At 36.9% G+C, this 72,089-nt stretch overlaps 4 protein-coding genes and 1 pseudogene across 6 annotated transcripts; 1 reads left to right on the top strand and 4 right to left on the bottom strand.

Moving 5' to 3' along the window:
- Positions 1-13,391: 13,391 nt before the first annotated feature.
- LOC148999834 (cellulose synthase-like protein G2) lies at positions 13,392-18,806 on the bottom strand. Of its 3 annotated transcripts, XM_089140018.1 has the most exons (7): positions 18,172-18,806; positions 15,824-15,973; positions 15,622-15,747; positions 14,958-15,401; positions 14,508-14,855; positions 13,811-14,066; positions 13,589-13,727 (listed from the first exon to the last, which is right to left on the bottom strand). In XM_089140018.1, exons 1-7 carry the CDS (start codon positions 18,778-18,780, stop codon positions 13,690-13,692), a joined length of 1,971 nt encoding a protein of 656 aa, XP_088996144.1. In that variant the 5' UTR covers positions 18,781-18,806; the 3' UTR covers positions 13,589-13,689. The 3 variants fall into 3 exon arrangements, with proteins under 3 accessions (XP_088996143.1, XP_088996145.1, XP_088996144.1); XM_089140017.1 differs by having other exon boundaries at positions 13,392-14,066; XM_089140019.1 differs by lacking the exon at positions 14,958-15,401 and having other exon boundaries at positions 13,392-14,066.
- Positions 18,807-37,736: 18,930 nt separating this feature from the next.
- LOC148999833 (cellulose synthase-like protein G2) lies at positions 37,737-43,710 on the bottom strand. The gene is made up of 6 exons (XM_089139297.1): positions 43,085-43,710; positions 40,212-40,361; positions 40,010-40,135; positions 39,354-39,797; positions 38,905-39,252; positions 37,737-38,490 (listed from the first exon to the last, which is right to left on the bottom strand). Exons 1-6 carry the CDS (start codon positions 43,694-43,696, stop codon positions 37,942-37,944), a joined length of 2,229 nt encoding a protein of 742 aa, XP_088995423.1. The 5' UTR covers positions 43,697-43,710; the 3' UTR covers positions 37,737-37,941.
- Positions 43,711-51,006: 7,296 nt separating this feature from the next.
- Positions 51,007-57,858, bottom strand: LOC148999832 (cellulose synthase-like protein G2). Its single transcript, XM_089139296.1, has 7 exons — positions 57,191-57,858; positions 56,351-56,361; positions 53,178-53,327; positions 52,939-53,064; positions 52,392-52,835; positions 51,947-52,294; positions 51,007-51,684 (listed from the first exon to the last, which is right to left on the bottom strand). Exons 1-7 carry the CDS (start codon positions 57,789-57,791, stop codon positions 51,133-51,135), a joined length of 2,232 nt encoding a protein of 743 aa, XP_088995422.1. The 5' UTR covers positions 57,792-57,858; the 3' UTR covers positions 51,007-51,132.
- An 8,594-nt stretch (positions 57,859-66,452) lies between these two features.
- Positions 66,453-69,032, bottom strand: LOC148999831 (cellulose synthase-like protein G2; annotated as a pseudogene).
- A 47-nt stretch (positions 69,033-69,079) lies between these two features.
- On the top strand, positions 69,080-71,552 carry LOC148999830 (uncharacterized). The gene is made up of 3 exons (XM_089139295.1): positions 69,080-69,236; positions 70,932-71,088; positions 71,336-71,552. Exons 2-3 carry the CDS (start codon positions 70,933-70,935, stop codon positions 71,381-71,383), a joined length of 204 nt encoding a protein of 67 aa, XP_088995421.1. The 5' UTR covers positions 69,080-69,236; position 70,932; the 3' UTR covers positions 71,384-71,552.
- Positions 71,553-72,089: the final 537 nt, after the last annotated feature.

Raw genomic sequence — 72,089 nt, 5'->3', positions numbered from 1 at the left:
TCTCTCATAATTTATACATATCATCTTTTCTTATTTTAGACATGGATTCAAAGCAAATTAAAATTGAGACAAAATGGATAATTATTATTGTCCCCTTGTATTCTAGTTTTATTACTAAAAGAGTCTTGTTCTTTATAAAATTACTGTTGTCCCCCCTTAGTTCTAACGATATTAAGCGATTGTTAAGGTTGACTGTTTAATATTTATTTTACCCTTTTATTATTAAGAAGGTCAAAAATAATATTATCTTTATTTAAAAAAAAAACTTAATAAAATCGATAACATTAAACTGAAAAGTGAATAAAAAATTAAAAGTAACACAAAAAATTAGAAATTACTATTTTTTTTATTGCCAATTGAAAAGTACACATAAATTTGAAAATGGGTTTCCTTTCTTTTCTCTTTCTTTTGACTAGAAAGAAAATTATTTAACTAGTTTTAAGTTTTCCTTAATCACTAAGGATACTAATGTAATTTAATATCATACTCTATATAAAAGTAAAATCACAATTTAGTCATAACATGTTTTTTCACTAGACCAAAATATCATTTCCTAATCATAGACCCCCTCTTCCCAAAGTATACATATCCTTTTAAACATCTCATATTCATTTTTATAATTCATCTCTTGAAAGTACCTATTTTCAATAGTTATATTTCCTCAACAAAAAACCTAATAAAGAAATATTTAATTGTACAAATCTAAAAGGTTCTATTGTTCTCAAATGTCACATCATACACTTCTTCCCAAAATATACATACCCTTTCAAACATCTGAAGATTAATCCATCCCTCGAAAATACCTATTTTTAAAAGTTACATCTCTTCAGCCAAAAACCCACTGTACAAATCTAAAAGCCCCTACTTGTTTTCAAACACCACATCAGACACCTCTTTTCAAAATATAAATACTCTTTCAAAGATCTCAGACTCATATTCATAGTCCATCCAATGAAAGTACCCATTTTCAACAGTTTCATCTCTTAGCCAAAAACCCAAAAAAGAAATACTTAATTGTACAAATCTAAAAAAACCCTACTTATTCTCAAACGTCACATTGAACACCCCTTGCCAAAGTATACATATTATTTCAAACATTTCTTATTCATATTCATAATCCATCTCTTGAAAATATCAATTTTCAACAGTTACATCTCTTCAGTAAAAAATCCACAAAAAAAAAAAAAAAAAAAAACCTTAATTGTACAAATCTAAAAGTCATTATTTATTCTCAAACATCACATCAAACACCCCTTCCTAAAGTATATACTTTTTCAAATATCTTATATTCATATTCATAATCATCCCTTGAAAGTACCCATTTTCAACAGTTACTTCTTTTCAACAAAAAACCCAAAAATAGAAAAAGAAAAGAAAAATATTTAACGGTATAAATTTAAAAGCCCCTACTTATTCTCAAACTTTACATCACAGTTACATCTCTTGAGTAAAAACTCAAAAAAGAAACTTAACTGTACAAATCTAAAAGTCCCTATTTTTTCTCAAACGTCATATTAGAACGTCTCTTCTCAAAGTATACATACCCTTTCAAATATCCCAGATTCATATTCATAATTCATCCTTTGAAAGTATCCATTTTCAACAGTTAACATCTCTTCAATAAAAGGACCAAAAAAGAAATACATAATGGTTCAAATCTAAAAGCCCTTACTTATTCTCAAATATCACATCAGACACCCATTCCTAAAGTATACATGGCCTTTTAAACATGTCAGATTCATATTCATAATCCATTAATTTAAAGTGCCCATTTTCAATAGTTACATCTCTTAGCAAAAACCCCAAAAAAGAAATACTTTATTGTACAAATCTAAAAGTCCCTACTTGTTCTCAAATATCACACCAGACACCCATTTCCGGAGTATATATATCATTTCAAATATCTAAGATTTATATACATAATTCATCCCTTGAAAGTATCTATTTTTAACAGATTTACATCTTTTTAGTAAAAAATCAATTAAGAATTACTTAACTGTACAAATCTAAAAGTTCCTACATGTTCTCAAACGATCACATCTTTTAATTACTTACTAGGAAAAATAATATTGTTTCTCAAAAGTTTCACGATTACAAATAAATATTATTATCCAATAGCATGACAAGAGAAATTCAAAAGAAGAATTTGACCAATTTGATTTACGGTCCATGTCATGAAATCAAATTCCCATAAATACCCCTCCTTATTAGTAATATATATATATATATATATATATATTGAATTCCTTAAACTATAAAAAATACGACTAAGTAAAAAAATGAACAAAGACTTAAGGCAACCAGAATTGACTCAAAATTTAATAAATGAATAACACAAATTTAACTTTTCATAATTTGATTAGTGTTATGATTAGTAGTGGTTCACTATGTTAAACTTTCTTACCTCCATCTTCTCTCTTCCAGTGCAACTGTGGCTGCAAGACCTAAAGTAAACATCTGGGCTCCTGTCTTCTATCTTGTTCTCTCTACAAAACGGCAACCAGTGGCTTGCAAACTTGGCTGCTTCCATGAAAGCAAACAGTGTAAACTCTGAACCTCCATCATCTGAAACGTAAACTGAGAGCTTCTCGACCGGATAATCATAAGCCATCACTGACAGAGCAGTGTTTACTACGTTTATGGGTGGTTCTTTGTATGGGTCAGCTGTACATATAAATATGTCCAACGCCGGAAAATCACTCTCCTTCACAAGACTAAGGAGGTTCTCTGGGAACTCCCGGCCGCGAACCGGTCGCATCCGGAAGGATTGGCTGGTGAACCACATGAAGGCAAAGATGGCATCAGAGAGAAGGAAGGCGAAGGAAAAGCAGAAGGTGATGAAGGTGGTGGAATGGAGGAGAGTCAGTGAATGACGATAGAAGAGTGCTGCTAAGCCACACGTGTAGAGTAGAGCAAATACACGGTTCAGCCACGTGCGACGGAAAGGCTCAAGCGTGTGAAGAGGAGAAGGAGGGGGTGATAAGGGAGAGAGGGTTCTGCTTGTTCTTCCCATCTCTTAAACCTGCACTTGCTGCTGGGAGGCTCTGCTCTGCTTGACTCAAATCCTCATTCTAACCTATTTATATATTTCAGGCCGCACATCTGAGATTAGGACTTATCTCGTGTGGGTGTGTTATTGCACACGTGTGTGATGACTTATTTAAAACTTGTGATGATCTTGGTTTGTAGAATTTTTTCTACTCCATTTCCTTCTAAGAAATTGACCATTTATATACTTGTAAATGTATGACATGTGTCATAATATCACATCAAATGATTGAAATCCATTTATAAATCACATCAACCAAAAGGTTGATGTGATTTATAAATGGATTTCAATCCTTTGAGGTAATATTGAGATACATGTCACATGTATGCAAGGATGGTCCATTTCCTTGTCAGAAATGGACAACATAATGATCATTTGTTTGTTTACAAAATGTATGTAATGATATAATCTTACTTTTGGTTGATGAAAAGACTATTTACAAATCGTAAAGATTGGCTTGGTCTCCCAACCATCGGTCCAGTCCGCTTCGTTGGATAGGTGAACCTAAACTGCAAAAGACCCAATTTGGGATCATTAGAGCAATTTGGGCCGTCAGACCAATCAAGAGCATCTAACGATATAAGTTGCAATTGTACACACGTTTGGAGAAGAAGGTGAACATTAGAAGACTTAGATGTTTGTCCTAGTTTATACTTTTCAGTTTATCATTCTTTTGAGGACTAGCATTTTATTAGATTTAACTTTTCTTCTGCTTATTTGTTTTGAGATCATTGGTTATTTATGATATTCATTCTTTAATATTAAAATATTTAATTTATTTTGCTCATGATTATGTTATTATGTAAAATAGTATGTGATGTGAATAAAATCAGATTTTGTGACTGTGAATCACTCCCTCGGATATTCGGGTAAGTGCTTAAAGACTAAGTGGATATGACACATTTACTTTTGCTTATGCATAACCTAATCGAAGACACTTAGTGAGTTTTCTTCCCTTAGAAGCATTCTCCCCCCCCCCCCGCAGAAAAAAAAAAAAAAAAAAACAAAAGAAACTTCTGCTAGTCTCCTATTTTTATCATGAAAGCTCTCGGGAAGTTTGAAGTGCATAGGGGCATAATTTGAAATAGTCAATGTTGAACTCTTAAGAAGCACCTCCTTCATCACTGTTGTGAGATATTTTTTATTCTGCCCATCTTAGCCTTTTTTCCCTTCAATTATTGATATCATGGAACAAATCCACCTTTAACACACCGAAGTTTGACGGTAGTCCTAGATATTTTGAAGGCCCATCTCCATAGGGTATTTTCATTAGATGATTAAACTATCTTTTAAAATTGTTGGCGTATTTGGACTTAAGGCAGATTTCTTCAAATTTACTTGCTGCCCACTAGCATCACGATATGTCCTCATTACATCCTTCACCCTATGCATCTCTTGTAATTTTGCCCCTTGCAAAAATAGATCATTGGCAAACCGTTTATGAGATAGTCTAGGTACTCTACCTTTGATTTTGATACCTATTAACTGCATTTGTATTTCTCCTTCTCCATTAAAGCACTAAAAACTTGTGCACATAAAACAAATAAAGAGGAGATGGAAAGCAGATCTCCTTGCCGCAGTCCTCTATCAAGTTGAATAGAGCACCTCACAGCCCCATTAATAACAATGGAATGAAGAGATAGAATACTGGATAAACTTTCTGAATTTCTGAGAAAAACCCAAGCATTCTAGAGCATGGTCTACAAATTTTCATTCCATCCTATCGTAAGTCTTTTTCATATCCATCTTTATAACTATTAGCTTCTTTTTACCTTTCTTCCTTTTCTTCACAAAATTAAATATTTCATGCGCCACCATGACATTATCAGATATAGAAGTACCCTCTAGAGAGGCTGCTGACTGTTCCTCTAACATTACTTTGGAAAGAATCTCCTGTAGTCTTGAAGCAATGATTTTTGTGGGAACCTTCATGCAAACCCCTACCAAACCAATTGCCATGCCACTAATGTGATGAAAGCATGAAACATGAAATATTGATGAAGGTGCTGCAAAACCTCTACTTCTAGAGGTTTACGTCTTCTGCCAATACAAAGATGGCATGACCCTCCACTAAAAAAAATCAATTATCTCTTCTAGTTCGTTAGTGGGGGTAGCAGCATGTTTATGGTTTTCCCTCTTTGTCTATCACACTTAGCTATCACTAGGCTCCATACATTTTCTTGTCATTTTCTTCTTTTCTTTATTTTACTTAACTAGCTACTTAGAGTTTGAGGCTTTGAATTAATAATCCAAATGGAGGTGTGTTCCTTGCTCCATCTACCATAGACGATAAGAGTTTTGCTTCCAATGGTAGGAGAATAGGTATCTCAATTGATCAGCAGAATCTTCTTTCTTTAGATTCAAAAAATCAAAGCAAGAATTAGGAGGTGATCCCCAGCATTCCTCCTAATAAAAACAATGAGAAGAATATTAATTGTCATCAACAGCCATAAACATCAAAATGCTTAATTTATTTTTGTTACAAAACAAAATGCTTAATTTCAAGGTTTTAATAAACCACATTTGGAGATTCATCTCAACCACGCATTAATGTGGCTTGTGATAAAGCTCCATAAATCTTTGTAAAATCTTGGTTAATTACTATGTAGACCTGAATGATTCACTAGTATCTCTCCTAAATCCTTTTCAAGGAACTATTTCTATTTTGTGATTATGTTTTTAATAGGTAAAATCATTTAGACCTTCCAATAATTGTACATTGTATTCAATTATTGGGCTACATTCATAATATCACTAACATGTTCCATCTCTCACATGCCATTGGCATTATTCTTGCCTTGAAGTCAAGGGTGGATCCCTTTATTTGTTAAAGGGATGAAGCCTACGTGGTAACTCCTGAAGAGATCGATTGTGAGATGATTTCAGTCGATGAGCATGAACCGAAGAGCGTGCAGGAAGCTCTTGCGGGGACAAGCTCAAAGGAATGGTTGAAAGCGATAGAGGAAGAGTTGGAGTCGATGAAAGTTAATCATGTCTTGGACTTGGTTGACTTACCGCCAGGCCGAAAGGCAATTGGGAACAAGTGGGTTCTCAAGATCAAGAGAAAGGCGGATGGATTTATTGAAAGATTCAAGGCTCGTTAGTGGCTAAGGGCTACACCCAACAAGAAGGCATTGATTATGAGGATACTTTTTCCCCTGTGGTTAGGTTTTCCTCCATCTGCCTCATACTAGCCATTGTTGCTTAGTTGGACTTGGAGCTTTATCAGATGGATGTAAAGACTATTTTTCTCAATGGAGAACTTGAGGAAGAGATCTATATGGATCAACCTCAAGGCTTTGAAGCTAATGGACTTGAGCGCAAAGTGTGCAAGCTTAAGAAGTCCATATATGGTTTAAAGTGAGCATCTAAACAGTGGAAAGTGCGCTTCCACCAAGCTATGATGGAAAATGGGTTTTCCATGCTTGAGGAAGACCACTGTATTTACACTAAGAGATCTAATAGTAATTATGTCATTCTGACACTGTACGTAGATGACATACTCATGGCTAGCAATAACAAGGAGCTATTGGAAACCATTAAGAAATGGTTGTCCTCTGTATTTGATATGAAGGACATGGATGAAACAAGTTATGTGTTTGATGTCAAGATTGTCGAAAATAAGCAAAAGAGATTACTAGGTTTATCTTAAGAGACCTATATTGGCAATGTCTTAACTAGATACCAGATGCACAACTGCAAACCAATTAATACTCCAGTGGAGAAGGGTTTGCATTTGAGCCTTGATATGGGTCCTAAGACTCCAGAGGAGAAAACCAAGATGGAAAGAGTTCCATATTCCAGTGCAGTGGGTAGACTTATGTACGCTATGATGTGTACTAGGCCGGCTATTTGTTATGTAGTGGGTTTGGTTAATCGGTACCAATTAAACTCAGACATAGAGCACTAGAAAGCAGTCAAAAGGATATTGAGATATCTTACAGGAACGAGTGACTACATGTTGTGTTACCAAGGATCATATTTGTGGTTAGTCGGCTATAGTGATGCTGACTGGGCTGAAGATATTGATGAGCACAAATCGACCTCTGGATATGCTTTCTTGCTGAATGGTGGGGCCATTTCATGGTGTAGCAAGAAGCAGACTTGTATATCATTCTCGACCACGGAAGCAGAGTATGTGGCATACTAAGTTGTGGTTCAAGAGGCTGCCCTTGTCTACTGTGATAGTACGGCAGCTCTTAGCTACGTCAAGGACCCCAAGTATCATGGAAATACCAAACATATACAGTTGAGATATCATTTTGTTAGAGACATTATATCAAGGAAGAAGGTTGTACTTAAGCACATATCTACTAGTCAAATGGTAGCTGACCCTCTTACCAAACCTATAGCCAATGATGTTTTTATTTCTCATGTAAAATCCTTGGGCTTGCGTAGATTGTGACTTACTTTTGTACTGAAAATTTCTTATTATTGAGTAATAGGAGTTCATTCCAACATTTATTTTTCACTTTCTGTGTGATTGTGTTCTTCTAGCATAAAACAAGATATGTCAATAGGCAAGAGAATGGCTCTGTAACAACCCCGTATTTCTAACCCGGGATCCGTATTGCAGGTCCAAGAACCCGAAGATCTAGTTGGGTAAATCTGTGGAGTGTCCGGATAGAAGTCCATGATCCATACCATGAACCCATGGATCTGGATTCGTTGACTGAAGAGCCTGCCTTGCTTGGTAGTTGGACTTCTGGAAGGCAAGTGATGTTTGGAGATGTCCTGAATGAAGGTAAGATCTCCACCATCTCTTCCTTAGGGCTAGGTTGTACTTGGACATCAACCCCCTGGCAAAAGCACCCTTGTATAGCAACATACATGGGGGCGGTTGCTAGTGGTGGTCGATTGTACCACGCGACCGCCTGGTTCTTGTTGTGGGGTTTTGCCCTATTTTGCCCCCTGACTTCTATAATTAGTAACCCTCACCTAATTTACGAATATTTTATTCGTGGTTACCCTTTTTGGAGGTTAGACGGCTGCGGAGAAGTGCCAAAAGCATATCTGAATTGATGTTAGAGTCCCAGAAGGTTCTACTGTTATTCATAGTCAATCCAGTTGAGGTAAGTGGTTCCTTGTTCACTTATGTTTCACCACCTGCTATGATTAAGGTAGATCAATGTTCATCTGTGGTTGTTCTTGATCCTTCCATTGCATTGTCTATCCTTTTTGATGATCTTGGTTAGATCAGATCCGAAAACGAAACCCTACTTTCGTGAAAAGGGCTGATCTGATCAAGGGAAGGTTTCTGGGTATCCATTTGTGATGATTGTTAGGTTTCTTATCACCCATTGGCTATAGGAGTGTTAGATTCGAGATTCAGACTATGATCACTCGAAATCCGGATTGAAAACGGATGATCAAAAGCCTGAGTTTCGGATCTGAAACTTATTATTTTTGAGGCGGTCACTAGTGGCGGTCGCTCAACCTAAGCGACCAGCTGGTACACAGTGACCAATTGGCTTTTGGTTTTGATCCGATTTGATTCATTTGACTTATTTGACTTATACCTTATTGTAACCCTGTGTATAGGTGTCCTCTGTTTGAAGAGAAAGTTTTATAATTGTTTACAGATTTCTTTTTACGGACGAATTACTTATATGCAAGTAAGGGCATACAATCCTATCTTTATAAATTGGCTTGAACATGCTAGTCTAGTGTCTTTCTTCACTGTTCTTTTGTTCTATATACTGCTGTAATCATGTTTTATACGTTGGTCTTGTTATATGACTGTTGTTTACACTGTTTTTACTTATACTATGATGGTTATGAATGTGATATACTGATGATGATTAGTATGTGGTTCTGATGGATGAGGTATTCCATTGGAATATCTTAGCTTGGGATATCAGAAGGCTGTGGTATGGGACATATGCCTGCTGATGTCTCTAGCACTGTCATAACTACTGGATGACATACTTAGGTAGAGTTTAGAGTTGCATGGCTAGGTACCTCACATGCTACTACCCTTTCGGTAGGGGAATTGAAACCGGATGACCCGTGATGATAGTGATGTGACGTTGGTCCACTGTTAGTCATATAAATGGTAGGGTTGCATATGTTAGGGTTGGGCTCATGGACTTCCAAGGAACGGACCGGGTGTCATGAGGAGTCTTGAGAGCATTCTACCCCAACAATATGTGGATGACCATAGGGTTATGGAATGAAGTCCAATAGCAGTAGCTAGTCCGTGAGGATTCTCATTCCTAGGTTGCGAAGGATACTGAACCGAGTTGGTTGGTGCCATAGGGGATGTATCTGGACTTCATGTAGTGTGTTACCTGTGTGACTTTGCATTGGATTAGAAACCCCAACATGTGCCAATACTCATTGCCAATGGTCGTGGTGAGAGAGTGTTGACTTAACCCCATCCATGGTTTGAGAGCCAAGTGTGGACCTTCCATTTTACCCAGGATCCCTACAGAGGTAACCAGTCCTTGCCGTATCAAAGTGACTAGACTTACCCAGAGGAGGGCTGGTGTATATCTTAAAGCATGTCAACTGTTAGAGACTTGCATAGTTAGATCTAGTAGCATTCATACTTTGCACTCATACATATCATATATGCAATTCTGATTTGTTGGACATATGGATGGGAATTGTAATTGTTCTTACTGAGTTCTCCAAAACTCATTCCTTTATTTGTATTTGTTTTATTAGTCTGTGCAGATGGAGGAAATGTGTCGGAAGATGGATTGGTTTCCTATGAAGGAACCTTCCCGTATGAAGAAGATGTGGCACCGGCAATGGGAAATGGAGATAGCCTGTGCAAGAGCTCCTGTGAGTACATGGAATGCGCTTATCGCACCCAATGATGGGCAGAGGAGACAAGTTGCCAGCCAGTTCGCTCAACGAATGGAGGACCCCCTTTCTAGAGATTCATGAAAAACATTACTTAGCTTTAGAGAAGGAAACGGGAAAGAAAATAATTTAACTCTTTTTAGTTGCTTCCGCTGAACTCGTATTATTTTGATTTATTATTCTTTCATTGATTATTTTATTGGAGTATTTGGACTCCTGTAATCATTTAATTCATTAATTGAACTATTCTTGCTCATGATTGTCTTTATTTGTATTTATTATTGTTGATAGACTAAAACCGTGGATCCTGTGACAGATCACTCCCACGGGTTGTCAGGCGGGTAACCGAGACCGGCGGGTGGGTTGTGATAGGTTCACTCACATGAGCATTCGCCTCTGGCTCCTTGGAGGCGAGCAGAGATGAGACGGATTGTGAATGACTTTGTGTAGGTCAATTCATAATCATGATGTCGCCTTGATTGGAATCAAGATGATATTCTCTATTGTGAAGAGAAATGACATGAATGTTCCCACTATTCATGTTGTCTATAGGAGCCAGGTGCAAGTACTTTATGTGGCGCTAGGGTGGCGACAATAAAGAAACTCAAGCTCAAGAGGTTGCGACTAGACTAAGACTTGTATGGTGTTGAGAGGAACATACGTTTTATTGTGTATAGAATGTTCCACCATAACACGTATATCATACTATGTGTGCTTAGCGATCATTAGAAATGAGAGGATGGATCCTTGCTCCTTTCATTGTGTGAGTCCTGGACCTTATGGTCCATTAGTGTTGTTAGTGACTTTCGACAACATCATGAAACGAAGGGTTGATGTGGCTACTTTGGGGTGGTACCTATGGTCATGATTGATTCGACCTAAAGGGGCATTACCGGGAAAGGAATCAATCCTAAGTGTAGTGATGATCTAGGGCGAAAGGAAAGGTTTGATTCAACTGCATCCTAGAAGTGTTTGCTGGCGCCAATTGTATGTGTTACAAAGTAGTGAACATTTTAAGGACAAGAAGGTGATCTCTCAGAGGGATCAAGATACCTTTAGTCTGGTGAGTTTGAATAAACCTAGGACACTATGGTATACTAATGCTTATTTAATGTGTTTCTTTGAGTGATGTGCCATTTTGGCCTTCTGGGAATGTTTCTAGTTTGGGCTCACGTGTGTAGGTATATCACCAGTCGCATACCCATTTGCCAATATGACTTGTGGATGTTAGTGTCTGGGACACAGGAGGTCTATGTATCTGGGATACATAGCAAAGAGATCAATATATGTATATCTGAGATATACATGTGTATTTTGGACACAAGAGGTCTATGTATCTAGGATACATAGCAGAGAGATCAAATGAGTATATCTGGGATATACATGTGTGTTTGGGACACGCTGTGACAGAGAGATTAACACTTGCCCTTGTGCAAGTGGGAGATGTTGGGATTTAATATTTATTAATTTAAATATATGTCCAAGGGCAAAACTGGAAAATCACTTTTAGGCGGTTTCAAAATATAGGGATATATTTGTAGCCACCGCATCACTTGAGTGTGAATTATTCGTGCGTAAGATTTTTTCCAAAAAAAGGCGGCTCCCATCTCTCTCTTTCCCTTTCCAAGAAAACGCAAGAAGGGTCTTCTTTGAGTAGATCTTCTTCCCTTTGCTTTAGATCTTTATACCATCCTTCCATGGCATTTGGGGGTTGTGAAATTTATTCCCTTTCCTAGAGATTGTGGAATCAAACTGGTGACGGGATTGTGAAGGAACGAGGACGTGGATCCAAATTACTTCCGCTACACATATTCTATATTATTTGGGAAAGCGAATCAAGGTAAGGATCTTTTCCCTTCAATTATCGAACTGATTCATATGGAATATAAACTACAGTTTCGATTCTCAGGAGATATCAAAATGCTTCCTGATCACCTCTCCCTGCATGGGCTTTTATGCCCCCTGAAATCTCAAGTGTTATATGGAGAGCAAAGGTCCTACCTAAGGTCAAGACTTTCTTACGGAAGGAGTTGTAGTGGGGTTAGCGATAGGCAGCCATGGCAAAGCGGAACTTTAATATTGATCCAAGTTGTAAACACTGTGGTATTGAGAATAGATACCAAACACACTAAAATAATGAAAATACTAAAAATTGAGAATGAGAATGTTAGGTTGAGTACCCCTCCCAATTCGTCAAAACACGTGTAGTAAATCATTTCCTTCAAATCTATGGATCATCTTCTTAATGTATAAAGCTTAGGTCTACAATTTTCAAGCAGAAACAACAAAATGCTTATTTTGATGATTTTAACATAAGAGAGGCCATCGAGTAAAGAGCCCATGCTAGCAAGGCGGATATCACTGTAATCTTTGTAGGTATCTTCTCTGCATCCTTCCTCAAAACCATAGTTTCATAAATCGGCAAACAGTTTATCACCACAACTAGATATGAACAACTGCACAAATACTTCATCCAGGTTCCCATCTCTAAAAACTCCTGCTACTCCCTTTGGAAGTGAGATCAAGTTGATAACGGCAGCAGTTATTAGTGTTACTGGTGGTGGTGGTGTCATTTCAATGCTCCATCCCTTTCTCTCTATGTGGCTTAAGGAGAGGAAGAAATAGAGGGAAGTGGCTGCCATTTTCTCCATATTGTAGACATAGCAGCAGAGAGAGAGAGAGAGAGAGAAATTGGGTAATTTTCGGAGGTTTTGGGTGACACCTTCATCTTCGTATCCGCAATTTCTATGATCGATTTATCTTCAACAGGTTCTGGTTTCTATGTTAAACATCTTTTGTTCCGATTTTAGGGGTTGAGACGGCTTCAAGGATAAGGGTAGTTGGTTCCCGACAAGAGGAGGGGGTGGGTGGTTTCCGGGGCGTGGTGGTGATCGGTTTTGGGCAAGGTGTAGGCGGGAAGATGGGTAAAGAGAGCTAGTTGGGTATGGGAAGGTATTAAACAAGGGACATTATTGTGATTTCCTGCCTAGAGAGCATTTAGATAATTTGAAAATTCAAATTTTAAATAACTTAAACAAGGGTTAGGGCATTTAAGTAATTTTAGAAGTCATTCAACAACGAAATTTAACTGTAGTTAACTTGTAATTATGCCTGTGGGTGCCATGTAATTTTAGAGATAATGGGTGGTAACTAGTATACAAGATCAACACGAGAGTAGTTCTTTTTTGAAGAAATACCTTATAAGATCAAATCAATTTGAAAATCTCCAACGGCCGAGTTGTGAGAACAAGAGAGCAGTTTGCTTTGGTAAAATGATTTAGGATTTAAGAGAGGAAAGGAAGAAAAAGATGATTCTCATGAAAAGAATGTGGATTGATCACTTTAACCTCATCTTAACCTGAAAATTTTAAGTAAACCTGTGCATAAACGAGGAGAATGAAATTCTCCCCCATAAGCCATAAATAGACATGAATTTTATTTTATTTTATTTTAAATAAAAATAAAATTGAGAATAGATGCCAAACACTTTAAAGTAATAAAAATACCAAAAATTGAGAATGAGAATGTCATGTTGAGTACCCCTCCCAATTCATTAAAACACATATAGTAAATCATTTCCTTCAAATCTATGGATCATCTTCTTAATGTAAAAAGCTTAGGTCTACAATTTTCAAGAAAAACAACAAAATGCTTACTTTCATGGTTTTAACATAAGAGAGGCCATCGAGTAAAGAACCCATGCTAGTATGGCAGATATCATTGTAATTTTTGTAGGTATCTTCCCTGCATCCTTCCTCAGAACCATAGCTTTATAAATCGGCCAACAATTTATCACCACAAAACTAGATATGAACAACTGCACAAATACTTCACCTAGGTTCCCATCTCTGAAAACTCCTGCTACTCCCTTCAGAAATGAGATCAAATTGATAACGGCAGCAGTTGTTAATGGTACAAACAAAGGTGATGCAACTCCAAACTCGAAAATACCTTGTTCATATCGCTTACTTTGTTCTTCATCCCTCACTTTGCTAGTCACATTGAATCCAAATGCTGAAATGCCAATTGCGTTTAGGAAGTAATCAGTGCATCCAAATAAAAAGGATGAGATTGTCCTTATCATCCACATTCTTTGATCATTCCACCACCGTCGGATTGTTCCTCCATCTAGTAAGAAATCTAGCAGATCTTGTGCATAGGCTCCCAAGAAAAGGAACATGTATAGATAGAACCAAGAATCTAATACCTGTTCATTGGCCAAAATTAATTTGATGAAAAAAAAAGGAGTTCAGATCGTCTACTCTAGAGAGTAAGAGGATAACACAACCCTCATATCTCCCCACCACGCATTCAAAAGTGGGGTCCAACTCTGGACATTGACAACATGGGTTCTCTTAAATACGTGGTGGAAAGGAGTGAGAATAGAGTTTAGATTGACTCTAATTTGTGCTCTCTAGACTCTTATATACTACGAATACCTCAGGGGGGCATAGAGCACCAATGTGGGCCCTACCCCTCTTAATTTTTTTTTATTTGTGGTCCCCATCTGATTTTGTGATTGGAAAGTGTAACGAGAGCACTTTGTACTCCCCGTTAGGGGCAATGATCCGGATTGGTGAGAATAATGCTATCTTCTACAGGTTGTTTCTATTTGGGCCTTTTAGTGTAAGGAACTTGTATTGCATACCTCTGGGAAGATGAAGACTCCATTGCTGAGAGCAAGCTGAGGAGCAAAGGCATAGAATGTGACTGGGAAGGACCAAATGGGCCAGAGTGAATAATGAGTATAGGCAAGGCCCATTAGAAAGCCCATTGATTGAATGCCAAATGTAATTGGGCTGTACTTGGAGAGAGCCACCTGTAGTGAACCCACAGACCACCTCCTGCCCTGGCTCACCACATCACTGAAGTTGATGGGCACATCCCCAAGAAAGGCTGCTCTTTCAGGATTGCAGAACACTGACTCCCAGCCCTCACATTGCAAGCGATAACCTGTGAAGTAGTCCTCCACCAAGGATCCGTATCTAAATCCCATCTGTGCATTTTAGGAAAGCAAAAAAAGAAAACAAAATTTATTATCTTTAGATTGCCAGACCCACACCTTATGGAGTATGAATGGTGTTTTGAGTAACCTTACCTTCATGCCCCAGTTGGTTTGATTCTCAAAGTTGCAACTTGCTACATGGTGAGCCAATGCCAAAACTGGCTCAGACCAAACCAATTTTCTCACGGCAAGATCAGGATGTAATTCTTGGATGTCAGGGGTTAATAGTGATGATGGTGGTCCAGAAAGAGCCCGTCGACGGAAAAAACATCCGGTGCCAACATAACAGGTACCGGCTAGCCCATTCATTCCTTGTGGGTTAATTTTGAACAAACGCTTTATTTCACTTGCATAGATATCATGCTTGTTGATTCCATGGAAAAGCTGAGGAAATTGAATATACGCTAGCTTTGACCCAATTGAAGGGTCCAAGAGATAACATAGCACTCGTAGTGGTGTTTTTGGATCATTTGAATACATATCGCAGTCTAGGGTTAGAATCATGGGTGCATTTGTCATGGCAGCCGACACGCGAAGCTTTAACAAACAACCATAATCAGTAATTAAAATGTATTATTGAGAGGATTAAATTTTATTTTTCTACTTTCATTTCGGGTTTGATTTGTGTTTGGTCTAAGTTGAGCTATCTCAATCGGCCCAACCTGAACTAGACCTAGGGTCTTATAAATTTTGATTATAAAGACAAAAAAGGGTACCCATAAAATAATAAAAAATAAAAATAAAAAAAAGTTCTTACCAAGACATTAAGGGCACCAGCTTTAAAATGGTGAGGGGAGGACTTGATCTTCTCTCTAGAAACATAAACAAGGTTTGGCATATCATGGCCAGTGATGTCCTTTTCTCTTCCATTCTCCATCAAACCCTACATCTTATGGGTGTCATAGATGATATAAATTAAAGTGTTAGCGCCACAAAATAGATTTTTTGTTAAGACAAACCTGAATCACCGTTGGATGATCATGACGGGTAAATCCAGTGGTCCACTTGTAGAAGATATTACACCTAGATACATCAGTAATGTATTCATCTGGAACCTTCCCTCTCTCCATCGCAGTTTCAACCTTAGCTTTCATGGTTTCATACATCATCTGAAACATTTTGAAAAAAAAAAAAAAAAACTAATTAATTAATTCTTTAATCTAGCTGAATTCACCTAAAAACAAAGGACCTCGTTTGATAATCCACCAAAAATCAATTCTAGTGTTTCTTGCTTTGGAGGGGGGGGGGGGGAATTGACTGAAAACCATTTGATAGCGTTGTTTTAGTTTTGGTGATTTTTGTGGTATAAACTAAAAGTAAATACTTTTTGCTTCAAGAAATATTTTTGATTGTTCTTCACAACAAAAGTTAGGCATTATTTAAAGGGAAGGTGGTGGTTGAACGGCTGTGTAAATTGCTTGGCTAAACGGTTCTAGAAATCATACCATTAAATTTGGTGGGATTAAATCTGAATCCTCCATCACAAACGGTTCTGATTTAATTCGATACATTTAATGGTAGGATTTATTTACAGAGTCGTTCAGCCACATTTATGCCTTATTTTAATGAAACAGTTTAGAGAAGGGTATTCGTGGAATTTTGGTATCTTAAATATAAAAACCTTGCTGAAACCCTCTCATATTGTGATAAAATTCTTGCAGTCTTTGCTTCTTCAACCTTAGCGACAGGGATCCTTCTGTTCTTCATCTTTTCTATCTCCAATGACCAAAGTTTGCTTCATCTTGTCTGTCTTCGATGAAATCCTATCCCTTGTTTTTGCAAGAAATGCCTCTGTTCTTCATCTTCTCTATCTTGGACTATTCTAATGAAACACTTGTTCATACTGTGTTTTTGTTTCTAAAAATATATTTTATTAAATGCTTATAAAAATATTCCTACTTTCAAAAACACTTAAGTTACTTCTAATAATTTTTTAAAATGAAAATACTTCGTAAATTATCAGACGGATATAAATTATTTCATGTGATGAAGAATGTGAGATACCGATAATACATTAATTTAAACCCTTTTCCAAGAAAGCATAAGCAGAGATTACAAATAAATATTATCATTCCAATAGCCTGACAAGAGAAATTCAAAAGAAGAATTTGACCCATTTGATTTATAGTCCATGTTATGAAATCAAATTCCCATAAATACCTCTCCTTATTACTCTAAAGAGGCATAATCCTTCAGAGTACCCCCTTCAGCCGATACATCTCCCCTCCACTATAAAATCATCATGTGGGAGCCAGCGGCTGATGATTGTATATTGTTATGAGGCAAGTTTACCTTTCCTTATTAAATAAATACAATTCACTCAACACGCGTATTTTGACCATATACATAGCCAGAGTTGAATCTACCAAACACACACAAAGTATGTGCTGTTGAATTCTCTTAGCATAGAAGCCCATAATTGGTGTCTCTTACAGAACATACCCAGCCACAACAACTGTGGAAGCTTTGGTTACCTTCAAAATTGGGACTCTCGAATGTTGTCTTGCTAATTTCTCTGTTATGTTATGTTCACTCATTGTGCCTTGCCCCCCCCCCCCTGCCTGGAGTGGATTATCCGCTTATGTACACTAATGATGTTTCATTGTACACCTCATCGTTTAGTTTGACACCATAAAATCACCATAAATTATTTTACAATGAACTCTCAAACGGATCTTAGATTATTGATAGAAAATGAAAAAAAAATACAAAACAAAAAATTCAACCACGTGCATATGCACATGGAGTTTTGCTAGTAAAGTGTAAACAAGTAATATAAAGCTGTAGGATTAATTTGAAATTTTTAAATAAATAAAATATGTCATGTCATCATTCAACTAACATAATTTAAAGGTATGGGACAATAGTAATTATAAGCAAAGTTGAAGGTTGAGTTAGTAATTTAAAAAAGAATAGTGATAAAATAGAAATTAAGCTATAATAAATGAGACAATAGTAATTATCTGAAACCAAAAAGTGGGGCAGATGGGGAGGGAGGCACATGATCCCATTAGAAAAATAAAATAAATAAAACAATTATCAACAAGGAACATGGGCATGGCCCATATCCAGTCAAAATATTCGACTTAGAATATTTTAAAAGAGATGGTTAAATATATATTTTTTTGGTAAGCAAGCAAAGATTGAATTACTTAAAACTATCAAAATACGACAACTGAAAAAATGAGCAAGACATATGGCAACGAGAATTGACCCAAAATTTAATAAATGAATAACACAAGTTTAACTTTTCATAATTTGATTAGTGTTATGATTAGTTGTGGTTCACTATGTTAATCTTTCTTACCTCCGTCTTCTCTCTTCCAGTGCAACTGTGGCTGCAAGACCTAAAATAAACATCAGGGCTCCTCTCTTCAATCTTGTTCTCTCTACAGAAAGGCAACCAGTGGCTTGCAAACTTGGCTGCTTCCATGAAAGCAAACAGTGTAAGCTCTGAACCTCCATCATCTGAAATGTAAACTGAGAGCTTCTCGACTGGATAATCATAAGCCATCACTGAGAGAGCAGTGTTTACTACGTTTATGGGTGGTTCTTTGTATTGGTCAGCTGTACATATAAATATGTCCAACGCCGGAAAATCACTCTCCTTCACAAGACTATGGAGGTTCTCTGGGAACTCCCGGCCACGAACAGGTCGCATCCGGAAGGATTGACCGGTGAACCACATGAAGGCAAAGATGGCATCAGAGAGAAGGAAGGCGAAGGAAAAGCAGAAGGTGATGAAGGTGGTGGAATGGAGGAGAGTCAGTGAATGATGATAGAAGAGTGCTGCTAAGCCACAAGTGTAGAGTAGAGCAAATACACGGTTCAGCCACGTGCGACGGAAGGGCTCAAGCGTGTGAAGAGGAGGAGGAGGGGGTGATAAGGGAGAGAGGCTTCTGCTTGTTCTTCCCATCTCTTGAAGTTGCACTTGCTGTTGGGAAGCTCTGCTCTACTCTACCCTACTCCTGATTCTAACTTGTTTATATAAATATAATACAAAAAAAAAAAAAAAACTTTTTTATAAGTTGCAATTATACACACGTTTGGAGAAGCATGTGAATATTAGTAGACTTAGATTTTTGTCATGGTTTTTTCTTTCCAGTTTATCATTCTTTCGAAGATTAGCATTTAATTAGATATAACTCCGCTTCTGTTTATTTGTTTTGAGATCCTTGGTTATTTATGATATTTATTCTTTAGTATTAAAATATTTAATTTATTTTTCTCATGATTATATTATTATGTGAAATGGTATGTGATGTGAATGAAATAGATCTTATAACTACGAATCACTCTCTCCGAATATTCGGATTAATGGGTAAAGGCTAGGTGGATATGACAACTTTATTTTTGCTTATGCATAACCTGCTCCAAGACACCCAGTGAGTTTTCCTTCCTTAGAAGCATTCTCCCCCCCCCAAAAATAAATCTTCTGCTAGTCTCCTATTTTTATCATGAAAGCTCCCGTGAAGTTTGAAGTGCATAAAGACATAATTTGAAATAGTCAATGCTGAACTCTTAAGAAGCACCTCCTTCCCCCCTGTTGTGAGATATTTTTTATTCCACTCATTTTAGCCTTTTTTCCCCCCTCTATCATTGATATCATGGAACAAATCCACCTTTGACACACCGAAGTTTGACGGTAGTCCTAGATACTTTGAATGCTCATCTCCATAGGGGATTTTCATTAGATGACTAAACCATCTTTTAAACTTGCTTGGTGTACTTTGACTGAAGCATAAGGCAGATTTCTTCAAGTTTACTTGCTGCCCACTAGCATCATGATACGCCCTCATTACATCCTTCACCCTATGAATCTCTTGTAATTTTGCCTCTACAAAAATCAGTAGATCATTAGCAAACAGCATATGAGAGAGTTTATGTCCTCTACCTTTGATTTTGATACCCCTATTAACTGCATTTGTATTTGCTCCCTCTCCATTAAGACACTAAAAACTTGTGCACATAAAACAAGGAGATAGAAAGCGGATATCTTTGCCTCAGTCCTCTAGTAGGTTGAACAGAGCACCTCACAGCCCCATTAATAAGAATGGAATACTTAACTGAAGAGATAGAAGACTGGATAAGCTAGCTTTCAGAATTTCTGAGAAAAACCCAAGCATTCTAGAGCATGGTCTACAAATTTCCACTTCATTCTATCGTAAGTCTTTTTCATATCCATCTTTATAATTATCAGCTTCTTTTTTCCTTTCTTCTTTTTCTTCACAAAATTAAACATTTCATGTGCCACCATGACATTACAGATACAGATCTACCCTCTACAAATCCTGACTGTTCCCCTGATATTACTTTGGAAAGAATCTCCTTTAGTCTTGAAGCAATGACTTTTGTGGCAACCTTCACGCAAGCCCCTACCAAACCAATTGCCATGCCAAACACGACATCTTGATGAAGATTATGCAAAACCTCTACTTCTAGTGGTGTACGTCTTCTGTCAAAACCTCTACTGCCATGCCAAACACGACATAAAGATGGCATGGTCCTCTACCAATCTTCTCTCTGATCAATTATCTCAACCATGTCGCCTTCTTTATTCGTTAGTGGGGTAGTAGCATGTTTATGGTTTTCCCTTCTTGTCTATCACACTTAGCTATCACTAGGCTCCATACATTTTCTTGTTATTTTCTTCTTTTCTTTATTTTACTTAACTAACTACTTAGAGTTTGAGGATTTGAATTAATAATCCAAATGGAGAAGTGTTCATTGCTCCATCTACCATAGAACGATAAGAGTTTTGCTTCCAATGGTAGGAGGAGAATAGGTATCTCAATTGATCAGCAGAATCTTCTTTCTTTAGATTCAAAAAATCAAAGCAAGAATTAGGTGGTGATCCCCAGCATTCCTCCTAATAAACACAATGGGAAGAATATATTAATGGTCATCAACAGCCATAAACAACTAAATGCTTAATTTATTTTTGTTACAAAACAAAATGCTTAATTTCAAGGTTTTAATAAACCACATTTGGATATTCATCTCAACCACGCATTAATGTGGCTTGTGATAAAGCTCCATAAATCTTTGTGAAATCTTGGTTAATTAGCATGCAGACCTGAATAATTCATTGGTCTCTCTCCTAAATCCTTTTCAAGGAACTATTTCTATTCTGTGATTATGTTTTTAATAGGTAAAATCATTTAGACCTTCCAATAATTGTACATTGTATTCAATTATTGGGCTACATTCATTCATAATGTCACTAACATGTTATGTCTGTCACATGCCACTGGCATGAAATTCTTGTCATGAAGTCTAGGGGGGAGCCCTTTATTTCTTCGATCCCTCTCCCCCATGTTAAATTCTGACTCCTTTTCTACTTGAAGCATTCTTGTCTTATAAGCATTGACTGTTGGCTCGATGCACATAAATATGTCAACTAGAAATTGGATGTCTCACCGAACAGACGTGTTCAATGAGATCATCCAAAATTTAAAAAAAATAATAATAAAAAATAAAATCTATGGACCAAGGTTTTATTTAAATTAAACGAATTATCACATGGTTTACAAAGGAAAAGGAAAGCTAAATAAAACACAAAAATGAGTTGGTCAACAATTTATAACCAGAAAATAGACAAAACAATGAAATATCTAATTACAAAGGCTTTAATATAATAGATACCATCATATTCAGAACCCATGCTAGTAAGGCAGATTTTTTTTTTTGGAGCTCATCCAAACAGCAAGAGGTGGCCTCCACCTGGACCCAGAAATCCCGTCTTCCTTCCGTCCCGGCTGTGCACCCTTTCCTCCCTGAACCGACCATTTCTTGTTCCAATATCTCCCATGGGGCCTTCTCGGCCCGGTTGCCCTGTTATCCTCTCGTTCCCGGTCTGTTCGCCCCGCCTCCCCGCCCCCCTCCCGCCTCGTTCCTGTCTCTCCGTCCCCCCCTTTGTTTCCTCCGGGCCCTGTCCCCTCCTTCCTCCCTCGCTTCTCCCCTCTGCGCTCCTCCTTCCTCCCCTGCTTCCTCCTCCCCCCTTCCTCTCCTCGTCCCTCTTTTTGTTTGCTCTTCCTTGCCCCTGGTCCCTCTCTGTCCGCTTCCTTTTCTTGTTCCTGCTTTCTCCTTTTCCAACCTTTCTCTTCATCCTTGTGCTGGCCTCCCCCGCCTTTGCGCCTCCTTCTGCTCCCCTTCCCTCTTTGCGGGTCTTTTTCTCCCCTCTTGCTCCCCGGCTGCCTTCCCCGCCCTCCTTTTTCCCTTTGGCTGTTTTCGTTCCTGCTTCCGCTCTTGGTTCCTTCCCTTTGTGTTCCCTGGTGGGGTTCTTCTTTGCTCTCTTTTCTTGCGTGTGCCTTGTTCCCATTCTTTGTGCTCCCCCTGTTTTCCTCGCTTGTTGCTGTTTGTCTTCTCCTCCTCCTCCCTTCTTTCGGTTTCTTCCCCTTCCTTCCTGTCTCGGTTTTCGGTCGCCCTCTTGTGGCTCCCTCGGGCTTGGGTTGTGTTTTGTGCCGCCGCCCTTCCTCGTCTTCCCTTCTCCTTTCTCTCCGTCCGTTCTCCCTGGCCCTCTGGGCCTCCCTTCCGCTCTTCTCCGGCCCTGTGGTTTTTCCCCCGGCTTTGCTTGTGGGTTCCGCTTTCTGTGCCCTTGTTCGGTCTTGTTCTCCGTGGCCGTTTTGGATGGTCTCTCCCTGCCCCTCTTTCCTTTGTCGCTTCGCTCCGGGTCCTGTTCTTTTTCCTCCTTTTTCGCCCCTTTGCTGTCCTTTCCTTGTTCTGTGTGTTTGTCGGTGGTGCTTTGGTGCTCCCCTGTTCCCTCTGTCTGTGGCAGATATCACTTTAACCTTTGTAGGTATCTTTCCTTTATCCTTCCTCAGAACTATAGCTTCATAAATTGGCCAACAATTTACCACAACAAAACTAGATATATATATAAAGGGCTGCACAAGTACTTTCCCTAGGTTTCCATCTCTGAAAACTCCTGCTAGTCCCTTTAAAACTGAGATCAAATTGTTGTCAGTGGTACAAATAAGGGTGATGCAACTCTGAAATTGAAAATACCTTGCTCATATTTCTTCGTCAATCACTTTGCTAGTCACATTGAATCCAAATGCAGAAATGCCAATTGTATTTAGAAAATGATCAATGCATCCAAATAGAAAGAATGACATTGCCCTTATCATTCACATTCTTTGATCGTTCCACCATGTTGAATTGTTCCTTCCTCTAGTAAGAAATCTAGTAGATCTTGTGCATAGACTCCCAAGAAAAGGAACATGTATCCGACACCTGTTTATTAGCAAAAATTAATTTGGGTAAAAAATGGTGTTGGGATCCACTAATCTAGAGGGTGAAAGGTTAACACTATCTCATAGGTTGATCTCCACCATTCATTCAAAAGGTGGGGGTGCATCTTTGAACACTGACAATGTGAGTTCTCATTCAGAATGTGTGGCGGAGGGGCGTGAGAATAGTGCTAGCAGAATCTACTGGATTCTTAGATGTTTTTCCTATTTGGGTCTTTTAGTATAAAAAGCTTGTGTGGATTGCAAACCTCTGGAAAGGTGGATACACCATTGATGAGAGCAAGCTGTGGAACAAAGGAATGGACCATCCATTTCCTTGCAGATATGTAACATGTGTCCCAATATTACATCAAAAGGTTGAGGTCTATTTACATGTCACATCATTTAAAATGTTGATGTCTTTTATAAATGAATTTTAATCATTTGATGTGATGTTGGGATATGTGTCATACATTTACTAGGAAATGGATGGTCCATTTCTGACAAGGAAATGGACTGGATAAAATTATGGGGAGCAAAGGCATAGAAAGTGACTGGAGAGAACAAAGTGGGCCAAAATGAATAATGAGCATAGGCAAGGCCCATAATGAAGCCCATTGATGAAATGCCAAAAATAATTGGGCTCTTCTTGGAGAAGAGAACCTCTAATAGGCCCACACTCCATCTCTTGATCTGGGCTATCACATCACCTAGGCAGATGGGTACAGCCCAATAGAAGGCTGGTCTTTTAGGGTTGCAGAACATTGTGTTCCAGCCCTCACAATGCAGGTGATAACTCGTGAAGTAGTCTGCAACCCGAGATCCATATCTAAACCCCATCTGCACATTTTAGTTGGAAAAAAATAACAAGATTTAGGGAGATAATACCCATTTAAGAAAGGAATTGAAATTGAATTAGTTCGTTTAGGTAACCTATATCTTGATGCCCCAGTTGATTTGATTCTTATGATTGCAACTTGCTACATGGTGAGCCAATGTCATAACTACTTGAGACCGGGCCGGTTTGTTGACGACATGATTTGGGTGCAATTCCCAAATCTCCGGGGACAACAACGATGATGGAGGTCCAAAAAAGCTCGTCGCTAGAAGAAACATCCAGGTAACATGGTAAGTACCGGCTAGCCCATCTAACCCCTATGCGTTAATTTTTAGTAAATACTTCAATTCATTGGCATAGATATCATGCTTGTTGATCCCATGGAAGACTGGGAGAATTGAACAAAAGCTAGTTTCAATGTGATTGCAGGATCCAAAAGATAACATAGCACCCGAAGAGAAGTTTTTGGGTCATCTGAATACGTGTCACAGTCTAAAGTTAGAACCATTGGTGCATTTGTCATGGTAGCTGACACACGAAGCTTCAACACTAGAAAAATTAGCAATTCAGAATATTTTCTATGTTTTTTTTTTTTTTTATTTTAATTTAATTTATATGGAGATAGAAAGAATGATATCCATCTAAGATGTTTACAAGGACATTTAAGGCACTAGCTTTAAAATGGTGGGAAGATGCCTTGCTCTTTTCTCTAGGGACATAAACAAGGTTTGGCATTTCACAGTTTGTTATGTTCTTTTCTCTCCCATTCTCCATCAAAACATGTTAAGTGACAATAACAAATTCTTCATAATAAATATCATAGATGACGTAAACTATTCTACTAGCCCCCCAACATAGGATTTCCTCTTCAAATAAACTGAATCACCTTTGGATGATCATGAAGGGTAAAATCTAGTCATCCATTTGTCAAACGTGTTAGGCTCAGGTACATTAGCAATGTAATTGTTTGGAACCCGCCCTTCATCCATAGTACTCTCAATCTTTGCTTTCATGACTAAATACATCATCTAGGATATTTTGAGACCACAAGTAACAATAAGAAGTAACTGATGTAAAGGAAAATGCAATCTAAACAACACGTAGTTTGAGTGGAGTTTAAAGGCTTCTTTATGAGTTTGGATCCTTTTATCTTGTAGGATACAGCTTTGTGCTCCTCTCACATTTTTTTTTAATAATATTCATATTCCAAATGTCTGGTCTAATGAGGTGATAAGCAAATTATACCCAAAGAACCATGAGTCATTGACTTTGAAATGGCAAAGCAAACTGATCAGGATACCAAGAATAAGGAAGCTAAGCATAAGGTATGACATTGAACTAATGGTTATGGGCCCCACTAGGCCTAAGGAATGTAGGTTGTGACATTTTCACCATACAATAAGAGTGCGATCCACCTCTAAGCACTCCTTGATTAGTTTAAATAGCTTGTCTGGGGGCTCTACTCCAGACGCTATGCTATTGCCTAGTTGTGCTTCTGCTTGCTCACCTCAATTACTTAGGTTCTATCATTTTGAGTTAAAGATGTTAGCACCATATGGAGTTGTGTGCTAAAGAATGGACTTTTAGTTTAGTGATCCAGGCTTAATTCACTTTTCCTCAACTTAGCGAGATTGAACAATGTCATAATTTGGGAAAAAAATCGTTTGCTTTGCACATATCTCTCTGTTTTGGACAGAAATGCAGCACTAAAGTGCAACACATGTCTTATTGTGTATAGATTGTTGAGATTTGAAGCCTAATTTTTAGGTGAAAGAGAGCCATTTTGGCCAAAACCCACCCATTTCTAAAATCTGGTAGAACTTGGAAACCCATGATTAGTCCCATCTTTTCCCCCTTCACTCCCTTTCTGTCTTCATATCTCGTTTTCTTGCTACATCTTCTGGTTATTCTATTTGCTTCACAAGATGTAACACCAGAATGTGAAGTAGATAGAACAACTAGAAGATGTAACACCAAAATGTGAAGTAGTGGTGAAACATGAGGGCTTCTCTCAATAGACAACTAGAACACCTTTTGAGGGAATCTTGTCAAGCAAGGGATAAAGATGTTGTTAGCTTTGGTGTATTGGAAATTAAGTGTATATTTATAAGCACAAGATAGGGAGGATTTGATTGGAATATCGAAGAAATAATGCAATAATTGAAAGACCATAATGAAATCTCGTTCAGGGTTCATTGATAGGCCGGCGTCTTTGTTCACAACATCACAACTTTGCATGGTTACATTCCTCCTTTTGGTCTTTCTCCCTTTCTTTTTTGGGGTAAATAATTATTTGGATCCATGCTACACAACCGGACTAAATTTAGCAAGGTGGGTTGAGCGAATTAGAAGCAATCTGCATAGACAGGGACGCGCATGGGCCATTGATTTTCAGTAAGCCTCTGTCTTCTACATGTAGTAGCTCCTTATACCATTTCTTGGCTGAAGAAAAGGGAGACGGAGCTAGAGAATGAGAGATGCAGAGAAGAGAGCAAGAGGGGGGAAAATGGCACTAATCGTGGGTTTCTAAGTTCTAGAACCAGATCTTAGAATTGGGTGGGTTTTGGCCAAAACGGGTCATCAAAATGGATCTCTTTCACTTTAAAACTAGGCTTCTAATCTCAATCATCTATTTAGAATAAGACACATGTTGCGCTTTGGTGCTACAATACTATGTACGGTAGAGAGATGTGCACAACAAACAATCCCCCCCCCCCCACAATATTGATCAACAACTATGTCCAAAATCTATGGCAGTCCTCCCCATTTTTCCACCATCATATCACACTACTATATAAAAAGAAAACCTTCAACACTTGTGGTATATATTTTACCTGACCAAAATACCCCCCGAAATAGACATGTACCTTCTCATAAAACCCAAGAACTACCCACCCCACCCCTAAAAAGCTCAACAAAACTGACCAGCTACACACCCCACCACTGCAAACCGAGGCACTTGATTAATGGCCAGCACGACCAACATACGTACCCCTCCACCCTTCCGCCCAGCTTAAAAAAAAATATCAACACATATACACCCCAGCAATGGAAACCGAACCATGACATCAAACTATAGTAAGACCCAAAAAAGATACTTCCCAACGCAAACATATTAAACTCAACCCTCCAAAAACAGACCCACACATTTATCATTATTTCTTATCTTATCTTAATAGTTAAATACTCAATTACAAATCCCCAAAAGATCACAAATGGGACAAAAACAATTAGTGAACCAAAGTCTTACAAAACAATTCTTATAAACTAATAAACCAGAACATATGAAATCTCACGAACCGACATCTCACATCACAAACACAACAAAACAAAAGCCTAAGCAGCAGCTGCACGAAACAGCACCTTAGAACCCCAGAAGAAACGAAAAGAATTGATGACAACAACACGACCCTAGGGTGTCACGACGCTACCCAGAAATATACAATCACACGGTCAACCACACCCAAAGGTTAGATGCTTCCAACAATTGCAAAAGAAACCACTCCCCATACACTCATGGAGACTAACAATAGGACACATGTATGTCAATTCCACCTATCATTGCACTCACCACGCACAACCATGAGACAACCAATCTAACATACTAATCTTCTGCAAGGATTGACAAACACGAACGAATTGCAAAACATCAATGCCCTGAAACTCCACCAAGAAGAATGAAAACTCAAGGCCACCATCCTACAAAAAAGTCACATCCCTAAATACAACACTGCTAAGGGATCCAACCAACTCCAAAAAGCCATACTACTGGATGAAGAGGTCAGCAATCCTACCCATTCCTGTTTCCACTCCCTCCAATCATCTCTTGTAGAGCACACCAACACACAACATTACCAACAAACTCTTGCTCATGTAGCATTCCCTGCACTGGAAACACAACAATTAGAACAACTGCATATTGAATATACCCAATACCCAACATAGTAAACAAAACATTGAAGATGTATGGGCCATGTACCAAAGCAGTGGTGGGACTGAACACACATGCCAACAAGTATATCCAACCAACAGCTGGAAAAAAACATGCCACAAAAAAGAGAAAAACCCACAACAACTTGGAAGACCTGCCAAAACCAAAAAAAAATTCTTGGAATACAAGAAGCAATGCAAAACCCCACAACAATCTCACTGAAATTCCTATGCACAGCCAACCCTACGAACAGAAACTATATTAGCATATTCACCAACAGCCAATTACACATCCTATCCTAACAAGTAAACCCAGAAAATTAAGTAAACATACCCCCAGAAAGGGAAAAAAAAATTAAAACATAGATATGGTAAAGAAAAAAAAAAAAAAAAAACATACCATGAGAACAAAAAAATGATGACCGAATAACTCAAACAAAAATAAACATGAAATACCAGAAACCATAAAACCGGAATAAAGGCCTGCCAAAAAACCAAAAAAACTCTTGAAATGCAAAACATCCCCCCTCCAACAAGCCCACTGGAATTCCTATGCACAACAACCTTGCGAACATAAACTATATTAGCATATTTACCAACAGCCACTTACACATCCTATCCTATAAGTAAACCTAGAAAAATAGGTAAACATACGTACACCAAAAAAAAAAAAAAAACCATAGATATAACAAATATCCAAAACATACCATGACAACCAATAAATCATGACTGAATAACCCAAACAAAAACAAACATGAAATACCAAGAACCACAACCGAAATGAAGGCCTACCAAAAAAAAAAAACCTTGGAATTCAAGAACCAATGCAAAACCCCACAATAAGCCCACTGAATTCCTATGCACAACCAACCTTGCGAACATAAACTATATTAGTATATTCACCAACAGCCATTAACCCATCCTATCCAAACAAGTAAACATACCATGACAACCCATAATAAATCATGACCGAATAACCCTTATTCGAAGATCTAAGGAAAGTTTGGGAACATTATTAATGACATTCGTCGAATAATCATATCAAATGGACATGTCCATTTCATTCACATTAGACGGAAGGAAACCAAGTAGCTAATTGGTGTTCAAGGATGTTCTGTGATGAAATGAAAATCCTGAAAAATCCTACAAAAGCTAACACACATGTATGCCAATTTCAATAGATATAACCAATGCAAAACCCCACAATAACCTTGGAATTCGTCAAACATTCATATCAAATGGACATGTCCGTTTTATTCACATTAGACGGGAAGGAGACCAAGTAGCTGATTGGTGTTCAAGAATATTCTGTGATGAAATGGAAATCCTGAAAATCCTACAAAAGCTACCTCCAGAATTAGAGAAACTTCTTCAAGCTGATATGTTGGATGAGCCAAATTAGTTTACTATTTGTTTTGCTTTCTGTTGGGTCCTGTGTGACCCTATTCTTTCTACCCAAAAAAAAACCTCTATACAATATATTAAGCTTAAAACTACTTACAAACCCAAAATACCCATTCATTTCTTTTGGTCACATAGAGCCATTTAAACATAATGTTTTTAATAAAAAAAATGGATAATCATTGTTGCCACCTGTACTATAACTTAACTACTACTTTATTCCCTATACTTTTTAAAATTACTAATTTAACCTTACTATTGCCTCCCTACCATTAAACTCCATCAGTTAAGTGATGATGTGGCAATTTATATTTATTCAAAAATCTCAAAATAATCCTAAGGTTTTATTCTACTTATTTATACTTTATACTAAATAACATTATTACCTTAGTAATTAGTAAAAAAAATTAACCCTAATTAGGTAGCTCCTTATTTTTTAGCTTTTTTGTATTTACTTTTCAATTTGGTGTTGCTTTTTAGTTTTTGTTATTCACTTTTTAATTTGATATCATCAATTTTAAGAAGTTCCTATTTCCATAGATTTTCATTTATTTACCATCTAATTTGGCATTATCAATTTTAAGAAGCTCATTTTCTTAGCAGAAAAAATTAATCTAAGTAATCTTTTTTTGGAAATCAAAATAATGAGAATACAACTCTAAAATTGGTACTTGATATGGTTTTTTTTTTCTAAATGAGGATAGTATTGTATTTTGACTCTAATCTTAGAAGGACAAAATAGACATTAGACAATCAACTGTAACGGTTCTTAACATTGTTAGAATTGACGCGGGGTCCCTTGGTCTAAAGGTAGATTGTATGACCAGTAGAAAAAACAACCGCTAATGGGTTTTTTACCCCTTTTGGATTGGCGGGGAACAATAATTTCATAAAAAGCTAGATCCTTTAGTAATTAAACTATAGTACAAAAAGCAACAATAATTATCCCAAAATAAATTATCCAAAAAAAGAAACATATCCAAAAATATGTTTCATCCAAACATTCTCCAAAAAATAATTCTTATATTAAATTGTTTTCTTTTATCCAAATTATGTTTGTTAATATGCCTGAAAAACCTATCCAAACATTAATGTATTCTCACACCTCTACATATTCTTAAATTAAGTTTTACTATTTTCTTTTTACAATGATCTTTTCATATCAAAATTCTAATTTATATTTAACTTATCTATCAATTTAAATACGTAATAAAAAAGTACCTGCATCTGCACGTGTTATAGTAGTAGTATTCTCAAATTTCTTAGTCATGCTTCCCATCCAACGGAGGGACATTTAATATTTACTCTCTTGTCTTAATCAAAATTAATTGAAACACCTGACTCTTTCAAATGCAATCCTTAAAATAAAAATAAAAATAATAAATAAAATCAGCAATTGCATCTTGAAATGGTTTATTACCTAAAACTTTCTTCTTGTTTCGTTTTTTGAGTATTCTTTTTTTTTTCGTAAAGACATTATTCTAATTATTATTATTGTATTATTATTATTTTATAAAAAAAATTACCATTTTGAGGCTTGTCATGCAGATTGGCAACCACTTAAAGGGATAATGCCAACAAGAAATTTATCTTGTCCATTTCCTAGTCAGAAATAGACTATCACCTCAACTTTTAATGTGGTGTTGGAACACATGTTACACATCTCCGAAATGAATAGGATATTAGTCCTAACGCACCACAAAGCCAATTCTTTTAATTTTGGTCAAACGACAAAGCCTACTTGGTAGATCATACTATCAGTTTTGTTTTTTCATATGACTCAGTGTCTTGTCAATGTTGACAGATGTTGAGAGTGTAATGTTTTTTTTTCGCTAAAATGATCATTATATTAAGTAAATAAGAAAAAGAAAAAATACATCAATTAGTACCTTATGAGGAACCAACCTCGCTCACCCGCAACAACTATTGCCCCCAATACACCATTCCTCACTGGTTCCTACTCAAATTAGAAAATTACTAACTCATCAAAAACGAAATCTAGGATGTCTAGAGGCATCCAAATCAAGTTTATTAAAGATAGAAGCTAACCAAGGAATGTTAATATCAGAAGTTCTTGTCCTAGCTGCCAAATTTGCCAAAAAATCTGCCACTATATTAGTTTCACAAAAGCAATGTGAAATCTTCCAGCAATAGTCATCAAATATTCTTGTAACTCTCTCCACATATGAAAGATATACTAATGTATTTTCTTCTGACTGTGTTAAAGTCACCACAACTTTAGAATCAGTTTCTACCCAAAGCTTAGTAATTTGTAAATGCCTTACCCAACGCAATCCGTGAATGGAAGTTTTCAATTTAGCCTCAAAGTTGGTTTTAACATCTAAAAAATACTGAAATTAAAAACCATCACAACAACTTCATTTCGAAAAACTCCTCCACCGCCAACCCTTCCTGGATTCCCCAAAGAAGAACCCAACAATATTTAGTTTTACTCCATCCTGCAGCAAGAGGATACCAAAAAATTTCTTGTGGAGGAGCAACACCAATGACAGAAAAGTTAAGGCCCATTCTTCTTGCATCCGAAAAAATGGTGGGAGTTACACTTCTCCCATCCATTTTAAAGCCAAACTGAACTAAATCTGAAAAAATTAAACCCACCACCTCAATAGTCCTAAATTTAAATTTTCAAACCGGATTTGATTGTGGACCATCCAAAGGAAGTATAAAAGCAAACAACATCCATTAATCCAAGCAGTTCGTAAAGGAGACTGTGAAGCCTATTGTTTCCAAGCCTTGAACTATTCTACAATCGAATCTTTTACTGTCCAGCTATAACCAAACTTTGCTCCAAAAGCTTCTCCACATCCACGTGAGAATGAGCAGTGAAGAAAGAGATGTTCTATATCCTCTGAAGCTTTACCACACAGATTACAACGAGAGGCCAGCATAATCCCTTTTTGAGTCAACAAAGCATCAACAAGTATCCTATCATGAAAAAGTCTCCAACAGAAAACTTTTTGTCTAGGTTACAAAGAAGTCTTCCAAATATTGTTTGCCCATTCCAGTTGTTCCCCTTTTCTACGATAGAGATCTCATGCGGATCGAAAACTAAACTCTTCCCCCACCGAAAATTTCCAATCACAAACATCAACAAAACTAGCACAAGGAACATGATATAACATAATAAGAGAGATTACCTCTAGAAATTTGGCATTGTCCACTGACGAAAACCTCCACTCCCCTTGCTATAAACAATCTGCAATAGTCAATTTCAAATGACCCTCTAGATCCAGAGGAATACCAACATAGGTTGCAATGGTAAAATTTCCCAACCACCTGTCAAACCAAAAATTTATATTCTGACCATCACCAATTGACCACCATTCGTGAGCCCAAACAAAACTCCAAACCTTCCTCAATCCCAACATCAAAGATGATTGTTGCCCATAAAATTTTAAATTTCCTTTTTTTCCACCATCTTCCCCTTAAAAAGTGGGCAAAACCAGAGTGTTTGTGTTTAATTATCCAAGCCAACTTGCATAAGGATGCAAAATTCACATCTCTTAATCTCCGAATACCCAAATCAACCTCACATTTTGGAGTACACATTTTCGCCCAAGACACTGTAACCTTCTTCACAACTTCTATACTCCATGTCCAAATGAAGTTATGCATCCAAGCATCTGCTTGTGAAATGATAGAGCTAGGACACCAGTACACTGAAAAATTATGAATCGGCATGCTAGAAATAACTTAATGTACCAGCTCCACTCTACCTGCCATAGAGAAAAGCTTTTCACACCACCCTTGTAGCCGATTCTTAATCTTGCCTAAAAAAACTGGTAGCAATCTGACACGAGTAACTTTTCCTTTAAAAATATCTACCCCCAAGTATCGAGTAGGAAAGAGAGCAATTGAGATATTTAACATGTCCACAATTTTCTGTTTCCGACGATGAGACACACGCCCAAGAAAAAGCTTACTCTTCTCCAAACTGATATGTTGACCCGAAAATTCTTGATACTTAAATAAGAAAGTTTTCAAAGTTTTAACATAACATAAAGAAGCATTTGAAAAAAATAAAAATATCATTAGCATACATCATTATAGAAGGAACTTCTACTCCCATGGGACTTGTCAAAGTTCTCAATCTACCATCAGCAATCAAGGAACGAAGGCCCCATCATAATACCTCTTCTGCAAGAAAAAGAAGAGGAGATAAAGGGTCCCCTTGCTGAAGCCTTTTCTCAACTCCCAAAAATCCAACTAGTCCCTCACTCAATAATAGTGAGATTCTAGTAGACTAAAACATCTCATGAATCCAACCAACCCATCTATTTGAAAATCCAAAAGCCTTCAAGACCAAGAACAAAAACTCCCATGATAGAGTATCATAAGCCTTTATAATATCAATCTTAATTCCCATCCCTCCCCCTCTAATAGAAGAATGCAAAATATTTGTAAGTTCTGAAGCTACAACAATATTTTCAAAAATCATCTTACCTTTCTAGAAAGCTCCTTGCTCCTCAGAAATAAGCTTATGCAAAAGAGGACTCAACCGAGAAGCCATTATCTTTGGCAATGCTTTGCAGAAAAAGTTCCCCATACATAGAGGCCGAAATTTATCCAGTGTAGTTGCATTCTCCACCTTGGGAACTAAAGTTAGGAAACAATTATTTACTCCTTTTGATAGTTTCCCTTTGCGAAAGAAGGATCGAACTGCACCCCAAAATCAGCAGAAACAATATCCAAGCATTTAAGAAAAAGACTTCCCGGAAAGCCATCTGATCTTGGAGAACTATCAGGATCAAGATCCCATACCACTCATTTGATCTCCTCATTAGAAGGCAAACCTTCAAGTAATAAACAATCATCATTCATCTACACTTTTAGAATCGTAGACAACAACTCTGGGTGAGCCAGTAGGAACCAACTTTATGATAGTTTTCAAAGCAAGTCACTACATAATCTTGCAGTTCAATTGAGCTTGATGTCCAAGTGTCATCCACTATTCGCAAAGATTTAATAGAGTTTTATTCCTTTGAAGTTTAGTAGAAAGATGGAAAATTTTTGAATTCTTATCTCCTCCCTCAGCCACCTGACCTCTGCTTCCTGTTGAAGAAGAGAGTCCAGATGATCCATTGCTTGTACAAGTTTTGACTTCAAGGAAGCCTCTTGATCAAAATATTCATTTGTCATACCAAGCTGATCAATATTATTTTGTAAGGATTCTAGATCTTTCTCCACTTGATGTACTTCAATAGAAAGATTAGGAAAGGTAATTTTTTCCCAAGCTTTAAGACGCTGCTTAAAATTCTTCAATCTCTGTGCAAGTACAAAAATGGGATCACCGACAACCGGTTCCACCCAAGCCAAAGGAACCACCTCCAAAAAGGAGTCGTCAGTCATCCAAAATTATTGAACCTGAAAGGAGAGTTTGTTGGTTTGACACCTTTGTCAACAAAGACAAAAATCGGAGAGTGATTTGACGAGTGTGTTGGTAGAGTGATCTGTTTAGAGTCACCAAACAGCTCTAACCATTTAGCATTGAAGAAACTTCTATCAAGGACTGAACAAACATTACCAAGTTTTCGTTGATTCGACCATGTAAATTTCCTTCCTAAAGACGAAACTTCAATAAGCTCACAAACATCAATGGTAGCCTGAAAATCAACTGCTGCACCCAGCGAGAATCCACCTAAACCCCTCCTTTCTGGCATGCGTAACACTGCATTAAAGTCCCCCATAACCATAAATCGTAAGCTGGACAAAGGGAGAGCAACAAGATCCTCCCAAAGCCGTCTGCGATCAGATCTATCACAACAAGCATGAACCACTGATAGTCCAAAAAGCACACCTCGCCACTTGAATTGAAGAGATAGTTGTTGGTCAAATGAAGAGAGAACAGATGGCTGCTGCAACTCTCGCTTCCAAAAGACTCATAGATTTGGAACTTTCTCCATCCGAAAATTATACACAAAATTAGAAGAATATCCCAATCTATTAATTAAAAGAATTGGGCACTTATTGACATCCACTTTTGGTTCTGCGACACAAAAAATGTTTGGTTGATGAGTCATTAACAGCATTTTAAGAGCCCTCCTACCAGATGCATTCCCAATGCCGTGAATATTCCAAAAGAAAAGGTTCATATCAACAGTTACAGAGCAGCACTGTCCTATCCCAATATGAGGTTCTTATTTACCGTAGAAACTTTTCCTATAGCAGCATCTAGCTTTTTGAATTCCTCTGCCATCGAACCCTTTTACTTGTGGCCACTTTCTTCACTGCGTGAGCCTTCTTAAGACGACTAGGCTTCCGACGAGGAGAGCCTTCAACCCGCACTGATATAGAAGACGAAGGAGGAAGAATAGCTTTCAATTGCAACATTCCATCACTTTCCAATCTGACCGAACTAAAATATTAATGACCTATTCATAAAAAAATCAAATAGTCCAATTTACTTATGCTTTTCTTGCCAAAATTATTAAATATTATGTATTTATGAGTAGAAAAATAAAACCACCAAGGACATATCATGGATATACCTATGCGGCTATGCTCGGACAATCAACTTTCCTATGTGTATTGGTCATCACATATCTCAATCGGGCCAGATTAGATTATAAACTATATTTGAATACCAAAATTGAGTCGTGTGTTTTTATCATGTTTTTAGGATTATAAACTTAATAGATGATAACATAATTAGGAGGGTCATGTTGTCTTGGAGCACGATTTTTGTGTTTGTGTCTACTCTGTGGTTGAAAGATCTTTATATAATTCCTTCTTCATGCTCTGCTCTTGAATAAGTTCTCTTTGAATTCAAAGAAAACAAAAAAAATGAGTTACTTTGCTCACAAAAATATAAATAAATGTAAATGAATTAAATTGAACAATGTAAATATTTAATTACATAAATTATTTAGTCGAATCAATTGTGTTAGATGGATGAATACGGATCTTCTACTTGTCAAGGTAGAGAGGTAAACATATAATTAGATAACCCTGAATAACAGGAATTAATAGGACTTTCCATTATCAAAATCTCACTGTTTTTTAAAAATATATTTTATTTTCTTATTTCTTCATTTTCCCTGTGGTGACTCATGTTCTAAGAGACCTGTTTGCGAGTCTAAGATCAGGTCTCAATAATTATATCATATAAAAAAATTATTAAAAAATTAAAAATCACTACATCGATAAACATATAAAAGAATCACATATCAAACACATTGGCGTGCTCATATTTCTTTCTCAAGAGAACAATAATGGCATTTTAATAACTAATTTGATGCCCATTTTCACTTTCAAAAAGAACATTTGGTACATGCATTTTAAGTGCGGCAATGTTTTTCAATCATCTCAATACCAATAAAGCCACTACTTCTAGTCCAAAGCTTAAACAATGTTACCTTTGTTAAGAAATGACAATTTATAAGATTTTTTTGCATTCCCCCGACTGTGGTTTCCAAAAAAAATCGAATTAATGAATAATGATATATCTTCATTTTGATGACCAAAATGTCCTTACATTCTTTTGACTTCTTTTTTTCAAATTGTCACATAGATCTTTTTTTTATTATTATTTCTTTTCTTCAACTTATCCAAATCTTGAACTAAGGTATGATCGAGGTGCTAATAATTTGGTATTGGAGCAGCTTTTAACTGAACATGTTATCAGTTGAACAAAGAAAATTGAAAATGATAATATGTCCTTAATTAGTTTTTTGGATACCTCACGCAGGCAATTGCAAAATATCAAATAAATAAATAAATAAGTAAAGTAAAAATGACTTGAACCAAACCTTAGGGGGTTCAAATAAAAATTATCATTTTTTTAGATCTAGACTATTTATAAGAAACATTGCCTTGTTAGTAAAGATAGCAGCTAGGTTGTGGCAACAACCTGAGTCCCTTTGAGATCGATTTACTAAAGTTATATATTTCCTTTATTCTTCTTTTCTGAATGCTGGGTTAGGGTCTTAACCTTCATGGCTTGGCAAAGTCTATTAGTGTGGTGCAATGCGTTGAAGCCTCAATCGAAATGGAGCATTGAGACTGGAGAACAGGTTTGAGTTTGGTCTGATAATTGGAATGAAGGTCTTCCTTCAACTATTGAGCTGGATGAACCACCACCGAGCATGGCAGATGTGTTAGTGGCAGACTTATTTTGATGGGCAAAGGGACTTGAAGGGATTCCAGTGAACAGTTATTCTCTCCAACTGTGGCAAAGGCTATTTGTAAAATGCCATCACCTCTCTTTCCTAGATCTAATTTTGTGCAATGGATAGGAGCTTCAAATGGGTTGATTGGTTCTCAGGAGATTTCAAAATGCTTCCTGATCACCTCTCTCTGCATGGGCTTTTATGCCCCCTGAAATCTCAAAGTGTTATATGGAGAGCAAAGGTCCTACCTAAGGTCAAGATTTTCTTATGGAGGGAGTTGCAGGGGTGGGGTTAGCGATAGGCAGCCATGGTGAAGCGGAACTTTAATATTGATCCAAGTTGTAAACACTGTGGTATCAAGAATAGATACCAAACACACTACAATAATGAAAATACTAAAACTTGAGAATGAGAATGTTAGGTTGAGTACCCCTCCCAATTCGTCAAAACACGTGTAGTAAATCATTTCCTTTAAATCTATGGATCATCTTCTTAATGTAAAATGCTTAGGTCTACATTTTTCAAGCAAAACAACAAAATGCTTATTTTCATGGTTTTAACATAAGAGAGGCCATCGAGTAAAGAACCCATGCTAGTATGGCAGATATCACTGTAATCTTTGTAGGTATCTTCCCTGCATCCTTCCTTAGAACCATAGCTTCATAAATCGGCCAACAGTTTATCACCACAAAACTAGATATGAACAACTGCACAGATACTTCACCCAAGTTCCCATCTCTAAAAACTCCTGCTATTCCCTTCAGAAATGATATCAAGTTGATAACGGCAGCAGTTGTTAATGGTACAAACAGAGGTGATGCAACTCCAAACTCGAAAATACGTTGTTCATATCGCTTACTTTGTTCTTCATCCATCACTTTGCTAGTCACATTGAATCCAAATGCTGAAATGCCAATTGCATTTAGGAAGTAATCAGTGCATCCAAATAAAAAGGATGAGATTGCCCTTATCATCCACATTCTTTGATCATTCCACCACCGTCGAATTGTTCCTCCATCTAGTAAGAAATCTAGTAGATCTTGTGCATAGGCTCCCAAGAAAAGGAACATGTATAGATAGAACCAAGAATCTGATACCTGTTCATTGGCCAAAATTAATTTGATGAAAAAAAAGGAGTTCAGATCGTCTACTCTAAAGAGTAAGAGGATAACACAACCCTCATAGCTCCCCACCACGCATTCAAAAGTTCTTCTCCTAAATGCGTGGTAGAAGGGAGTGAGAATAGAGTTCGGATTGACTCTAATTTGTGCTCTCCAGACTCTAATATATTACGAATACCCGAGGGCAGGGGCAAGGCACCAATGTGGGTCCTACCCCTCTTAATTATTATTTTTTATTTGTGGTCCCCATATGATTTTGTGATTGGAAAGTGTAATGAGAGCACTTTGTACTCCCCGTTAGGGCAATGATCCGGATTGGTGAGAATAATGCTATCTTCTACCGGTTGTTTCTATTTGGGCCTTTTAGTGTAAGGAACTTGTATTGCATACCTCTGGGAAGATGAAGACTCCATTGATGAGAGCAAGCTGAGGAGCAAAGGCATAGAAAGTGACTGGCAAGGACCAAATGGGCCAGAGTGAATAATGAGTATAGGCAAGGCCCATTAGAAAGCCCATTGATTGAATGCCAAAGGTAATTGGGCTGTACTTGGAGAGAGCCACCTCTAGTAAGCCCACAGACCACCTCTTGACCTGGCTTATCACATCACTGAAGTTGATGGGCACATCCCCCAGAAAGGCTGCTCTTTCAGGATTGCAGAACACTGATTCCCAGCCCTCACATTGCAAGCGATAACCTGTGAAGTAGTCCTCCACCAAGGATCCGTATCTGAATCCCATCTGTGCATTTTAGGAAAACAAAAAAGAAAACAAAATTTATTATCTTTAGATTGCTAGACCCACACCTTATGGAGTATGAATGATGTTTTGAGTAACCTTACCTTCATGCCCCAGTTGGTTTGATTCTCAAAGTTGCAACTTGCTACATGGTGAGCCAATTCCAAAACCGGCTCAGACCAAACCGGTTTGCTCACGGCACGATCTGGACGTAATTCTTGGATCTCAGGGGTTAACGGTGATGATGGTGGTCCAAAAAGAGCCCGTCGACGGAAAAAACATCCGGTGCCAACATAACTTGTACCGGCTAGCCCATTCATCCCTTGTGGGTTAATTTTGAACAAACACTTTATTTCACTTGCGTAGATATCATGCTTGTTGATTCCATGGAAAAGCTGAGGAAATTGAACATACGCTAGCTTTGAACCAATTGAAGGGTCCAAGAGATAACATAGCACTCGTAGTGGTGTTTTTGGATCATTTGAATACATATCGCAGTCTAGGGTTAGAATCATGGGTGCATTTGTCATGGCAGCCGACACACGAAGCTTTAACAAACAACAATAATCAGTAATTAAAATGTGTTATTGAGAGGATAAAATGTTCATTTTCTTATACTTCCATTTTGGGTTTGATTTGGGTTTGGTGTAAGTTGAGCTATCTCAACCGGCCGAACCCAAACCAGACCTAATGTCTTATAAATTTTGATTATGAAGACAAAAAAGGGTATCCATAAAAAAGAAAAAAGAAAATTTCTTACCAAGACATTAAGGGCTCCAGCTTTAAAATGGTGTGGAGAGGACTTGCTCTTCTCTCTAGAAACATAAACAAGGTTTGGCATATCATGGCCAGTGATGTCTTTTTCTCTTCCATTCTCCATCAAACCCTGCATCTTTTGGATGTCATAAATGATATAAATTGGAGTGTTAGCCCTACAAAACAGATTTCATGCTAAGACATACCTGAATCACTGTTGGATGATCATGACGACTAAATCCAGTAGTCCACTTGTAGAAGGTATTATGCCTAGATACATCAGTAATGTATTCATCTGGAACCTTGCCTCTGTCCATCGCAGTTTCAACCTTAGCTTTCATGGTTTCATACATCATCTGAAACATTTTGAGACCACAAAAACTAATTAATGAATTCTTTAATCTTAGGTGGATTCACCTAAAAACAAAGGAGTCGTTTGATAATCCACCAAAACCCAATTATGGTGTTTCTTGCTTTGAAAGGGGGGGGGGGAGAGGGAGGGAGGAAGGGAATTGTCTGAAAACCATTTGATAGGGCTGTTTTTTGCTTGGAGAAATACTTTTGACTATTCTTTGAAACAAAAGTTCGGTTTAAGTTGGACTTTAGTGAAACAGTCTAGAGAAAGGTATTCCTAGAATTTGGTATCTTAAACATAAAAATCCTACTAAAATTCTCTCATACTGTGATAAAATTCTTCCATTCATTGCTTCTTCAACCTCAACAATAGGGATCATTGGGTTCTTCATTCTTTCTATCTCTGGCGACCAAAATTCTCTTCATCTTTTTATTCTTCGGTGAAATTCTATCCCTTGTTTTTGCAAGAAGGGCCTTTGTTCTTCATTTTCTCTATCTCAGACTATTCTAATAAAACACTTGTTTACATTGTATTTCTATTTCTAGAAACAAATTCTATTAAATGCTTATAAAATATTCTTGCTTTCGAAAAAACTTAAATTACTTCTAATATTGTTTTTAAAATAAAATACTTTATTAGTTATCAAACAAATATAAAATTATTTCATATGAAGAAAAATGTGAGATACCAATTGTTAATGACTAAAATGGTCATTCTATATCCCCGGTTTGAACCGGCGGTTGCACGATCCGACCAGGTTCGCAACCTAACAAGGTCCGGCCAGGCGGTTCATGGTAGGACCGACCACACTAATAAGTCCATCCGAATAGCAGCAGTATGAGATGGCCTCATGAAGGTAGACTCCTACCACCCAATAACTGGAGAAGAGAGTTAGTTAGGTAAAAGGACTCTTCTAAAGAGTTACTCTCCTATAACAACTCATATCAGGGTTATTCCGAATATAACTCCATCACCATACACTATATAAAGACCTCTGGTAAACACTAAGAGGTAGGTATTCATATTTCGTGTGATCAATTACTTGAATTCTCTATTGAGTAATTGAGATCATATTATTGGTACTGACTTGTTCGTCGGAGACGTACCTCGACCCCCCAAGGTCGAGCTCGTATCTTGCAGATTCGTGACAGGGAAGGACGAGCGAGATTCCATATCAACACCAATAATACATTACTTTAAACCCTTTTCCAAAAAAGCATGAGCTGAGATTTATTATAAGTAAAATCTAATTTAAGGATTCTCTAAATGCAATGCATTCTCCAGTGAGGTATGCTTTTGTCACATAAGCGACTGAACCAGATATACTTCCAAGATTCTGTGCTTGCACGTCATGCTGATACAAATCTTTTAATGCATAATGATAGAACTTTGCCGCTTGGGAAAATGAAAAATGTAATATAAAAATATCATTTAATACAAGGAGTCAACAAGAGTCTCTTTCCAAGAAATATTATATCTTTCGGTATGCAATATAATATTATGTTCCTAATAGCCAGCGAAGATGGAATCAAACCTTAAACATTGAATGTATGATTTCTTTGTAAATAGTTTATTGGTAAAGGATTTCTTATTTCTTTATAATTTTTTTATAATTTTTTTATCACTTTATTAGAAACTCCTGATTAAAACTAGCGATCACAAAGAAAGGAGATGCATGAAACCATTACTCCCTATAGAAAGTAGAATTTTTTTGACCGTTTTGTTAGATAATCTGCATAAATGTTTGAAGTCCCTCTAACATGCTTAAAACAGACAATTCAAATGATAAACAAAGTTCTCTGCGATCTTCATAATGAATCCAGCTACCTCTATCCTTATTTTAAGTAGAAAATGTAGATGCATGAGAATATTAATATTAAAAGTTTTAGGATTGTATGAATGAATTAACTTACAGACTACATCAGCTGTGGCTTTGAAAGTGACTCATGTAGGTGTATTTGGTAGAACTTTTGGAGAAGAGTTCAGAAGAATAGATGATAGGTGTTTGTCACAATAATTTATTGTTTTGCTCTTTGAGAATAAATCAGTGAGTGAAGTGGTCCAAACAATATATAGTTTTTGAAGTATTTTCATAATAGGTTTATCAAACACTCATTTTTAAACAATGGAATCTCAATATAAGGACATGTAAAAATAGTTTTATATAAGAACTCGTCTTCCAGAATGAAAATGATAGGTTAGTATACATAAAATTAACATGATTATAATAGAAAAAAAAAGTTTGTTAGTACAAATAAGCCTCATCATTTATTATGTGAGAAACATATAAAGGAATTTGTTCAGAGAGATATATCATTCGTTTTCTAAGTTATATCATTCTTGAAAATGATAACCTTTCCACCATGAAAAACCAGAACTTCCTTGGTAGTAAAACCTGATTATCATTCAAATCAAATTAAAACTGAAACAAAAAGGTAATGCAGATGGAAGAGGAGGGAGGACATGAACTAATTAGAAAAATAAAATAAATAAAACAATTAACAAGAAGGAAGATGGCCCATCCAGTTTAAAAGAGATGGTTAAATATGACAAACAAAGATTGAATTCCTTAAACTATCAAAATACGATAAGTAAAAAAATGAACAAAGACATAAGGCAACTTGAATTGACTCAAAATTTAATAAATGAATAACACAAATTTAACTTTTCATAATTTGATTAGTGTTATGATTAGTAGTGGTTCACTATGTTAAACTTTCTTACCTCCGTCTTCTCTCTTCCAGTGCAACTGTGGCTGCAAGACCTAAAATAAACATCAGGGCTCCTCTCTTCTATCTTGTTCTCTCTACAGAAAGGCAACCAGTGGCTTGCAAACTTGGCTGCTTCCATGAAAGCAAATAGTGTAAGCTCTGAACCTCCATCGTCTGAAATATAAACTGAGAGCTTCTCGACCGGATAATCATAAGCCATCACTGAGAGAGCAGTGTTTACTACGTTTATGGGTGGTTCTTTGTATGGGTCAGCCGTACATATAAATATGTCCAACGCCGGAAAATCATTCTCCTTCACAAGACTATGGAGGTTCTCTGGGAACTCCCGGCCGCGAACCGGTCGCATCCGGAAGGATTGACCGGTGAACCACATGAAGGCAAAGATGGCATCAGAGAGAAGGAAGGCGAAGGAAAAGTAGAAGGTGATGAAGGTGGTGGAATGGAGGAGAGTCAGTGAATGACGATAGAAGAGTGCTGCTAAGCCACACGTGTAGAGTAGAGCAAATACACGGTTCAGCCAAGTGCGACGGAAGGGCTCAAGCGTGTGAAGAGGAGAAGGAGGAGGGGGTGATAAGGGAGAGAGGTTTCTGTTTGTTCTTCCCATTTCTTGAACTTGGCTCTGCTAGATCTGCTCAACTCAATTAATCCTCATTCTAAATATATAGGCCGCACATCTGAGATTAGGACTTCTCACGTGTGGGTGTGTGTTATCACACACGTGTGTGAGGTGACTTATCTCAAATTTGTGATGATCTTGGTTTGTTTACAAGTTACAAGTATATGTAATGATGTGAGCTTACCTCTGCAGGTTCATGAAAAGACTATTTCCAAACCGTAAGAGATTGGCTTGGTCTCCCAGCCACCAGTCCAGTCCAGTCCGATTCGCCGGCCAGTTGAACTCCTGAACTGCAAAAGTCCCAATTGGGGATTATCAGAGCAATCTGGACCGTCAGACCAATCAAGAGCATCCGATTGTATAGGTCGAAAACCTGCTGATGTAAGCAACAAGGATGTGCTCGATCAAAGACATAAATAGGGAAAACACTGACACATAGCTATGCCTTAATGACATTAGGTTCAATGCATTCTGGAGCTTTATCATCTTGTTCACTCTACATTCCGCCATTAGAGCTCTTTGCAACTCTTACAAATGATTATATCTTCTGTTGTTGTCAATCATTCTGATTGGCTTGCATCTGACATTACCTAAATTGAGATTGTTCGTAAAGTATGAGTTCAAATAAATCAATCATTTCATGTTGGTTCAATGACCGAACCTTAACAAAAGATTCAATGCCAATATTTGTCAAAGACCAATGTCTATGAAGTATGAGATCAAAAGTTTGATCTACTCAGAGCTCAGGAATAAAAATAATAGTTCTCTATTAAAAAAAAAAAAGAAGAAATTACCATTTTCAAAATTCAAGCAGGACCATTTGGAATTTTTTGTTCCAAAGATATACATTGGCATGTATCATATATGCCACCAATGTGGTGCTAGTGTAGTGGGGTTCCACAAAGAATAAAAAAAAATGATACTTTTGTGCTCTTTTCACATCTTTATTTTCATATATTTAGGATTTTTTATTTTTTATTTTGGTGAGGATGGGGGAGGTTCATTTGTGGTACACTTTATTAATACTTAGCGGTGGATTTTCTTCTAAATATATAATGAAAATATATGAAATGGAGTCAAGATTTAACATTGGGCGGCCAAATAATGAAACCACATAAAAAATAATAATAATAATAATAAAAGATTAAGTTCTAGTATTTCAAACGTACGTGAAAAGAGAGCAAAAAACATCTTTTAGAAAAATTTCAAAAAATAGAGGAAGAGAAGGGCCAATACTCTAATTTCACATGCATAGAAAAAATGCTAAAGATATTTCTCAAGGACATGTTGATCTTTATCTCTAGTGATGCATGCCTTCTGTCACTACAAAGATGGCCCACCACTATTCTTCTCTCTGATCAATTATCTCTTCAATGTTGTCTTCATTCATTAGTGGAGAAGCAGCATGGTTTGTATTACACTTACCTATCACTAGGCTCCATAAGATCATCTTGTTATTTTTAGAGTTTTTTAGATAACATTCCTTCTTATTGGGGTGAAAGGTAAAACTAGTGATCACCAACTATTATGTTGTAAATTACAATAAATCTATTTAACAAATTACGAATTACCTACAGTTAAGTTTTATTATTAAATGGTTGGTAAAATAACCTAAATAACTTTATCTTTATTTAAGTCATTTAAAATGTAAAATTTAAATTACTTAAATGCCCTCTGACCAATGAAATGATATTATTATCCCACATTCAATACCCTCCCATACCCTTACCTTTTACCCATTTTCTACCTACACCTAGCTGAAAACCGCCCACCACCGCCGCTGCCCAAAACCACCCGCCAAAACCACCCCACTCCTTCCCCCTGTGGGCAACCAACTGCCCCCACCTTCCCATGCTGGCGACCACCTCTGGTCATGATTGGTTATGTCGAGGGTCTGGTCTGAGTCACGGCAAACATGGGGATGGAACTCAACGGAGCAATATTCACATTGACCGTCACGGGAGAATCGCATGCCCATGGCACAACCACTGGTAAGAGGAATGAGACCAGGACGGTGGGCAATGAACTCATCATTAAGGGTTGATGAGTTCCCGTCGACCTCAACCAAGTCAATTGCGATTATGGAATCTGTGCTATCACCACACAACGAAGAGCATTTGCAATGCTAGCATCCATCTCCCGAAGCTTGAACTTGATGTAATCAACGTTCATTCCCCATATCTTCACCTTCGGAGATCGTTGGAATGAAATTCCATCCATTTTTTCTTGCTCGCTTTCTATCTCTAAAATATAGAAAGTTGTGTGGATCAATTATGTCACCCTAACACCAATACAAACCGTAAGGTTATATCTCTGACTACCGAAAATCTATAGATCTAAATATCCAACTGGAAGAGCGAAATTTTAAGAACAATAAAACAACAATGATAGAAAATCCAGTAAAGCTTTGGAGGCAATGAGGTGCTTTGGTGATGGTTAGGGATAACAAATACTTGGGAGGACATATTGCCTAGGAAAAATCATGGGAAAACTCATTAGAGGTCACTGGAGACTTTGAGGATTAGACTAGAAACCACAAATGGTTTGTTTGCTAGAATAAAAGAGGGTGGGAAAAAAAGGGGTGAGAAAAACTTTTTTCATAAAATCTCAAAAGTGTGTTTTGTTTGGTTCATGGGGTGAGAAAGCTAACATGTCTAGTGAGGTGGCCCCATGCCTTTTCAAAACTCCATAAAATAGGTAAGATTTTATGAAAAAGTGTCAAAAACAACAAAATGTGACCCACATTTAACACTATTTCCACAAAATAGATAAAGTTGCAACTTTAGGGAACTCTCTCTTTAAAACCCTAATACAAAACCCTCTTTTGCCCCCAAAAAAAGGGGGAAAATGGAAACCCTCCTGATGTCTAGAGTTTCCAATTACAATGCTCCATGTTCTCCATCTTAACGTCAGGTTAAGTTTTGGAAAATTTGCAGGACATTGGGTTATCAAATCAAAACCATGACAGGCGCTTGGATCTTCAAAGAATAGCAAAAGAGCGATTTCCTGCTTAGGCATAGCTACCTCATGAAATTTCAAATTAAACAAAACCTCGTTGGGGGTAATAATGTCATTTCACTGGCCAGAGGATATTTTGTAATTTGAATTTTAATTTTTAAATGACTTAAATAAGGATAAGGGCATTTAGGTAATTTTATCAGCTATTGAACAACAAAACTTAACTATAGGTAACTTTTAATTTTTCAAGTAAGTAGCATATAATTTTTCAACATAATAGTGAGTGAGTCTATGGCTGTTGATGACAATTAACATTCTTTTCATTGTGTTTATAAGGAGGAATGTTGGAGATCACCTAATTATTGCTTTTGATTTTTTGAATCTAAAGAAAGAAGATTTTGCTGATCAATTGAGACACTGTTAGTCCAAATACCTATTTCCTACCATTGGAAGCAAAACCCTTATCGTTTAAGTAGATGGAGCAACAAACACTTTTCCATTTGGATTATTAATTCAAAGCAACTATACATGTCCTCTTAACCCTATTTGTCATCCACATATGATGGGCGGGAAGCTCTCGTCTCCCCTCATGCATCTCACACTCTTGGGCACCCATGAACCCAAGTCTACCATATGCAACCCTACCAAAGAATGGCCCCCACAATGTGGTTGTGTCCTTTCACGGGTTGGTTATAGGTCTTGAGCATCCATCACTCCACACTACTATCATGGGTCACTTAGCATCAATACCCTGCCAATAGGGTGTGACATGATGGGATATCTAATCATGTTCTTTTGGACCACCTAGAGGTGCTTCCTAGACTACATGTCCATTCTAAGGCTCCTAGGGTAATGGTTGAACCAAAACCCCAGTTCAAGACCAAATCCCTCAAATTTAACCAACACACAAGCATCATAATCAATCACTTTACATTCTGTAATTTTAGAGCATTAATATCATACCAAAGTCTTAAAACAACAATATGTATATCAATATGCAAGACCCATATCTTTTAAGAATAATATGATGCTTATATACAAGTGAACATCCTCACCTTGCAAATGATTTGCAACTCTGCAAAAATAGTCAAAGGTATGTTCACGCTTCCAATAAATCCTAATTACACGTTGGTTCAAGGTTAGAAACAACCCTAACAGTCCTATGTCAAAAAGAGAATCAAAAGCCAAAATTGCAGGGGTGGGTTGATTGAGTGGGTTGCTTGGGGAGACTAGGACAAGTGACCAGGGGGGTATGGGTCGCTCAGGCTGGTCGTCTAGGTGGATCGCTTGTAGGGACCAAGCCAATCAACCCATGTCCAAGTATGAACAGAATTGACTCAGATTGACAACTAACTTCTAGATTGAGTTCTAAAGTACATAGAAAATTCTGAAATTATACAAGAATATGATCTATCATTAATAGACATTCAACAACGCAAAAAGAATCGAAAACCTAGCAAATCAAAAGTTAGGTTTTTCCGAAATCACACAAGAATATGATCTATCATTAATAGACATTCAACAACGCAAAAAGAATCGAAAACCTAGCGAATCAAAAGTTAGGTCTTTTCCGAAATCATTCTAAAAGAACACAGATGAACCAGAGTGAATAGGGATTCACTCTAGGGTAAAGAGAATAGAAGAACTAGGCTATTACAATATTTAGAAGCCTTCTACAAGGTTTAGGAAATAAAGAAGACAATCGTAGAAAACGATTTGAATGAATGGAGATGAGTACTAACCTTAGAAAAAGTCAATCGATGCACGGAAAGCCTTTCAAGAGATCTCCACATTGTTCTCACATTCATGAAGCACTTTCTAACATGTACTGATGTTCTCTGATGGCTATGGATCACAATGACACACTTTATAATGAAAACACATTAAATGGGGCCTTGAAAAACCAAATTTTCAATTTTTCCCTTTTCTCCTAGAGCCAAGCAACCAAGCCAATTGACCCACCCCTGGAACTTTGTTCCATAAGCAATTTTGTGGCTCTACCATAGCTCCTATTCCACACTGAAGAAGGGTCTTACGTGATCTAGACCTTCCACATGTGTCATCAAAGAACACTTTATCCATCTATCAAATCCATCAATTTTCGAGTTAGGTCTCCTTCCAAACTCTGACAAAACTCCCATCTAAGCATCATCACCATCCACTTCTATCGGTTCAGACTCCAATCCAATGGTCTCTACTTGGATGGCCCTCAGTTGTTTCTTGCTTGCATTCGGAGTTCTCGGACCTACAATACGGGCTTTTAGGTTAGGATTATGAGGGATTTCGCATTTATCAAGAAAGCTTTCAAGAAGTTTGATGTGCATAGAGGCATAAATTGAAATAGTCAATTAGCCTTTCCCCGCTATTGTGAGATATTTTTTATTCCACCCATTTAGCCTCTTTTTTTTCACTTGATCATTGATATCATTGAACAAATCCACCTTGGACATACCAAAATCTGACAGGAGTCCTAGATACTTTGAAGTCCCATCTCCATAGGGGATTTTCATTAGATGACTAAACCATGCATCTTTTAAACTTGCTTGGTGTATTTGGATTGAAGCATAAGGCAGATTTCTTCAAGTTTACTTGCTGCCCACTAGCATCACAATACGCCCTCATTACATCCTTCACCCTACGAATCTCTTGTAATTTTGCCTCTGCGAAAATCAGCAGATCATTAGCAAACAACATATGAGAGAGTCTAGGTCCTCTACCTTGATTTTGATACCCATTAATTACCTTTGTATTTGCTCCTTCTCCATTAAAGCACTAAAAGCATGCGCACATAAAACAAATAAAGAGGGAGAAAGCGGATCTTCTTGCCTCAGTACTCTAGTAGGTTGATTAGAGCACCTCACAGCCCCATTAATAAGAATGGAATTGATACTTAACTGTAGCATAAAAGACTGGAAAGCTTTCTGAGTTTCTAGGAAAAATCCAAGCATTTTGGAACATGGTCTACAAATTTCCACTCCATCCTATCCCAAGTCTTTTTCATATTCTTCTTTATAATCATTAGCTTCTTTTTCCCTTTCTTCTCTTTCTGCAAAATTAAACATCCCATGCGCCACCATGACATTATCAGATATAGATCTACCCTCAACAAAGGCCGACTGTTCCTCTCATATTACTTTGGGAAGAATCTCCTTTTAGTCTTGAGGCAATGATTTTTTTTGAAACCTTCAGGCAAACCTTTACCAAACCAATTGCCATGCCACTAATGTGATGATGAAACACGACATGTTGATGAAGGTGATGCAAAACCTCTATTTCTAGTGGTGTACGTCTTCTACCAGTACAAAGATGGCATGACCCTCCACTAATGTTCTCTCTGATCAATTATCTCTTCCATGTTGCCTTCTTTGTTCGTCAATGGGGTAGCAGCAGGTTTTTTTTTTTTTTTTTTTTTAAGAGGGTAGCAGCAGGGTTTTCCCTCTTTGTCTATCACACTTGACTATCACTAGGCTCCGTACATTTTCTTTGTTATTTTCTTCTTTTATTTATTTTACTTAACTAGCTACTTAAGGTTTCGAGGCTTTGAATTAATAATTCAAATGGAGAAGTGTTCATTGCTCCATCTACCATAGACAGATAGGGGTTTTGCTTCCAATGGTAGGAGAATAGGCATTTGGACCAACGGTGTCTCAATTGATCAGTAGAATCTTCTTTCTTTAGATTAAAAAATCAAAAGCAAGAATTAGGTGATCTCAACATTCCTTCTTATAAACACAATGAGAAATATTAATGGTCATCAACAGCCATAATTAAACAACTAAATGCATAATTTCTTTTTGGTATAAAACAAAATGCTTAATTTGAAGGCTTTAATAAAGCACATTTGGAGATTCATCTCAACCAAGCATTGTGGCTTGTGATAAAGCTCCATAAACCTTTGTGAAATCTTGGTTAATTAGTCTGTAGACCTGAATAATTCATTGGTCCCTCTCCTAAATCCTTTTTAATAGGTAAAATCATTTAGACCTTCCAATAATTGTACAATGTATTCAATTATTGGGCTACATTCATTCATAATATCACTAACATGTTCTGTCTCTCATATGCCACTGGCATGAAATCTTTGCCTTGAAGTAGGGGTGGAGCCCTTTATTTGTCCCCCCCCTCCCCCCATGTTAAATTCTGACATTGTTCCTACTTGAAGCACGCTTGTCTATTGTCTACTGAGCATTGATTGTTGGGTTGGTGCACATACATCTCGGTGTGCATGTAAATATATACAGACACTAACCTAGCCGCTGGATGCCTCACCAAACAGACGCTCTTAATTCAAGGAGATGATCCAAAATAAATAAATAAATAAACATTCTATGGACCAAGGTTTTATTTAGATGATAATGAATTATCACGATGGTTTACAAAGGAAAAGAAAAGCTAAATAAAACAAAAAAAATGAGTTGTTCAGCAATACATAACCAGAAAAGAGACAAAAACAATGAAATATCGAATTACAAAGGCTTTAATATAATAGATGCCATCACATTTAGAACCCACGCTAGTAAGGCAGATATCACTGTAATCTTTGTAGGCATCTTTCCTTTATCCTTCCTCAGAACTATAGCTTCATAAATTGGCCAACAATTTACCACAACAAAACTAGATATAAAGAGCTGCACAAGTACTTTGCCTAGGTTTCCATCTTTGAAAACTCCTGCTAGTCCCTTTAGAACTGAGATCAAATTGATTATGGCAGCTGTTGTCATTGGTACAAATAAGGCTGATGCAACTCCGAAATTGAAAATACCTTGCTCATATCGCTTACTTTGTTCTTCATCGATCACTTTGCTAGTCACATTGAATCCAAATGAAGAAATGCCAATTGTATTTAGAAAATAATCAATGCATCCAAACAGAAAGGATGACATTGCCCTTATCATCCACATTCTTTGATCATTCCACCATCGTCGAATTGTTCCTCCCTCTAGTAAGAAATCTAGTAGATCTTGTGCATAGGCTCCCAAGAAAAGGAACATGTATAGATAGAACCAAGTATCCGATACCTGTTCATTAGCAAAAATTAATTTGGTGAAAAATGGTGTTGGGATCCTCTAGTCTAAAGGATAAGAGGTTAACACTATCTCATATGTTGATCTCCACCATTCATTCAAAAGATAGGGTGCACCTTTGAACACTGACAAGGTGAGTTCTCCTTCTGAATGTGTGCTGGAGGGGTGCAAGAATAGTGCTAGTAGCTCTACCGGACTCACAATATGTTTTTCCTATTTGGGCCTTTTAGTATAAAAAGCTTGTGTTATTGCAAACCTCTGGGAAGGTGGAAACACCATTGATGAGAGCAAGCTGTGGAGCAAAGGCATAGAAAGTGACTGGAAAGAACCAAATGGGCCAAAATGAATAATGAGCATAGGCCAGACCCATAAGGAAGCCCATTGATGAAACGCCAAAAATAATTGGGCTCTTCTTGGAGAAGAGCACCTCTAATAGGCCCACACTCCATCTCTTGATCTGGGCTATCACATCACCTAGGCAGATGGGTACAGCCCCATAGAAGGCTGGTCTTTTAGGGTTGCAGAACACTGTGTTCCAGCCCTCACAATGCAGGTGATAACTCGTGAAGTAGTCTTCAACCAGAGATCCATATCTAAACCCCATCTGCACATTTTAGTTGAACAAAATAACAAGATTTAAGGAGATAATTCCCAATTAAGAATGGAATTTAATTGAATTAGTTCGTTTAGGTAACCTATACCTTGATGCCCCAGTTGGTTTGATTTTCATAATTACAACTTGCTACATGGTGAGCCAATGTCATAACTGCTTCAGACCGGACCGGTTTGTTGACGACATGATTCGGGTGCAATTCTTGGATCTCCGGGGACAACAATGATGATGGCGGTCCAAAAAAAGCTCGTCGATGAAAGAAACATCCGGTGCCAACATGGTAAGTACCGGCTAGCCCATCTAACCCTTGTGCATTAATTTTTAGTAAATACTTCAATTCATTGCCATAGATATCATGCTTGTTGATCCCATGGAAGACTTGGGGGAATTGAAGAAAAGCTAGTTTCGACCTGATTGCAGGATCCAAGAGATAACATAGCACCCGAAGAGGAGTTTTTGGGTCATTTGAGTACATGTCACAGTCTAAAGTTAGAACTATTGGTGCATTTGTCATGGCAGCTGACACACGAAGCTTCAACACACAAGAAAAATTAGCAATTTGAAATGTATTCTCTTTTTTTTTTTTTTAAATTTATATGGAGACTGAAAGAAGGATATACATCTAAGATGCTTACAAGGACATTTAAGGCACCAGCTTTAAAATGGTGGGGAGATGCCTTGCTCTTTTCTCTGGAGACGTAAACAAGGTTTGGCATTTCACAGTCTGGTATGTTCTTTTCTCTCCCATTCTCCATCAAAACCTACTTACATGGTAAGTGAGGATATGTAACAAATTCTTCATAATTAATAAAAATCATAGGTGATGTAAACTATTCTACTAGCCCCCAGCATAGGATTTTCCCTTCAAACAAACCTGAATCACCGTTGGATGATCATGAAGGGTAAATCTAGTCGTCCATTTGTCAAAAGCATTAGGCTCAGGTGCATTAGCAATGTAATTGTCCGGAACCCACCCTTCATCCGTAGTACTCTCAATCTTCGCTTTCATGTCTTCGTACATCATCTAGGATATTTTGAGACCACAAATAACAATAACCAAGTAACTGATGTGAAGGAAAGATGCAATTTAAAATACAAATAATGTAAATCCAAAATTAAACTAAAGATACCATAAAACATTACATATATAAAAAGTTGTTACAAAGGATTTCATAAGATAATGGAGAGAAAAAAAAATGAAAGCCATATATTAAATCCACAAGTAAAGTCAAAAAAATTATTATAGACAGACTTGATTAGGAAAAGGAGGTAGAGAGTGGGTGGAAGAGGTGAGAGGTGGGAATCTCACCTTAAGATGTTTGGAGTAGGGATTGGGAGAGGAATACTATCCTCAAAAATTTATCAGGTCCATTTCCTTATAGATGTGCGCTATGTGTCCCAACATAACATCATATAATTGAAATTCATTTATAAGTCACATCAAATAGTTGATTGATTACTATTTGATGTGACTGATAAATAGATTTCAACCATTTGATATGATGGTAGGACACATGGCACACATCTACAACGAAATAGATGGTCCATTTCCTGGTCAGAAATTGACCTAATTAATACTGGTACTATTATCCTCATAGTCTTTGAACAGTAGGCACATTTCAGGTCTATTTGTCAGTAATCAAATGTGGGCCCCTCCTAAATATGTAAACGAAAGTATACATAAGGGTAATGCAATCCTTTAGCCTTGCATATTGAGGATTTAGATTCAGATGCTTTTGTATATCTCTCTCATTGACCCCATGTACGTGTGGCTGTGCACCTAACAAATAATGAATCATGGCTGCTTGGTAACCGCACTGGCAACTTATTGTCCATCGAGAAGACTAGGTGTATTGGTGGACACTATCCTTGGGTGGAGAGGACATTTATTTACAAAAAAATTAGACCCCAGACCTAATGCACTATGTGTTATTCTTGAAGATTATTTTATGTTTGAAGCAAAGAGGAAAACCAAAATTAATTTTGTTGCAGTCATGGGTTTTTTTTTTTATTTCTCCTTCCTCCTCTCCCCTTTTCCCTTCCCCCCCTTTCCCCCCTTTAAATAACACTACAACAAAAAGGGCATATAACTACAGATAATTACCTATGGTTTTTTTAACGGAAGCTACAAGTCTCTTCTAACTACAGTTTTCCATGTGTAGTAATATAAACGGTTATTGTTCGGATGTAGACGTAGTAACATCATTTATAATGTAGTTTTAAGTGTACTAAATTTATAGTAATATTACTATTTTTTACTATGGTATTCAAACTCGTAATTATTCCCTCTAACTATACAAATATAACTACGGTTATGTATTGTAGTAATTTAAGACATTTTAAACTACAACATTTAAAATTGTAATAATAAAAAAACTTTGTAACTATATAACAAACTCACTATTATAGCATATGTGGACTTAATGTTGCGGATTAGTGTAACAACATCACTTTTTTAACTACCAAAATAATATTGCATTTTCAAATTGTAGTAATATATTTTATATATATTTGTAGTATTTGTAATTGCAGCTTTCTTTTTAGCCACATAAATAGACTGCAGTTAATTGTAGTAACATATTTATTCTTACTATAGAAGTATATCATGATTATTTTAATAAGTTATTAAATTAATGTACATTGAACGTATGGAATACGTCTTTTTCATCCCAAAATATTGAAGAGAATATTTCCCATTACTTACCAAACAAAAATACACTTTCCCGCTTAAATTCAATATGAAAATTTTTGAAATTCTTCCCACAAAATAGGTTTCTTCTAATCCTTTATGGTACTTTTTGAAAGTAACTGAAACAAGATGGAGATCGTAGCACTATTTCATCTTGGTGGTTTTCTTAATGAGGCCGTGAGATTGATCCAGGTAATGTAGAATGTCTGATCCCTAAGGTTGAAAACTCAATCCATGATATTTCGGAGGCAGACTCTCTTCTCACCGGATTTCTATATTTCTAATTTGTAGAATGGTTTCAAGATCACCATTGGAAGGCTTCAAGATGAATGGCTGATACTGATAGGTGAGTCTCCACCAGCGGTTAGACAACTCTCTCAGTATTCTACAACTTGTCGTTTATCTCCAATTTGATGTTGTTAGGGTTTACAATCTATCACTGAAAGATGGGTTCTTTTTATTTATTATTATTATTTTTTTGTGCGGAGTTTAAGCGTTAATTAGGTTTCTATCTAGGATTTGACAAGAGGGTTTTTCAGGAGCGGATTCTCTTCTCACCGATCTCTACATCTCTAATTTGTGGAAAGGTTTCAAGATCACCATTGAAAGGTTTCAAGATCAATAGCTGGGAATATAACTCACGATACTAAGGTTTCAAGATCACCGATTTTTTTTTCCTTTCCCGGTTCGCTTGAAGCTTTCAAGAATTAGATTAAGCACAATTAGTTTGTATATTTCTGTTTTTCTTATCCCTCTCGTTAACCTCTTCGTTAGCTATATTAAAAATATATATAAATTGAGGAAATATCGACCACGATTGGGTATAAAAATCGGTGCGAGATTGATTCTCAAATGACAGCCATTAGAGATTGCACCATCGGTGGCAATTTCATAAGCAAAACCATGGACATTGAGAAGGCTTTATCTTATTTCACGCTTTCACGCATGTATAGACAAGGTAAAGAATATTGAGTTGTTTTGGTTTTGCAAGTTCTTGCTGCCGTTTTAGTTCCCTTTATTAATAAGCCATTTGATTAAGTGGTTGGAGGTGCTTTTGTGTTTTATTTTGCGGAGGGTTGTTAAATGTCTTTAACTGATCAAAGATGTGTTATTGATTACGGTTTAATTAAAGTTGGTGCAGCAGCTCGCTTCAATTCCATCGATGCCACAACCGCCAAGGGGGGCTGGACCTTGTATGCTAGAGTTACTAGTTAGAAGTAATAGTTGGGTCATGAGAAAATTATTCTCCTAGTAGTCCGAGCAAAGAGGAGGATTGGACAAACTTATGCTGAATTAAGAGTCCCACCCCTAAATTTGGCTCTATCAAAGTTGAACGACGGTGTATTGGTCAGTGCAACCTTGAGTTTTACTATAGTCTTAGGGAAATTTGATTGGAACATGGTGTGTGGTAATATGTTCATGTTGATGTTTGGGATTTTGTATAGCTATTGGAACCCTAAATGGAGATGATTTAAGAATTGTATAAGAATCAATATCATTACTTTAGATCTTCATTTGTATAAAATGCTTCTTATGAAATAGATGTATTATTTGTATTCGATTAAATAAGTCGATTGATTAAATACAAAATAATTAAAAATACTCATTATGATGGCATTATTGAACAAATGTTGTTGACGTCCTATGCTGACATTTGTTAAAAATGCCTAAAAATGTCAGCATACAAGGGCATATGCTATCCATCACTACAATATATGTAACTAGAAATTAGATGTGGAACATCCGCAATTATATTTTTCTTAGCCATGAAAATATTTGCGGTTATACTTTTGCATCCGGAGGATACATAGTCGTGGAATTATTCGTCGCTACGGATGTGTAGTTAGAGGTTAGATGTAGAACTTCGAGTTATATTTTTCGTAGCTATAAGGTAGATGCATAAAAATCCGCAATTATTTTCCGCAGGTAGAAGATATATAACCACGGAAACATGCATTTGTCGCTATAATACGTATAGCTAGAAGTTAGATGCAAAAACATCCGCAACTAACAATGTGCATCTATAGATATAGCTACGGAAACATCCGTGACTAAAAAACCGCAGCTATAGACAATCTTGTACATGCGGTATTTTATATGTAGCTACTGCGTTTGCGACGGAGCCTGTAGCGACAGATATTAGCGCATGTAATCCGTAGTTATAGGCTATTGCTACGGATTTTTTTACCTCTTACTGCAGAAAATTCTGCAGTTATATGCCCTTTTTGTTGTAGTGTAAGTTTCAGGGCTTCTCTCCTCTATATTGTGCTTCCTACAGAAAGGCAACCAGTGCCTGGCGAACTTGGCAGCTTCCATGAAAGCAAACAGTGTAAGTTGAGAACCTCCATCATCTGAAACATAAAGTGAGAGCTTCTCCACAGGGTAATCATAAGCCATCACAGATAGAGCAGTGTTCACTACGTTTATCGGTGGTTCTTTGTATGGGTCAGCAGTACATATAAATATATCCAATGCCGGAAAATCACTCTGCTGCACAAAACTAAGGAGGTTCTCAGGGAACTCCCGGCGGCGAACTGGTCGCATCCGGAACGATTGACCGCTGAACCACATGAAGGCAAAGATGGCATCAGAGAGAAAATAGATGAAGAAGAAGCAGAAGCTGATGAAGGTGGTGGAATGGAGGAGGGAGAGTGAATGGTGATAGAAGAGTGCTGCTATGGCACACGTGTAGAGTAGAGCAAATGCACGGTTGAACCACATGCGACGGGAGGGCTCAAGCGTGTGAAGAGGAGCTGGAGGAGACAAGGGAGACGAAATTTTGCTGGTTCTTCCGGCCATCTGAGCTGAAGTCTTTGTAGCTCCTCCACCGCTGCAAGTCTCCCTTTATGTGTACCCTCTTTCTCTCACTGGCACCTTGTTTATAAGCATCTCTTACCACCAAAAGGAAGAAAGGGAAATTTATAGATAAACTTGAAGGAGTTTGGAAGTACTCTTTCCCTTTGAAGAATGATTTGGATTTTTGTGAATATATTTTCAAATTCTAATTAATATGCACCCTACCGTTTAAATTTTATTTTATTTTTTCGGGTAGGATTACTGTTTAAATTTTTTTTTTTTTTTTTTTTTTTTTTGGGTAGAACTACAGTTTAAACCTTCCATTCATATAGAAATTAATAGGTGCTTTGACTAAGACCTATTTATTGTTCGGCAAACCAAACCCATATATATATATATATATGGTTTGGCAAACCAAACCCCCGACACAGTCTCTCTTTCTCGTGAGTAGAAGACGGAGATGTGGGTAGGGTTTGAGAACCCTCAAAATGTTGGTGATGTTTTGACTTGAAAGTTTTCTTTTACTGTTGTTATAATTGGTGAGTCAAATGCAGACCCTGATATGGAGTAAAGTTTAAAGGCCTCCTTCAAGTGTAGATCCTTTTATTTTATAGGATAGAGGTCTGTGCTCCGCTTACACTTTTTTTATAATATCTATGTTCCGAATATTTGGCCTAATGAGAGTGATAAGCCAATTAACCTGAAGAAACCATGAGTCAATGACTTTGAAACAGCAAAGAATACTTGGGATACCAAGAATAAGGAACCTAAGCATAAGGTATGACATTGGACTCAAGGAACAAACTTTTAGTGAAATTTGGCAAAATTTCGCCGAATTTCGCCCATTTCGGTAAACAGCGAACCGAAAATGATGTCGAAAACGAAATTTTCCAACAATCGCCGATTTTTCGGCGAATTAGCGAAATATAGCGAAAAATACCACCGATGTCACTCGTTTTCATTCAAATCCTCAAGTCAAACTGAAACACTTACCATATTGCAAAAAGCAATGATGGAGAGAAAAGAAATGAGTGATTAAGCAAACAAGCTTGAAGAAGAAAGAAGAAAAATAAGACGCTATTTCAAACTTCGCAGTTGCCGGAGATGGTGGCCGTCATCATCCAGACGGTTTTAAGCCTTAAATAGTATTACGTGTTCATGTTCTTCGACGCAAAACCCTAACCAGCATAATCGTCACAATGCTTGAGGAGCTCTTATCTGAAATCTCTGTCGCTGCAACCCTGCATATGTGAGAAGAAATGAGAGAGAAATGATCCTGAAACTCTACAGAGTTCGAATGAATAGTTTTTAAAAAATAAAAATAAAAATAAAAAGCAGGCATCACGTTGAAGTTTCCTCACCACAAACGTGGTTGTCATGTGTGTGGTAATTGGTAAAAGAGGGTGACGTGCTAGACAAGCAATTAATGCAAGTTTAAAAATAGATTGGAAAATATCTCTCACACTATCACACATCACTTTTTTTAAAAGAAAAGGTGGTGTGACATGTGAATAGATTGGGATTTTCAGCGATATTCAGCGAAAATTCGCTGGGTATTGCCAGTTCGCTCCAGCGAAATCTCATTCCTTGAATTTAAATGGTTGTGGGTCCCACTAGGCCTAGGGAAAGTGGGTCATGACATTTTCTTTTTTTGGTCAACGGATCATGACATTTTCACCATACAATAAGAGTGCGATCCACCTCTAAAAACTCCTTGATTAGTCTAAATAGCTTGTTTGGGGGCTCTACTGCAGACTCTATGTTATTGCCTAGTTGTGTTTCTGCTTGCTCACCTCGATTACTTAGGTGCTATCATTTTGAGTTAAAGATGTTAGCACCATATGGAGTTGTGAGCTAAAGAATGAACTTTTAGTTCAGTGTTGCCGGCTTAATCACTTCTCCTCAACTTAGCGAGATTGAACAACGTTACAATATTGGGAAAAAAATCGTCTATTGTGCACTTCTCTTTGTTCTGCACAGCAATGCAGCACTAAAGCGCAGCACATTTCTTATTCTAAATAGATGGTTGAGATTAGAAGCCTGGTTTTTTAATGAAAGATACCTATTTTAATGACCCATTTTGGCCAAAACCTACCCATTTCTAAAATCCGGTTCTAGAACTTGAAAACCCATATTTTTTCCCTTTCACTCCCTTTCCTTCTTCATCTCTCGGTTCCCCGGTTGCGTCCCTTGGCCCGATCATCTCGACGCTCTCCATAATTCCTATACTTGTCACATCTCGTCCTGCCGCTCTAATCCCGCCGCGTCTCGTCCATCTTTAACCTTGCCTGCTCCATCTTCTTGTTGTTCTATCTACTTCACAAGATGTAACACCAAAATGTGAAGCATATAGAACAACCAAAAAATGTAACACCAAAATGTGAAGCAGTGCTGAAACTATGGCCTTCATTTTCTCTCCTAATCGCTCATGAGATGACTAGAACACTTTTTGAGGGAATCCTATGCAAGCAAGGGATAAAGCTGATGTTAGCTTTGGTGTACTAGAAATTAAATGTATATTTATAAGCCCAAGATAGGAAGGATTTGATTGGAATATCGAAGAAATAATGCAATACTTGAAAGACTACAATGAAATCTTGTTCAAGATTCATTGACAAGCGGGCATCTCTGTTCACTGCATCGTAACTTTGCATGGTTACAATCCTCCTTTTGGTCGTTCTCCCTTTATTTTTTGGGCAAAGAATTATTAGGATCCATGCTACGCAACCAAACTAAATTTTACAATGTGAGTTGAGCGAGTCATAATCAATCTGCATAAATAGGGATGTGCTTGGGCCATTGATTTGCAATAAGCCTCTTTCTTCTACCTGTAGTAGTTATTGGTACCATTTCTTAGCTGAAGGAAAGGGAGATGGAGCGAGAGAACAAGAAATGCAGAGAAGAGAGTGAGAGGAAAAAATATTGCACTAATCGTGGGTTTTCAAGTTCTAGAACCGGATCTTATAAATGGGTGGGTTTTAGCCAAAACAAGTCATCAAAAACCAGGCTTCTAATCGCAATCATCTATTTAGAATAAGACAAGTGTTGCTCTTTGGTGTTGCATTGCTATGCACAATAGAAGATTTTTTTTTCCCTCATAATATTGATCAGCAACTATGTACAAAATCTATGGCAATCCTTCCCATTTTTCCACCATACTAATACTAATATTCCCAAATTTCTAGCCATGCTTCCCATCCAACAAAGGGACATTTGACTTTTTTTTTTTTTGTCAACAACATGAAATTTTCATTAATTAAAAGCATCCAAAGACAAAGATTTGGAGAGGAACAAGTTTGGGGAAACAACAAATAAATGTGGAAAACTCCACCAATGTCTAGAGAGTTTTAAAAAATTAGTTTCCCGAGCTAGAGAGTCAACAAAACTATTTCTAGACCTAGATATGTAAGCAAATCTAATAAAAGTGAAATCCAACGCAATTGTCCTAATTTCAGAATTAAGGCTTAAACACTTCCGATCAAGAGAGGTACTAAGATCTTGAAGAGCTTGAATGGCTGGTTTAAAATCCGAGCTAAGATGCACCTTCGAAATTCTCAAACCTTTTGCCAAAAGGAGACCATCTCTAAAAGCCTCCAATTCCATCAAGCTACTGATGAGCCTTCATTTCCAATGCATTGGGCTGCCACAAAAACATGTTGAGTGTCCCCCAAAATGCATCATTTGCCGCCAAAAAAAGATCTAGAATCCCATTATCCATCGATAAAAATATAAAATAATTCCAAATCATCATCCATGCTTCCAATCTATGCAAATGGCAAAGTTTAAAGTATCGGTATCGAGTATCGTATCGGTCAGGTGATTTTAAGAGACGTATCGTCCTGTATCGAGTATTGTATCGCTCTGACTAATGTATTTTAGTGTAATTTAATGGAGAGTCGTATCGAGATGTATCGTATCGGTTAGGCCAAATATGGATACGTATCGGCTAGTATTGTATGGTATCGTGGGATACTTTAAACCTTGGCAAAGGGTATGCTGCCCTAGTGTCTCCATGAGAAGTATTAGTACAAAAAGATTGAATTTATGCACAAAATATGAAAAGATGTGAGTGCATGTCTTATGGAATGATCATTTCAATTAAAAAGAATGGAATTTCTAGATTTCCAAATACACCACATAAGAGAGCTCCACACTTGATCTAAATAATTCAAATTCTCATATTCTTTAAATTTATCAAATATAAAATATATCCAACCATGAAGAGATTCACTATGGAAATCTGAAACATCGAGCATAAGAGGAGACATTCGCCAACATTCTTTTGCATGGATACAAAATAGAAAAGCAGAACCAAAATATTAAATATTCTTACCACATATAAGACATAATGGGGTTTGAACACTATTTCTATGAAAAAGAGATTTTTCTATAGTAAGCGCCTCATAATATGTTCTCCACAAGAAGTGCTTAATCTTTGGTAAGGTAGGAATTTTCCAAATTCTGTTCCAACAAGAAGATGGTGATGATGATGAAGATATATTACCTTGGGAGTCAAATATTGCCAAACACTAGTAGTAGGCCGATTTTACCTTGAAAATTCCTTGCTTTAATTTGTACCATACCCATGTATCCATGGTATTAGGGGAAATGATGAGAATTGTTAGAATAGAAGCAATCTCCAAATGAGAAGACAAACAACCCAACAAATCTCTTTTCCAGTGAAGATTTGGTCAATCAATCAAATCATGACAACTCTCTCTTCTTTTTCTTTTGTTCTTGATTATCATTTTTTTCCGTAAAGAAATTATCTTCTTTTCTTTTTTAATAAAAAAAATTCCTAATTTAAGGGTTGTCATGCAGTTTGGCACGTACCCACCACGCTAACGCATCACAAAGCCTATTTTTTTATTTTGGTCAAACCACAAAGCCTACTATCATATTGTCAGATTTGTTTTTATATGACTCTGTATCTTGTCAAAGTTGACAGATGTTGAGAGTGCCATGTTTTACTTATGCTTTTCTTGCCAAGATTATTAAATATAAATTATAAAATATTATATATTTATGAATAGAAAAAACTAAAACCATCAAGGACATATCATATCGTGGATATACCTATGCTCACCTATGCTCAGATAAGAAACTTTCTTGTGTCTATTATTGGTCTTCACACATCTCAATCAGGCCCATATTAGATGATATGTATTTAAGACTAGATTTAAGTCTTGTGTTTTTTAGTATTTTTTAAAAGGATAAACTCAATAGCTAATAATCTAGCTAGGTGGGTCATGTTTTCTTAGAGCACGATTTTGGTGCTTGTGTCCATTATGTGGTTGAAAGATCTTTGTATCCTTCCTTCTTTATGCTCTGCTATTGTATAAGTTCTCTATAAATCCAAAGCAATAAGTAAATAAATAAATAAAAGAAAAAAAGAAGAATGTATTAGATGGATGAATTTGGATCATCTACTCGTCAAGGTAGGTATACAAATACTTAGATAACCCTGAATAACAAGAATTAATAAGACATACTTTCCATTATCAAATTCTCACTCTTTTAAAAAGAATATTTTATTTTCTTCTTTCTTCATTTTCTTGTGGTGACACATGTTTTAAGAGACCTGTTTGTGATTTTAAGGTCTCAATAATTATCTCACATAGAAAGATTATGAGAAAATTAAAAGTCACTGGATGAATAAATATATAAAAGAATTACATATCAAGCACATTAGCGTGCTCATATTTCCTTTTCAAGAGAACAATAATGGCATTTTAATAACTAATTTCATGCCATTTTTTCCTTTGAAAGAATATTTGGTACATGCATTTTAAATGTGGCGATGATTTTCAATAATCACAATAACAATGAAGCCACTACTTACCGTACAAAGATTAAACAATGTTACCTTTGTTAAGAAATGACAATTTATAAGGTTTGTTTTTGCATTTACCCCATGGTGGTTTTCAAAAGAAATGAATTAAGGACATATTTTTATTTTTATGATCAAATTGTCCTTACATCTTTTTTTATTTTTATTTTGTTCGACTTACCCAGATCTTAAATTGAGATATGATGTAAAAATAATTTAAAATAATTTAGTATTAGAGCAAGCTTTTTACTGAATATGTTATCAGTTGAACAATTCGTTTTTTAGGTACCTCAGATAAGCAAAAAAAAAAAAATCATTCCAAGACATGGTTGGTTCGTTCAACAAGCTATGGATCAAAACATTAAATCAATAAAAAATTCTCAAAATGAATCAAACAAGATTAATCAATCCTCACGATCAATTTTATCTATTTTTTTTCTTTCGAATCCCAAGAAGGAAGCAAGAATTATTAATTGATTAATATCTAAACTACATCATTCCTCTAAGTAAATCAAAAATCATCAAATAAGAGAATTGGAACAACTTATCTGTATGCTAGGATTACCCACAAGTTAATTGAATTATAGACAGCTTTTTCGAGCAATGTTCAACCACTTTTCAATCGATTAATTCGAGGAATGGTAAACAATATAACTAATGCTTTAAGATTGTTAGGGTTCAAGGTTTAAGCGCAAGATAGCTTAAAGCATTACACCCTAAGTATCTAATTTGGAATAGTTAGAGCCATTGCTTCTTGCTAGTATTTATAGAACAACACTAGGTTCTACAGTTAATGGAATTCTCCCACAAAAGCCCCGTTGGATTGTCACTAATCAAATGACATATATTAAAACATAAGTTGAGTACTGCAATGATGGGTTTCATATGGGTTCAATAATACTTAATTGTTTTATCTAATCCGGTTATATTTGGATCTTTGATGGTAGGTGAGGCCCTTGCATTAGAACTACAATGATGTATGTAGTTCAAGAGGATTGGAGGAAGCTAATTATTGAATTAGATAATTTAGAGGTGATGAACTGTTGTTTAGAGAAATCCTCTCCCGTCGTATTTTGAAGTTTGAGAGTTTTCCTTTGTTACTAGGATCTACAATGATCTCACGGATGTCCTAGCCAAGAGGGCTCAGTTGATAGAGGATTGATTCAATTGGTTGGCCGCTTTTCCAATCCTTGGCTTAGTGATGTATCTATAAGACTTGAACCTCTAATCAAGCATTCAACAAGTTTAAAATTCAACAAGCTAGTTGTGCACAAGACCTCACCATAGGAAAGGCAAGTTTTTTTTTGTTTGTTTGTTTTTTGGGCAGCCGGCAAGTTTGTATTAGTGGGGGAGAGATATTACTAATATAGGTGCTGCCGGATGGGTGTGAAACCAAGACCTCTCCATGGGAGTCTGGACTTTTAGCCGTTCGACTAACCCAGGCCACCACTGGGGAGGAAAGGCAAGTATTTATCAATACATGCAAACCCTAATTGATCCGGGCCATTGGATTGATCTGAGATGGTGACCTATGAGTGAGGAGACAAGGTATGAACAAGTAAAACAGCAACAAGAGGTTTGTCATTTTCTGGTGGAACACATGGGTTTGTCCAAGCATGGATGATGGGTCAGTCTCAGATGGAATGGAAACGTTGCAGTTTCTCGTGAAGTCTGATTGCATGAAAATCTTCAGACTTTTCTGACACTGATTTTGGCTTTTCATATTCAAGTCAAGCACACCCCAGTAGACCATATCAAGAATTATGGATCAACTGGGCATGAGATTAGAGCAGCTTGCATTAAACAACCGAGCTGAATCAAACTGTAAGACGATGGAACTACTTGAATGGATTGGGTCATCCATCCATAAAACCCAGACACATCACATCCTTCATCACTCTTACTATTGAGTTTGGTTCATAGAAATGCATGGTTAAGCTCGAGTTTTGCATAACAAATGCGACTGTTGGCACAGTTTGCCTTGCTCTTCCTTCATCAATCCCTCTGGTGCTGAAACATGCTTCGAAAGGTTTCACAGGTGCCACTCTCTTTATCCCCATTTCCTTTTCCTTCTCAACATAAGCTTTAATGAGTACTTCATAGATGGAGGATCCTAAGGTGGTGTAATGAGGTACTATTGTGCTGATCCTGGTACCCCCAACACCACAAATTAACCTCGTAGAAAGACATCAAGGATCTATTGAACGAGATGGGTATGGAATCAACATTCACATATTCCATTGGAATGAAGTAATCATGGGAGATGTCAACCGCATTCAACAAATAAAACAATTGGAAGGTGCATCAAACATGACCTTCCAACCATGTAAAAGCTAAAATTGAAACCTTAAAACACTGACATCCCACTTTATGTTTAAAAAGCACAAATACCTTAAAATTGAATTTTCATTGAATATATTTGTCAAATTTATCACTAAAAACAGTTAAATCATTGTTTATTTTTAAAAATATATCTATAATTAAACAGTGCCTGGAAGGTTTTTAATGACAAATTGAAAAAAGATATCCAATGAAAATTCAATTTTGGGGTCTCTGTGCTTTTTAAACATAAAGTGGGAATCAATGTTTTAAGGCCTCCATTTTGGGGTGTCAGTGCAATTTACTCTAAAACATTTGTACCTATAAATATACAAATCATTTATGTGCGTCAACACTAAAAAGCAACCAACATGTGTTGAAGAATAAACTTGATACACAGGTACACCATAGGTCATACCCATATAAACAGTATGAGAAGACAAGTGATGAGGAGAACCCAACCACAGCAAGAATCCCTAGTTTCAAGACTTGTGGTGTTAAGACCAGCTTATCCATCAAGGTTTTAACATAAGTGACGTGACTGAGTAAAGAACCCATGATATTAAGGCAGATATCATTGTAGTCTTTGTAGGCATCTTTCCTCCATTTGTCTTCAAAGCTATAGCTACATAAACAGGCCAGCAATTTATAACCACAAAACTAGATATGAACAATTGAACAAATACTTCCCCAGGTTCCCTTCTCTGAGAACTCCTGCTACTCCCTTTAGAAATGAGATGAGGTTGATGATGGCAGATGTTAATGGTACAAACAAGCTGGGTGACGCAATTCCAAACTCGAAAATACCTTGTTCATATCACTTCTTTTGTTCTTTGTCGATGACTTTGCTAATCACATTGAATCCAAATGGAGAGATTCCAATTGATTTCAGAAAGAAATTGTTGGTTCCCAATAGATCGATAAATGACATTTATCATCCACATTCTTTGATTGTTCCACCATTTTTGGATGGTTCCTCCTACTAGTAAGAAATCTAGTAGATCTTGTGCATAGGCTCCCAAAAAAGAACACCTAGAGCGAGAATCATGGGTCTGATACCTGTTCATTAAGTAGAAACCAAGAAATTATGGAAAAATTAACTTGGTAAAGAAAGGCTTGTTTAGTTCTATTTGGGTTTCTTTCTTTTTTTTCAATAAAACAATTTGCATTGCATTCCTCTGGAAAGATGGAGATACAATTGATGAGAGCTAACTAAGGAAAAAAAAAGCGTAGAATGCAACTGGAAAGGCCCAAATGGGCCAAAATGCTGAATGGGCATAACAAAGGCCCATTAATAAGCCCATTGAACGAATCCCAAAAGTATCTGGGCTATAATGGGAGAAGGCCACCTCTAACAAGCCCACTGACCACCTCTTGATCGGATCAATATCGGAAATTTATCAAGTCCATTTCTGACAAAGAAATGGACCATCAATTTCTTGTAGATGTGTGCCAAGTGTCCCAAGATCATATCAAATGGTTGATATTCATTTATCAGTCATATCAAAGAGTTGATTGATGTGACTGACAAATGAATATCAACCATTTGATGTGATGTTGGGACACATGGCACACATCTACAAGTCAAAAATGATTGATTCATGTGACTTATAAATATATTTCAACCATTTAAATTGATGTTGGGACACATGACACACATCTTAAAAGAAATGGATGGTATATTTTTTGGATAAATTTTTCCTCTTGATCTGGCTTAGCACATCATTGAGGTTGATGGGTGCATCACCAAGGAAAGCTGCTCTCTGTGTATAACAAAACATTGACTTTCAACGCTCGCAGTGCAAGCTATAACATGTGTAGTAGCCCTCCACCAAAGATCCGTATCTGAACCCCATCTGCACATTATAAGATAATTAACTCATTATGGATAGATTGCAAGAACCACAACTCATGAACGAACTAGATTCTCTGTTCTCGGGGGTAGAAGATAATCCTACCCTAGCGCTCCCTCTACCACTCATTTAGGAAGGCGACCTACTTTTGAATATTAACAAGATGAACCCTTGAATGTATGGTGACAGAGAGTCAAGGTAGGATCATCCTTTACCCTTGACGGTAGAAGAACCAGACTGCCCTCAAACGATGTGATCATTTGTCGATCTCAAATAATCATACCTTAGTTCCCCAATTGGTTTGGTTCTCATAGTTGCAACTGGCTACATGGTGAGCCAATGTTAAAACTTCTGTAGAACAAACAAACTTGTTCACAAGATGATCCAGGTGTAATTCTTGGATCTCAGGGGACACTAGCGAGGATGGCGGGCCAAAAAAACCTCATCGACGGAAAAAATATCCAATCCCCAAATTATTAGGACCGGCTAACCCATCAAACCCTTCTGGAATAATTTGGAACAAATGTTTTTTTTCGCTGTCATAGATATCATGCTTGTTGATCCCATGGAAAATCTGAGGGAATTGAACAAATGCTAGCTTTGAGTTGAGTGCCGGATCCAAGAGCCAACAAAGCACCCGAAGAGGAATTTTCAGATCATTTGAGTACATGTCGCAATCTAAGGTTAGAATCACTGGTGCAATGGTCATGACAGCTGATACACTAATCTTCAACCCAAAAACATTAGTAATTGAAGTTAATTTTAATTTGTAAAAATTATTGATTGTAATATAAGAAGTTTATCCAAATCCTCTCTACCCAGTTTGCCTGTAACCCATTCTTCCACAATCACATAAGGCCTAATATAGAGTTTATCAGTATCAAACAAGGAGACAAGCAAATTAGGTGGAAAAGATCTCCACACAAGTTATACAACCAGTTCCAGCATGCAATCAAAGAAAGAAAGAAAGAAAGAAAGAAAGAAGGGGGAATGGCGCATGGCGGTGGTCTCAAAAAGAACTTCACAGTTGGAATTGATCCATCTAAGTTTGTGTTTTTTCTTTTTTTTTTTAAAAACAGAAAGGCATCTAAGTTTTTGTTTTTTAGCGACAGACACGTTCTACAACATTCGTATTCATTCTTTAATTAAAATAATAGAACGAAGCATTTTAACAACGCCCAATAAAACACCAGAAATCTCCTCTGACATACAAAATACCCCACTAATATTCTCAACCACCATTCCGGATTGGCTACTATTGGGTCTCCCTTACTCATTTTCACCCTTTCTTTATCTAAAGTGATAGAAGTGATAGAAGGTTCTCCATTAGTCTAGATTCACAGAGCTTAAATAAACATTTCTCTAACTGTCAACCTGGGTAGGACTCTGGTTCGTTAATCAACGTCTAACACTCTACTATTTGTTGTCCATCTCCACCAAATTCAGGTATCAATCATCTTCCCTCTCTCTTTGTATCTGGGTTTGTTATCTGTGTTTATATACATGTAGATATGCAATTCTTCACGAGCTAGGGTTTTATCCCTTTTTTTCGCTTTACATGAGTTCGGTTCTTGGTTTTCTTGTGCCTTATCGGAGGGTTTACGACCGGATTTGGTTAGAAATTTGACCACTATTGCCTAGCTGGTCTCCTTATACTCAGTCGATTTCCAACCATAAATGATAACAGTGGTTGCGCTTTTCTGAGCTCTTAATCCCATTGCCTGAAGTAGTTTCCTCCTTTACCATGATTGAGAATTTGAGACTGAATTGTTTGGTTTGAATATCTGGTTCCACACTCTTTCTTTCTTCTTAAATAAATGCAGTTGATATATTGGCATTTCATGAAACAGAGAACTGTGATTTCATTTTTGGTTATTCTGATAGGTAACCTTCTTTCATGAAAGATTTAATTTTGGAATTGTTTTCTTTATTTGTAACTCTCCCAAGGATGTTACCTCAAACTATGAATGACATAAAAAGGATTTCAGTGTAAAATGGCCCATGGCAGTTTAGTTGGAGTTTAAGTTGGACCCTATCACTTTGCCTATTAAATTAGCAATTCTCAGTTGGTTTTCTCATTCAAGATATTAGGAGTGCATGATATATATATATAGGATTTGAGTGAGTGAGTGTGTCAACTAGTGGGAAATTTTTCAACATGAAAAAATTTTCATTTTTGACATAAAACATTCATTTTCCCAGGTAAAAAGAATTTGATGTCGAAACACCATAGGAGAACTGATTCTTTTTGAACTTTTGTTGAGAACTAAAGTTCAGTCACAACCTTGTTGAGGTAGATCAGCCTTTTCCCAAGCAGAACATCTCATTAGATTCATGCCTTGGATAAGGTTAGAACACATGAGGAAAGGAGTTTATGGAGGAGCATGAGGGGGAGCTTTAGTTTTTTTTGGGTAAACTGAGATTTCATTCAAAGCAAGCAAGAGATGCCGGAATCTGGTTATAAAGATGTAGGATCTAGGAGGTGGAAAGCAGCCAAAAGGTCCGGCTTGAAACGGATGAGGTCATCCCAGCTAGGGTATGAGCAAGTAAGTTCTCATCCCTAGAACACAGAACAAAGTTACAAGAATCAAAGTTTTTAACCAAGTCCATAATATCCTGGAGACAGAGTTACAAGAATCAAAGTAAAGTGGGAGTTTATGTAGGAGCATGAGGGAGAGTTTTACTCAGATATATAGAAAGATAGAGAGGTGTGATGTATGGGCAATGGATTGTCTGCATTGAACTATCAATATTGGAAATGAATGTTTAACATTTTTTCCATTTCATCTAGTGGTTGAGAATTGAGACGAGTCTAGCATATGAAGTTCCCTTATATTCCTTGGTGTGTACATCCTTTCCTCTTCTTGGATTTAGGGATCACAAACTCTGGTTTAATTACTATTTCTACCACCATCAAACAAAGGGGTTTATTAAAGGCTATGATAGAGCCAATTTTAATAGGGATGTGAAACATTGAATGTATTTCTTGATACCTGAGTTTGCACAAGCCAAAAAAATTTAGGGAATGGGTGGATTCAAGTGGAAAAATGGGCTTGTCAACTGTAGCATTATTAAGTTGTTCCTGTAAAAATTAAGTTTTCCTATTCTTAGGTAGTTCATTTGCCTTTTCATATGTTGCAGAATGTCAGAGCCACCGTTTAGACCCAGGGAGAAGCTTATAGAGAAGCAGAAGTACTACCAAAGCATTCACAAACATACATACTTGAAAGGGCCCTTTGACAAGGTCACCTCAGTTGTCATTCCTCTAGCATTGGCAACTACCTCTTTGTTTCTCATTGTAAGTTTATCCTTTGCTTGTCTACATAAAAAAACATCAAGGCTGTGTTCTGTATTCATTCTTTGAATATATTCTGGGTCTATTTTCTGAAGCAAGATTCTTCTCTGTTTTCTTGCTTCAGAATGCATTCCAGACCCAGAAATTTATTCCAATAATGCAAACCATACATAGCTTCAAATTCTACAATGTTTGTTTTGTCATTGCTGTTATTGCCCTGATTTATTCATTAGTGTTGTTCTTCATCCAGGGACGAGGAATCTATAATATGGCTTATGGGATAGGAAAGAAGGAATGAGAGTTCTCTCCATATTCAATGAGGGCTTATAGTTTGCCACCTCAGATCTGAACATTTTATGTATGTATGTTCTAAATAGAGATTGTTGCTGTTTCTGTTTCTAGTTTAATTGTGAGAATCTCCAATTGCAACTCTGTACTTAAAATCTCCGAACTTCTAGGTTTCCGTATCTGATTACCCAAAAAAACAAAAAAAGTTTCCGTATCTATAATAAGGGAAAACATCCTCTGTTGTGCACAGTTCTCTATGTGCACAGCAGTGCACATATACCAAATAATAGGCTCAAAAATAAAAAAAATTACAAGTATATTTTGGACTTTTTAAATTTTAAATCATGCTTAAAATTTCAGCCTATAATTTTGCATCTATATGCACAGTGCATATAGAGGATTTTTTTTTTCATAAAAAGAATGTTTTGATGAACAACTAGGGGTGCATATGGATAACCGAAATCCGCTTTTGAATTCACATCCACATCCGTTTAGGGTATACGAATCCGTCCGATTACTAATAGGATGCGGATATGGTATATTCCTTTTTTACCGATTATTATCTGTTTGATAAAATTATCCGATTGAGTTACTTGTTTAGATTTTTATTATTTTTATTTTTATTAATTTTTTACTTGTAAAATATGATTATGTGTTTAGATTTTCTACTAAAATAGTTGCCAAAGTCTTAAATTTCATACTTAATTTTCACAAAT

Source organism: Hakea prostrata, chromosome 11 (assembly GCF_041222555.1).
Source record: "Hakea prostrata isolate BN-2017 chromosome 11, UWA_Hpros_2, whole genome shotgun sequence".
NCBI classification, from domain to species: Eukaryota; Viridiplantae; Streptophyta; class Magnoliopsida; order Proteales; family Proteaceae; genus Hakea; species Hakea prostrata.
This window is presented reverse-complemented; position numbering and strand designations above follow the sequence as displayed.

Coding starts and splice junctions, on each gene's coding strand:
- LOC148999834 (XM_089140017.1), bottom strand. CDS start 18,780: ATGGGAAGAACAAGCAGAAGCCTCTCTCCCTTATCACCCCCTCCTCCT. Junction 15,748..15,823: donor ATCATCCAACGGTGATTCAG/GTTTGTCTTAAC, acceptor CATAAGATGTAG/GGTTTGATGGAGAATGGAAG. Junction 14,856..14,957: donor AAACCAACTGGGGCATGAAG/GTAAGGTTACTC, acceptor TAAAATGCACAG/ATGGGATTTAGATACGGATC.
- LOC148999833 (XM_089139297.1), bottom strand. CDS start 43,696: ATGGGAAGAACAAACAGAAACCTCTCTCCCTTATCACCCCCTCCTCCT. Junction 39,253..39,353: donor AAACCAACTGGGGCATGAAG/GTAAGGTTACTC, acceptor TAAAATGCACAG/ATGGGATTCAGATACGGATC. Junction 38,491..38,904: donor GAGTCTTCATCTTCCCAGAG/GTATGCAATACA, acceptor GCCAATGAACAG/GTATCAGATTCTTGGTTCTA.
- LOC148999832 (XM_089139296.1), bottom strand. CDS start 57,791: ATGGCCGGAAGAACCAGCAAAATTTCGTCTCCCTTGTCTCCTCCAGCT. Junction 52,295..52,391: donor AAACCAACTGGGGCATCAAG/GTATAGGTTACC, acceptor TAAAATGTGCAG/ATGGGGTTTAGATATGGATC. Junction 51,685..51,946: donor GTGTTTCCACCTTCCCAGAG/GTTTGCAATAAC, acceptor GCTAATGAACAG/GTATCGGATACTTGGTTCTA.
- LOC148999830 (XM_089139295.1), top strand. CDS start 70,933: ATGTCAGAGCCACCGTTTAGACCCAGGGAGAAGCTTATAGAGAAGCAG. Junction 71,089..71,335: donor CTACCTCTTTGTTTCTCATT/GTAAGTTTATCC, acceptor TTCTTCATCCAG/GGACGAGGAATCTATAATAT.